The sequence below is a fragment of the Cucumis melo genome, chromosome 3 (genome assembly GCF_025177605.1).
Source record: "Cucumis melo cultivar AY chromosome 3, USDA_Cmelo_AY_1.0, whole genome shotgun sequence".
Taxonomy (NCBI): Eukaryota; Viridiplantae; Streptophyta; class Magnoliopsida; order Cucurbitales; family Cucurbitaceae; genus Cucumis; species Cucumis melo.
In genome coordinates, this window is record NC_066859.1 from 2,260,799 (window position 1) to 2,330,959 (window position 70,161).

General features: G+C 34.4%; 7 protein-coding genes, 1 long non-coding RNA gene and 1 pseudogene across 13 annotated transcripts in view; 3 read left to right on the plus strand and 6 right to left on the minus strand.

Moving 5' to 3' along the window:
- Positions 1–12,922: 12,922 nt before the first annotated feature.
- On the minus strand, positions 12,923–16,423 carry LOC103485514 (E3 ubiquitin protein ligase DRIP2-like). Of its 3 annotated transcripts, XR_536865.3 has the most exons (6): positions 16,083–16,423; positions 14,941–14,991; positions 14,016–14,066; positions 13,415–13,487; positions 13,179–13,299; positions 12,923–13,078 (listed from the first exon to the last, which is right to left on the minus strand). XR_536865.3 is itself a non-coding variant. In XM_051081938.1 (3 exons), exons 1-3 carry the CDS (start codon positions 14,096–14,098, stop codon positions 13,225–13,227), a joined length of 231 nt encoding a protein of 76 aa, XP_050937895.1. In that variant the 5' UTR covers positions 14,099–14,934; the 3' UTR covers positions 12,923–13,224. The 3 variants fall into 3 exon arrangements, 1 of the variants encoding a protein (XP_050937895.1); XR_007819357.1 differs by lacking the exons at positions 14,941–14,991; positions 16,083–16,423 and adding an exon at positions 14,343–14,934; XM_051081938.1 differs by lacking the exons at positions 14,941–14,991; positions 16,083–16,423 and having other exon boundaries at positions 12,923–13,299; positions 14,016–14,934.
- Positions 16,424–19,112: 2,689 nt separating this feature from the next.
- On the minus strand, positions 19,113–20,130 carry LOC103485516 (thaumatin-like protein; annotated as a pseudogene).
- A 1,483-nt stretch (positions 20,131–21,613) lies between these two features.
- On the plus strand, positions 21,614–25,206 carry LOC103485517 (uncharacterized). 3 transcript variants are annotated; one of them, XM_008443163.3, is made up of 5 exons: positions 21,614–21,767; positions 21,989–23,808; positions 24,241–24,445; positions 24,537–24,733; positions 24,814–25,206. In XM_008443163.3, the coding sequence occupies exons 2-5, from the start codon at positions 22,014–22,016 to the stop codon at positions 24,873–24,875; spliced, it is 2,259 nt and encodes a 752-aa protein (XP_008441385.1). In that variant the 5' UTR covers positions 21,614–21,767; positions 21,989–22,013; the 3' UTR covers positions 24,876–25,206. The 3 variants fall into 3 exon arrangements, with proteins under 3 accessions (XP_008441385.1, XP_008441386.1, XP_016899434.1); XM_008443164.3 differs by having other exon boundaries at positions 21,665–21,767; positions 21,898–23,808; XM_017043945.2 differs by having other exon boundaries at positions 21,721–23,808.
- Positions 25,207–25,795: 589 nt separating this feature from the next.
- On the minus strand, positions 25,796–28,188 carry LOC103485518 (ribulose bisphosphate carboxylase/oxygenase activase, chloroplastic). 2 transcript variants are annotated; one of them, XM_008443165.3, is made up of 7 exons: positions 28,008–28,188; positions 27,460–27,788; positions 27,242–27,347; positions 27,052–27,137; positions 26,500–26,972; positions 26,141–26,422; positions 25,796–26,049 (listed from the first exon to the last, which is right to left on the minus strand). In XM_008443165.3, exons 1-7 carry the CDS (start codon positions 28,038–28,040, stop codon positions 25,934–25,936), a joined length of 1,425 nt encoding a protein of 474 aa, XP_008441387.1. In that variant the 5' UTR covers positions 28,041–28,188; the 3' UTR covers positions 25,796–25,933. The 2 variants fall into 2 exon arrangements, with proteins under 2 accessions (XP_008441387.1, XP_050937896.1); XM_051081939.1 differs by having other exon boundaries at positions 27,460–27,803; positions 28,008–28,137.
- An 8,972-nt stretch (positions 28,189–37,160) lies between these two features.
- Positions 37,161–38,549, minus strand: LOC103485519 (AT-hook motif nuclear-localized protein 22). The gene has a single exon (XM_008443166.3). The coding sequence runs from the start codon at positions 37,932–37,934 to the stop codon at positions 37,203–37,205; it is 732 nt and encodes a 243-aa protein (XP_008441388.1). The 5' UTR covers positions 37,935–38,549; the 3' UTR covers positions 37,161–37,202.
- A 1,179-nt stretch (positions 38,550–39,728) lies between these two features.
- LOC103485520 (thylakoid lumenal 15 kDa protein 1, chloroplastic) lies at positions 39,729–42,010 on the plus strand. The gene is made up of 8 exons (XM_008443168.3): positions 39,729–39,921; positions 40,002–40,118; positions 40,197–40,292; positions 40,394–40,466; positions 40,564–40,625; positions 41,054–41,135; positions 41,690–41,750; positions 41,838–42,010. The coding sequence occupies exons 1-8, from the start codon at positions 39,814–39,816 to the stop codon at positions 41,887–41,889; spliced, it is 651 nt and encodes a 216-aa protein (XP_008441390.1). The 5' UTR covers positions 39,729–39,813; the 3' UTR covers positions 41,890–42,010.
- Positions 42,011–42,402: 392 nt separating this feature from the next.
- LOC103485521 (uncharacterized) lies at positions 42,403–45,171 on the minus strand. The gene is made up of 3 exons (XM_008443169.3): positions 44,125–45,171; positions 42,808–43,353; positions 42,403–42,721 (listed from the first exon to the last, which is right to left on the minus strand). Exons 1-3 carry the CDS (start codon positions 44,962–44,964, stop codon positions 42,617–42,619), a joined length of 1,491 nt encoding a protein of 496 aa, XP_008441391.1. The 5' UTR covers positions 44,965–45,171; the 3' UTR covers positions 42,403–42,616.
- A 13,763-nt stretch (positions 45,172–58,934) lies between these two features.
- LOC127148395 (uncharacterized) lies at positions 58,935–59,974 on the minus strand. The gene is made up of 3 exons (XR_007819358.1): positions 59,841–59,974; positions 59,669–59,745; positions 58,935–59,595 (listed from the first exon to the last, which is right to left on the minus strand). It is a non-coding gene; the product is annotated as an uncharacterized LOC127148395 (long non-coding RNA).
- A 9,227-nt stretch (positions 59,975–69,201) lies between these two features.
- Positions 69,202–70,161, plus strand: part of LOC103485522 (probable protein phosphatase 2C 24) — a 1,769-nt gene continuing 809 nt past the window's right edge. Inside the window, exons 1-2 of the mRNA XM_008443170.3 lie at positions 69,202–69,789; positions 69,898–70,161. The exon at positions 69,898–70,161 is cut by the window's right edge and continues 108 nt beyond it. Of these exons, the coding sequence (XP_008441392.2) occupies positions 69,433–69,789; positions 69,898–70,161 (621 nt within the window). The 5' untranslated portion in view covers positions 69,202–69,432. The remainder of the gene's footprint in view (positions 69,790–69,897) is intronic.

The window sequence follows — 70,161 nt, forward strand, 5'->3', positions numbered from 1 at the left end:
AAACATTCATATATATTCATGGTCATCAAGTTGTACCTTTTTTTTGTACAAAATGTCATGCACTACTTATGTTTGCCTAGTCCTTCTAATTCAATCCTTATGAAAGGAGAAATATCATTCAACTGCCTCATGTAATATTCATACTCAATAGTTGTGTAGGCCCTAGCACAACTATAGAATATTTCCTTCAATTGAAGCTGACTTGTAAGTTTTCTTAAGATTCTTAAACATATGAAAACAACACAACTCATGTTCAACTGAATTGTAGACAACACTTATAGCCTTTGGAATACTTCTATGGTCATCAGACACAATTACAAGATCATTATGCTCACCAAATGCAGCTTTTAAATTTTGGAAAAACCAACACCAGGAATCATCATTTTCATAATCAACTATACCAAATTCAAGGGAAACAACTTTTGAGTTAGCATCCAACGGGCACGCGGCTAGTATAGTACCACAAAATTTGTTCTTCAATGTTGCACCATCAACTGAAATGATCGGAAAACTATACTCGTATGCATGAATTGAAGCAACATGAGCCATAAAATAGTATTTGAATGTGCCATCATCATTTACATCATGGGCTGTATATGTACCTAAATAAAAAAGTAACAATACGTATATACATATGATGTAATGACACTGTAATTATAAGGTAAGGCATACCTGCATCAATAAACGTATGATAGACTTTTTTGAATATGATTTAGTGACACTGTAATTATAAAGTAAAGCTAATTACCTGGATTATTTTCAATTAACGTATTGGAGAATGCAGGCTAAAACGCATATGATGACTTTGGAGACACGCACTGAGTTTAATGCAAGCTCATGTGCTCTCCACGCTTTATCATAAGTGATCTCTTAACCCTGTGCTTTTTTTCCTAAAGCTTATTACCTCTGAGGGACGACATGGAGTCGTGAAATTCATATTAAATAATGTCTTCATACACTCAGATATTATCCATGAAGTTGTCTGTCTATCAGAATTCTTTACATCGTCAATAGCACATTTATGAACATTATAAAACTTTCGAACAATCCATAAAGAACTCTTCTTATAAATAGAAGATCTAAGAAACCATTGACAAGAAGTGTCTTTGTAAGAAAGTTCAAGAGAAGTTTGATTGGAGCGGACAGTCCTAAACTCAAAATTACGTTAAATAGCAAATAAATAAATAGCTTTCTTCAAGGCATCTTTACTGCTAAAAATTGAACCTTCTTTTATGTAGAGGTCTACAGCACACGAATCCAAATCTACTAAGTCAACGACATTAGATGGGAAATTGAAAGTTTTCGATAAGGAAACTGAAATAGGAAAATTTGATGAATATGTAGGGAATATCAAGAGAATTTGTAACAAGAATCAAAACAAGTTGTTTTTTATATGCAAATTTAATTCACATACAAAAATTAGAAATAAATGAAAGAAACTCTCCAACAAATTGAATATCCATTGACCTCTTACCTCTTTCGCGACACGAACTGATCAACATCATCGATTATTTAATCTTAATAAATAATAGATTCGGAGTCGCCACCAACCATATTAAGGTGTGATTGGTCACAAAAAAAAAACATTGGTCTACTTAAATTCAGATTTAAGGTTCAAATCAATTCAACCTTGATTGGGAAAAATCCAAGATTAAATCTAAAAAATTTAGCCAATTGAACCTTTAAAAAAACCCAAATTAGATCCAAAATTAAATTAATAAATTATTAATTTAATTACCTTAGTTTACTAAACTTGACTAAATAGAGGTTGAAAAATCATCTAAACCTTGCCAAAAGGACGAGTCATAACTAAAACTGGTGATACGGTGGCGACAGAAGGTTATGTTAGTGAAGAAGATGAAACCTTTTTCTTTTTCCTTTTCTTTTCAACTTAAGCATTCCAATGTTATTTATAAACCCAAATAATAACAATAATATTTTTTATTATTATTTTCTTTTCCTTTTAGGATATATATAAAATACCAAAATATACATATATCTTTATTCTCATTATCTTTCTTCAAAATGATTAATTATCTTCTATAATAATTAATTATTATTTATCTTTCTCCAAAATAACTAATTATCTTCCACAATAATTGATTATTATTTATCTTTCGTGAAAATAAATATCCTTTTATAGATAATTATCTTTTTTCAAAATATAATTATTTCCTTTTTTCTCCCTAAATAAATATCTTTTCTCTAAAATCAAATCATCTTTTTCTTAAATAATTATATTTCAACAAATATAATTATCTTTTCCTTTCCTATAATATATATATATATGTATATATATCCACGTATACATATAATTATCAAATCTCCAACAAAATTTTTACTCTACAATGTAATTAAATCACATTCATAATTATTTAATTTAATTCAATCTCAACAACACCACATGCCAAAACCTCTTAATTAATTAAATATTCATCCAACAAATATTTTAATTAATTTCAATTCCCACAAAATCAAATAATTCTTATTGAATGAATTCAAAATAACACCCAATAAATTAAATCTAATTAAACAAAACTAAGATAATTAACTCCAAAATTATCTTAATTTTAGGGGCGTTACAAGGTGTTACAACACCCATAAAAATGGTTACCAAAATTTATCTTTTAAACTAAATTAAGATTCACAAAACAAAGTTTTTTATTTGGTTTTTTTTTAAATGTCTCATGGTAATCAATTCACATATAAAAAAAAAAGCTAAACATGAAATGATAATTATAGGGGTGGCATGAGAGCCATTAGAAAAATAGAATTTATTCTTTTTGTTTCAAAAGATTTTTTTTATTCACCTCAAGAATACCAAAAGATCGAACTTTGATATTTTGATCTCCATAATAGGCGTTTAATGGAAAATTTCATATATCTAAAGAATTAATAAATTCCAAAGAAAATATTACTTAGTCCCATTTTAAAATATAAAATTGTTGATATACTTTGTTTATAAACAGTTTATGAATTAATTTTTCAAAATGAGAAATTTCATGTATTTATGAAATTTAAATCATAAATCCATAAATGAACATTACTTATTTCCACTCTCAAATTTTTATATACATATCGCAAAGAAAAATGAATTTTTCATACATTTTGCAATTATCGAAATTGAAAAATAAATAATAATAATAATAATATAATAATAATAGCAAAACATGTGAAATATGACAAATGCAGGTTGGTATATAAAACAGTTGACAAATGATTTGGCAAATAATACAACAAAATAATATACAAGTTGGAAAATAATATACAGATTGAGAATAAATATATTTTAAATAATATAAAATAATATATATGTTAAGAAATAATATAGGTTTGGAAAATAAATACAAAATGTAATATGCAGATTGCGAAATAAATATCAAATCTAATAAACTATTCTCTCTTCACAAGTCGAATCAATTAATTTCAAACATGCAACATATTTAATAAACAGTAAACAAAAAAATTAACAACAGCCAAATTAAAACCTAAATTTAACAAATTCAAATTAAACCTTAAATCTAACAAATATAAATTAAACCCTAAATCTAAAAAATTTAAATCAAATTTAAATCAATTAGTTTAAACCTAACAAATTTAAAGAGCAAAATAAATTCAAATGACCTAAATCTCCTAAATTTGAAATTGAATTCAATTGGCTTAAATCTAACAAAATAAAGAAGTAAAACAAAGGTAGTAAACTCAAATGAGCTAAATCTAACACATTCGAACACATTGAAATCAATTGGCCTGAATCTAAATTTGATGCAACAATAAATTCAATTGGCCTAAACCTAACAAAATTAAAGCAAAATAAACTCAAATGAGCTAAATGTAATCAATTTGAAGCACATTGAAATTAATTGGTGCTAAATTTGAAGCAATAATAAAAGCACAATAAGCCCAAGTGGCTTAACCCTAATCCATAACAAAATTAAAGTCACCATAAAATCAATTAATCAAATTCCAACAAAAACAAATTTGAAAAAAATACACTATTTACAGTCTTAAAAAGGAAGGGAAAGAGAGGAAATTAAAAAAAAAAAAATTACCTTTGAAGAGTAATTTGACATAATAGTTTCCTTAGCTTTTTTTCAACCTTTTCAATTGATCTCAATCTAACATATTCTCTAAATAAAATCTTTCTTTGTTTTTACAGGGCAATGAGGGTATGTTTTGAGAGTGGAGAAGTGGGAGAGTGACGGAGAGGAAAAAATCGTGGCAGAGAAAATTGGGTGAGTTGATAAAAAATAGGGAGAAGACTAATACTCTTTTTTTAAAAAAAAAATAAATTCAAATTCAAATCCAACTTTGAAAATAAAATAAAATAAAGTAACTAAATAAAATAAAAAAAGTAAATAAAAATAAAAAATAAAAATAAACAAAGGATAAAATGTTGTATTTATAACCTCTTCGAAGATACCTCCCCATTGGATCAAAAAAGATTGCTGTAGTTTTTGGGAGAAAAATGACAGGATTGAGGGAAGAGTTTTGCCAAAATGAAATTTAGAGAGAATTTTAGTAAAAACTGGAGTTGGATTGATTAATTTTGAAAAGGAAGTGGTTAGTAGAAAAAATAAAATATAAAAACCGTTTTGTTGTTTTGAAATAAAACAATTAACCATTAGTGTTATTTTGAAATATGAAAACCGTTTTGTATATTATTTGTTAGTCATTCGTTGGGATTTTCTAATTCAAAAAATAATAATTTGATTATTTTGAATTCAATTAAGGTTATTTTAAAATAAAATTTGGTTGAGATTCTTCTAAATTTAAAATAATAATTGTTTATTTTGAGATTCAACTAATTAATTGTTATTTTGGGATAACATAGCATTTTTAAATCTTGAAAAATAATAATTTTTTATTTTCAAATTCTATTAAGTTTATTTTTATATAAAATCTATGGTCGAGATTATCCAATTTTAAAAAATCTTTGAGATCCTTAAATTTTAAAAAATAATAATTTTTTTATTTTGAAATTTAATTAAGGTTATTTTTATATAAAATCTATTGTTAAAATTCTCCAATTTTGAAAAATTGTTGAGATTCTCACATTTTGAAAAATAACAATCTTTTTATTTTGAAATTTAATTAAGGTTATTTTGATATAAAATCTATCATTGAAATTTTCCAATTTTAAAAAATAATATTTTTTATTTATCGTTGAGATTGAAAAATAATAATTTTTTATTTTTTATCTATTGCTGACATGGTTAAATTTTGAATCTAAAAATAATAATTTTTTATTTTAAAATTTAATTAAGGTTATTTTGATTGAAAAATGTAGGGAAACTTACATATATTTAACAAAACACCAAACTATTTACGACCTGGGTAATAAGTCATAAAGTTAGTCATTTTTTAAACATTCCAGGTTTGCCATTCCATCTTTCTTCTCTTCCTTGCGATGAAAATTGTCTTATTCCTATTGCGATTTCTTTCATCGTCTTTCGTCTTTTCCTTTTTTTTTTTTTTGCAATTTCTTTGCACAACCTTTCTTATTTTTCAATTCTTTTTTTTAAATTGTTAAATCTTTCCATCGTCTTTCTTCTTTTCCTCTTTTTTTTCTTGCGATTTCTTTCCATCGTCTTTCTTCTTTTCCTCTTTTTTTCTTGCGATTTCTTTTCATCGTCTTTCTTCTTTTCTAATTTTTTGATTTCTTTCAATCGTTTTTTTATTCTTTTTTACGTCGTTTAATATTTTCATCGTCTTTCTTCTTTTCTGATTCTTTTTAACGTCGTTTAATCTTTCCATTATCTTTCTTCTTTTCTTTTTTTCTCTATGATTTCTTTCCATCGTCTTTCTTCTTTTTGTATGTCGTTTAAATTTGGATAACCAAATTTAAATGAACGTGAACAAAAAAATAGAAAAATCTGAAGCATATTGTGTTGCGACGTGATCGCAACGCGGAGCGGCCGACATCCCAATCATTTAATCTTTAATATTTAAAAGGTTTGGAGTCGCCACCAATCATATTAAGGTGTGATTGGTCACCACAGAAAAATTAGTCTACTTAAATTCAGATTTAAGGTTCGGGAGTCAGTTGTGTGTAGAGAAGATATTAGCACCCTACAACACCCATAAAAATGATTACCAAAATTTATCTTTTAAACTAAATTAATGAGGTTCACAAAACAAAGTTTTTTTGTTTGATATTTTTTAAATGTCTCATGGTTATCAATTCATAGCTAAAAAAACTAAGTCTGAATTGATGATTATATGGGTGGCATGAGAGCCATTAGAAAAATGGAATTTAATTTTTATTTAAAAAGATTTTTTTATTTACCTCAAGAATATTAAAATATCAAACTTTGATATTTTAATCTCCATCATGGAAAATTTCATGTATCTAAAGAATCAATGAATTCTAAAGAAAACACACTCAGTCACATTCTAAAATATAAAATTGTTAGATATACTTTGTTTAAAAAATAATTTATTAGCTTTTAAAAATTGAGAAATTTCATGTATTTATGGAATTTTAACAATAAAATCCATAAATGAACATTACTCTTTCCCATAAATAAAATATAAAATATAAAATAGTTGGCAAATATGACAAATAATACAACCAACAATATATGTTGCCAAATAAGTTGGAGATAATATCTACATATTCAAAAATAAAATATTGGAAATAATATAGTACATTAGAAATATATAATGTTTGAGAAATAATGTTTGGAAAGTAAATAATATACAGTGTCATTCAACCAATCTAATCAATCAATATCAAACATATTTAATGAACAGTAAAAACAACCAAATTAAACCCTACATTTAACAAATTTTAATCAAATGGCTTACTTTAAATCAAATTTAAAGCATAGGTAATTTGATGTAACAATTTACAAATGACCTAAACCTAACAAAATTAAAGCACGGAAGCAGATTTGATGTGATAGTATTCCTAATAAAATTAAACACAGTGACAAATTTAATGTAACACTATTCTATTGGTATTCAATTGGTTTAACTTAAAGAGCCATAATTGAGAGAAAAATAGATTCGATTGGTCTAAACTTAACAAAATTAAAACACCCTAAACCTAAAAAAAAAATTAAACACCAGCCAACAATATCCAATTGGTTTAACCCAACAAAATTAGAATACAAACTAATGAGAAATAGACTTAATTGGTCTAAACCTAACAAAATTAAAATACCCTAACCCTAAAAAAAATTAAACACAGTAAAATTTGAGGAAGGAATAAAATAAATTTAACGAATTTAAAACAAATTAAATTTGAAGAATAGAAGAACAATCTAAAAAAAACTTACCTTTGCTGAATAGTTTTTTTTTTTTTTTTTTTTTTTTTTTTTTTTTTTTTTTTTTTTGCTTTTCCGCTTTTAATTGATCTCTCCTTCTTCAAAAAAAAATCTCTCATTCTCTCTTTTTTTTCTATGTTTTTTATAGGGCCCTGAGATGGTAGCTTTTTTTTTAAGATTGCAAGATCATGAAGATTGTGTTTGTGATAGTGGGAAAGTGGAAAGAATCGTGAACAGGGAGAATCGTAGAGAGGGAGGATCGTGAAGAGAGAGAATCGTGGAGAGGGAGGGAGAAAATCGTAGGACCGGAAGTGGTTGAGAGAAAACAAAGAAAAGATATGAAATTTAATTACTGTTTTCTTTTTTTTATATAAATAAATTCAAATTCAAATCAACTTAATTTAATAAAAATAAATAAATAAAATAAAGTAATAAAGTAAAGTAAAGTAAATGTAAAAAATAAATGGCCAAAATATGGTATCTACATCGTGTATAAAAGTAAACGATCGTTAAAAAAAACCATCAGTAGACAAATCTAAACGATCGTATACCAAAATAATTAAAAAAATCGTTTAGCCAAATTTAAACGATCGTGTAGACAAATCTAAACGATCATATAAAAAAAAATAAACGATCGTGTAGCCAAAGAATTTTAAAAAATCATTTTAAAAAATCGTTTAGCCAAATCTAAACGGTCGTGTACCAAGTTTTGAAAAAAAATCGTTTAGATTTGGGCACCTAAATTTAAACGATCAGATCTAAATGATCGTGTAACCAAATTAAACGATCGTGTAACAAAATTAAACGATAGAATTGAAAAAATAAGGTTAGTTATATCTTAACAATCGTGTACCAAACAATAGTCAAATACAAATCTAAACGATCAAATCTAAATGATCGTGTAACCAAATTAAACAATCGTGTAACCAAATTAAACGATAAAATTGAAAAAAAAATTGTAGTCATATCTAAACGATCGCAAATATATTACGCGCACATTGTTGACAATGTAGTTGACAAAACATTTTTTGTATTTTACACGGTGGCCTCTGAGCTTTTTCCGTTTTCGAAATTGTTATATATAGTGTAAATACTTTGCCGTTTTTTTATATTTTTTAAAAGACTCGAAAAATGTATGGTTGAGATTCTCCAAAATGAAAACTATAATTTGATTATTTTGAAATTAATAAGATTGAATAAAGTTGTTAAAATGGTGAATCAATTAGTTGAGTCCCAAAAAATTAGGAAAGAAGTTATTATATGGATTGCTCTATCTCTGCCGCATCGAATATAATTAAAGGCTCCTAAATGTATAATACAAATTAATTACATAAATAATTACAGTCGAGGAATGGGGTATTTTGCTATTTTATAGAAAACCATACATGTGCAAAACCACAGTTTGCTAAAAATCCAAAGAAAAAGTAGTTTTGCCATTTTCCAAAATGACCCCTAAAAACGTTTCTATATCCCTTATTATTCTTTGAAAGAAAGGTTCATTGTGTAATATCCTATAACAATTTAGGCTATCATAGTTGAAAGCCCATTTTATTTTTGTGAGTGGTTTTGTTCGAGTGTAAATAGATTATCAATTTTTTCTATTTTTGAACAAATTCATTTTTTTAAAATAGACTAACCGTAATGGAAGATGGCTTCACAACATAGGATGGAAATTGGCTTACATCCGGAGCTTAGAACTGCTGGAGACGGTGAAGGAAAACCCTACTGTGAGCTCGAAATTGAAGATGGTTAACGACTGTGAGCGTTTTTGAAAAATTGTAGTAGTTTTCGCCGAATATATTGAAATTTCCATAAACGTGCAAATAATCCCCATTTTCACATGTTCAACATCTCCAATCCTTCATTTTTCAATTTTTTTTTCCGTTTACATTAATAAAATTTGGGTAATAAGATAAATTGGTCCATTCTTTTGTGAAAAATGTTAGCTCATTTAGGACTTTTACGAAATATATTAGAAAAAAAGGCCTATTGTGTAATTTCATATAGCAATTTAGGCTATTATACTTGAAAGCCCATTTTATTTTTGTGAGTAGTTTTGTTCAAGTGTAAATAGATTATCAATTTTTTCTATTTTTGAACAAATCCATTTTTTTTAATCTAATTATAATAGGTAGTAATTGTAGGGATAATAACTAACTGGATAGCAATTTTTTTTTTAATTGTAAATAGTTGCACTAGCCATAGATTTCTATGGTCAATGGATTCTTATTATCTATGATAGACTTTAACATATTTTTGCTATATTTGATTTTTTAAATGTTACTATATATAATTATTTTGAATTTAATTGTCATATTTATAATTATTTCTTTTAAGTACAAAATGAGAATTGAATGGTTCTCGAGTATAGGTGCCAATTGAGTAAACTCTGGATGTCTCTACCAAATTTCTCCCTTCACATTTTTTTCTCTTTGAAAATTTTCTTTTAACTCTTTATAGTTTATCTCTCGTACTTTTATATCAAATGTAATTCCTTTTAGTAATTTAATGACTCTAAACCTAAAACTACCTTAAAAAAAACATTGATTATTAAAAAAGAGAATTAAATTCAAATAATCTCTATCCGTACGAAACAAAAATTCATCACTTCTAAAAGTGTGGAATCAAACAATGAAATAATAACATAAAAATCTGTCCTTAATGAATCAATTTTTTCGAAATCACTATTGAAACTAATGCCCAATGGTTAATAACTAAAATGTATTCTCATTGATTAAATCTGATGGTAATCGAGAGTATTTATAATACTCTGTTATAGTACAATATCATCAAAACAGAATAACAGAAAATATGAAAAAATAATAACTAATTTTAAAACTGTAAACACATGATAATATCCTCCCTCAAACTGATGCACTTTAGGCTTAAGGCATAAGTTTGGATCGAAGAATGTGGAAGCAATCGGTAGTGAGAGGTTTTGTAAATATCAGCAAGCTGTTCTGTTGAGGGAATGTACAACAGTGTAATGTCATTTCGGACAACTTTTTCCCTTATAAAGTGAAAATCCACTTCTATGTGTTTGGTTCGACCATGGAAGACAAGGTTATGAGAAAGTTGGATGGCAGACTTGTTGTCACACCATAAATAAGGAGGTTCTCTTCCAAATATATGTAAGTCTCGAAGGAGTTGTCGAATCCAAAAAATTTCAGAAGCTGTTGTTGCAAGGGCTCTATATTCACCTTCTGTTGAGCTTCGAGATACAGTGGACTGCTTTTTGGTAGCCTATGATATGGGATTATCTCCTAGGTAAATGGTGAATCCTGTGGTCGATCTTCTATCAAGATTATTTCCTACCCAATCTGAATCTAAGAAAGCATTTACTCTGAATGGATTTTTGAATTATTTTTGAAGAGTATGCCTTTTGAAGAGGTTCCACTGATGTATCTTAGTATTCTTTTGGCTGCTGTGAGATGGTAAAGGCAGGTGAGTGCATGAACTGTGACAGTTTACTTACTGAGAAGACGATGTCTGGTCAAGTAAATGTGAGATATTTGAGGGCTCCAACAATAGTTCTGTAGGCTGTCGCATCTTCATTTGAACATGAATTATCTAGTTTGTTACTAAAGGAATGTATAGCAATTGGAGTATTACATGGTTTACATCCATTCATTCCAAACCTTTGTAGTACATCCTTAGCATTTTTTGTTTGTGTGACAAAGATACCGGATGAGTTCCTTAGGATTTCAAGCCCCAGAAAATATTTCAACATTCCCAAGTCAGTTATATCAAACTTCTGCTGCAGCTGACTTATTAGCACATCAATGTATGGTTGGTCATTGTTTGTTATTATGATGTCATCTACATAAAGTAGGAGATAAGTGGTAGATTTTCCAATTTTTCGAACAAACAATGAGCTATCGGCATTCGAAGCATTAAAGCGAAGTGTCAATAGGTGAATTGTAAAACATTCAAACCAAGCTTGAGGAGCTTGTTTGAGGCCATATAATGATTTTTTGAGTTTGCACACTAGGTTTGGTCTTGTTTTGTCAACAAAACCTTGTGGTTGTTGCATATAGACTTCTTCATAGAATTCACTATGTAAAAAGGCATTTTTAACATCAAATTGCCTTAGTTTCCATTCAAAATGTGAAGCTAAAGATAGAACTATCCGGACAGTAGGTTTCTTTACAATTGGGCTAAAGGTCTCTTCAAAGTCTATGCCTTCCTATTGATGGTATTCCTTGGCAACTAATTTTGCTTTGTGTCTAGCAATGGTTCCATCGGGATTTCTTTTTATTTTGTATACTCATTTGCAGCCAATGCATGGCTGTTTTGTTTGGTGGTAAATTGGTGAGTTTCCATGTTCCTTGTTTCAGTAGAGCATATATTCTTCTTTCATTGCATTTTGCACCTTTAGATGCTTAGGTGTAAGAGCTTGGTTCATTTTCATCAACAGAATTTTTGTGGAGATGTGTTGCAGCAACAAAAACTTTCTTCTTTGATATACCAGATTTGGTTCTGGTTTGCGTTGGATGGCCATTTATGATGGGTGCATTTGTGCGCATTTCAGTTTCAGCATTCGGTTCACTGTTTAGATAGGACTCATCTGTTTTTGAAGAACTGATTGTTGGCATAGCACTTTCATTACTCATACTAGGAATAGGTGAGGAGTCTTTTATGAATAGGGATAAAGGTATTTGATGGGGTTTTATAGATTTTGTATGGTTATCTTTTGTGGGGCTATTTTTGGGGTTATTGAGAAGGGAAAAACAGTCTCATCAAAGATAACGTGTCTAGATATGAAAATTTTTCCAATGCTCATATTGTAACACAGGTAACCTTTGTAGTCTAAGGGATAACCAAGGAAGATGCACTGAGAGGTTTTTGGTTGGAGTTTACGAGAATTGTATTGTTTTAGTAAAGGGTAACAGGCACAACCGAATATTTTTAGGTGTTTATAGTCAGGGGTTGATTGAGTAGACATTCAAAGGGTGCCTAATTTTGAAGGTTTTGAGAGGGGAGTCTGTTTATGAGGTATACGACCACTACTAAAAATTTGGGTTTTAACGACGCAAAATTTGAGTCATAAAGATATTCAAAGACACAATTTTCGCGTCATTGAAACCACTGTCAAGAAATGCTATTTAACGACACTTTGGAAAATGTGTCACTAAATATGCTTAGATGATACCAAATTGTCATTAATATGTTTACCTTGACGCAATATGTCACCATTTTCCATAACTCGACACTAGTATATTATCATCAATACCCTTACATTAACGCTTTAGATGTGTCACTATTATCTATACCTCGACAACATTAATATCTTTATATTGACGCTTTAAATGTCACCGTTATCTATAACTCGACACTAATATATTGTCATTAATACCGTTATATTGACGCTTTAAATGTGTCACATTTATTTATAACTCAACATAAATAAAATGTCATTTTTGGTTATTGACAACACTTACTTCGTGTCATGTTTAACTATCGTTCCATTACACATAATTCTTGTCAAGAAATGTGTTCTCACGGTTTCTCTTTAATAATGCTTATATGTCGACACTTGTTTAGTGTCGTTATTTTTCAATTCACAACACATTTTTCTGTCAGATATTTACTTATTTCAACATTTTACTGCGGTAAAAAAATGAAATCCATTATTCAACATTACGCATATATGCTTAAAAAGATCTTTATATTGATAATAGAAAATGTAACTTACATTAACAATAAAGGTTTTACAATAATTGAAAAGATAAATTAATTGTAATACATGTATGTGTGACTTATAAGTAGACTTGATCGATCTCACGGTCCAAAAATTCTTCAACTACCTGCAAATTTACCGAAAATGACCAATCATCCAAAGTGTGATAGCCTACAATGCACAAAAGAAAATTCACTTTAAAGTCAAATCATAGTGAAATCCTCTACTGATGAGTCGATCGATATCGGGATCTTTTCAGAGGTCGATGTTGTTTTATAGCCACAAATCAACTAAACTATGCAAATCTAGTGTGTGAACTACTGGATGTCCCATATGCTTGACTTCAACCTGCAAATATAAATCCACAAACATAAGACATAAAATGACAAGTCCAAGTATGAACAGGAAAGGCTCTTAGATTAGAGTTTCAATTAAACTAAAGAATATGAGATTTTGTTTTCACCTCCGATTCACTTGGGTGATCCAGCTTTCTCATAAGGTACTTCTGGACAAATGATATTGGCAAGTTTCTGCCCCTGTGAAAAAAACTAAAAATATAACAATATATACTTTGAATGAACTCCTAGTCAAGAATGGTATTTTTAAAAACCCAAACGTCCAGAGTAACAATCAAATAACTTAGTGCGGATTTAAGTCTTAACAATGGTGTTTTTACAAACCCAAACGCACAGAGCACCAAGCGAAGAAGTTAACATGGTCTAAGCATCAACAATGGTGGTTTTACAAATCCAAACATTCAGAGTGAGGAGCGAAGAAATTAGCAGGGTTTATTATCAACGATGGCACTTCTACAAACAGTTTAAGTATCAATTTTCTCACGTACACGATGTGTGCAAGCAAAGGTATAATTGAGACTTCTTGGTCTAAGATAAAAAATAATAACCATTTACAAAAGTCATGGAGAAACTTTTAGTTAGGCTGAAAGAAATAGACATGAAAGGTGCTTGTATACACCTTAGTAATATATGATAAAATTACTTGACATCTAAAATAAGAATAAGTAGGGGGTGTCTATATTGAACGAGTGTTAAAACTGAGTTTACTTTATTCTCAAATACTTAGCAGGAATTTGCGGCAACGATACATCTCCTTCCCTGGAACCAAAGATCAGTGTAAGTAGAGGCATGAGACTTGGTTAAAAAAAATTTCAACCACTAATACTACATAATCAGAAACATTGAACCCCTCCTTTTTCTAGATAATCTCCAACAAGAAAGAAGTCAAATCTCTTCAAATTCTCATTTTTTCTATTGTACGCCTAAAAGGCTAAAACAATACAGTGAAGTATAACTATATTTTTTCCCATCATTTCTCGTGGTCATGAAAAACTGGTAAGGCTGCATTAAACAGTAACGAACTCACTACAGTACCTGATGTTGCTAGTAAATCATAATAGGCACATGTCTCCAATCCCAGTTCCAATAACAACATAAGAAAAGGTGTTGCAGCAAGATGTACAGAAACATGAAGAAGCCTAATTATTACCCTTTTCCTTCTTGGATGTTCCTAGGAATAAATGTTACTACTACAATCAGTAATACAATAACACCAACTAAAGATACATATGACTCTCCCAGCATTTACAAAAAAGCATTCCACACGGTGCCAAAGAAACTCTTCAAGTGACCCAAAAATGAATCTTCTTGCAAGATGTGATCGAGCTTACACTAGAAGAAAGTTACGAAACTGGTCATCCACACAATTATGTACTGTCTTACTTTACTGAAAAGCCAAGTGTATTATACACTCCATTGAGTCTAAGAGGAAGTGAAGAATAAACAGTTCACCATGAATCAAACTAGATTAGTATGTGCTACAAATGGAACTCCACAATAGAAAAGGCTGGTTAAGTTACACAATATCCAGAACTAAAAACCTATCCCCTATTCAGGAAAACTCAAAAAACTCAATAAAATAAGAAATCAAATCAACAGATTATTGTATTATGAAAGAGGGAGAACGACATACCAGATACATAGCCTTTGGTTGTGCCCTCACAGAGCAGGTTTTTCCATCAAACTGTAAAATGTTATTAGGCAGTAAATTCCAATGTTATTAGGCAGTGAATTTCAATAATTTACAGCCCATCACAGAAAGATTTTGTTGAGTGTACATAAGCTAAACTGTAAAATGGGTGAGATAATTAATTATATCTTGAATGTATATAAGCTAAATAGTGGTCATGGATTTTGGTAGGAAATGCTAGACTGGAGGTTTTTGAAACTTCCCTTTAACATTTATCCATAGACCCTACTCATTGAGGATGTGATGATAAATAATTTAGAGGTTAACCACTCCTTTTTACAAAAAATGAAAAAAATAGTCGTAACTTTTTCTGATTCTAAAAAGAAGTCAGTTTGAGCCAATGGGTTGTAGAAACAAATCCAAACAAGGATTATATATATATAGATGGGAAAATTTGGGTTTTGTTTGGAAGGTGATCGAAGAAATAAAGTAAAGGTATTTCAACAAACAGTTTAAATTCAATCTCATATCTTTTATCTCTGTATTAGAACTACAATTAAAAAAAAAAAACAATAGACACACACCCTACAAGTCATACTCGTCATATTGAATTCTTTCTATGGCTAAACAAAAATACCCTAAACAAAACAAAAACACATACATACATATATAATGCAAAACAAATATAAGGCAAAACAAAAAGGCTTTTAACTCTTGAGACATATCATCAAACACCTTATAAGCATAAATCATTTGATTCACCAATACAAATATATTTCTCAATCTCCTCACACAAACGAACCACATACCTACCAAGTAGTACCTCAAACTCCAAACCCCAAAAAAAAGAAGCATCTAAAATAAAAATAAAAAAAAGATGAGATGTCTGTCAGGCCGCTTTGCAACTATTTTGAAGGAACAAGTAAGATTTGATGTTAATATTTAATCTCTCAACCATTAAACAAAAAGAAAAAACTTAACAAAATTTAACATCCCTTATTTCATTCCACTTTTTTCCACTTAAAACCTTTATTATTTTAAAAGACACTGCACTATATATTCAAGAGGATTCAAAATAGCAATCAAAGAACTCAAGCAAAAAAAATGTAAATGGGAGAAAAGAGAGTGAAGGGAACGAATCGTACGGAGGAGGGAGCGAGTAGAAGCAATACACAGCGCAGCTTCACGAAGGTAACCAGAAATTGATTTCGACAGCATTGCAAATGTGCAACGTTTCGACGACGGTTTCTAAAACACAAATCGATGGGGAATGGCATTTCGACGGGGAATCGTGACGACGATGCTATCAAGTTTCGACGACGAAGATTGGAGGACTGGGTTCAACGGCGACGACTGGAGAACTGTTTTGACAGCAAGGATTTCTTTTCAACTCGTCTGTTTTGCGATGCAAATGGAACGGTTTAGTGGAGATATATTGTTAGCGTCAATATAGTGGAGAGAGGGAAAACGTATTTATTTTTAAGAGAGGAATTCAACAATTTTTATACAGGTGGTTTTTATTTGAAAAAGTTTTTCATGACACAAAAATTTTGTTGACGTGAAAACTGTGTCAAGAAAACTTAAATTATGTTGAGAATTTTGTGTTAAGAAAAATTCATTATGTTTATTTTTAACGACACCTCATCCCACCCCATTCTCTTATTGTCTATCGTTAAAACCCATTTTTCTAATGGTGGGCTGTGGCAAAGGCAAAAGACCAGAATTTGGTTGGGATGGAGGCACGGGTCATTAGGGAGATGGCTACTTCTATGATATGGCGATGTTTTCTTTCGGCTACACCGTTTTGTTGATGAGTGTAGGGATATGACTTTTGGTGGGATTTTCCATTTGCGGTGAGGAAGGATAATAGGTCTTGGTTGATGAATTCACCTCCTCCATCAGATCTAAGAGTTTTGATGCGAGAGGAGAATTGATTTTCTACTAGTGGTTTGAAGTGTTTGAAGACATTTGTTACATCGGATTTTCTTTCTATGGGAAAAATCCAGGTATACTTGGTGAGGTCATCAACAAAGAAGACATAGTATTTGAAACCATTTATTGATATTTCAGAGGCAGGGCCCCATACATAAGTGTGAATGATTTGTAAGGAAAGCATGGTAGTAGAATATGAGTGGGAAAAAGGGAGTTTATGCATCTTCCCATATAAGCAATATTCACATATGCAGGTTTTTGTACAGGAGGGAAGGTTTAAGGAATGTAGAACTGTGTTTAATACTTGTGTGTAAGGATGGCCAAGTCGGTTGTGCCATAGGGTGGAGGAGATCTTGGAGGATGACTGGATTGCAGTATGAACAGTTGGAGAATTTTTTTTTATCTGAGACATATGAAGTGATTGGATAAAGTTCATTCACACTAGGGCCTTGGAATAAAAGGTTGCCAATAGTTTTGTCGTGAATGGTAAATTTGTTAGTATCAAAGGTGATTAAGCAATTGTTATCTTTGCATAGTTGATGAAGAGATAGTAAGTTTGTGGAGATGGTTGCGACATACATGAGATTTCGTAGTGAGAAGGAGGAGTTTAGGGTGTAAGGGAGCTATCTTCACCATTGTATTCATTTGCTATGGAGAGGTTTCCAAAATCTACAATAACGTGAGCATTGCATCCTGAATCTGCAAGCCAAGTATTTGAAGGATAGTTCTGAGTGTTAAGGTACTGTGAGTTTTGTTGGCAACCATGAGGGGGTGCTCTCCTTGATTGTTGTAGTTCATTTTGTTGTAGCAATCAAGTGTAGAATGACTAGGAGTTTTGTTGGGCAACCATGAGGGGGGTGCTCTCCTTGATAGTTGTAGTTCATTCTGTTGTAGCAATCAAGTGCAGAATGACTAGGTCGATTACATACTTGGCATTGAATGAACGGACGATTTCCAAAATCAGATTGTGCACGACCTCTCCCTTGGTTGAAGTTTGATCAACCTCTTCCTCTTCCTCTGTAGTTATTCTGTTGATGATTTAGTTGGGGTGCATTTCCAGGTGTTCGTGAGTTGGTGTTTTGATTTGCAAACATTGTTATTGGTTGAATTGAGATGTTTTCACGTTTGGTTTGTTTTTCTATTGCAGATTCTTCAGACTTTAGGAGGATGTGGAGTTCAGAGAAACTTACTGGTTGAGATCTTGTTCGCATTGAGGTGCGAAAGGCATTGTATTCTCTTGGAAGGCCATTTAGGGCATAGATTACGAGATCTTCATCTTCAACAATAGTTGCTACATTTGCTAACTTGTCTTCCAGCTCTTTGATTTTTTTGATATATAGATCCATCAGTTCATCTGGTTTCTTTAAGATTTTGTTGTAAATCTGATTTTAGATTGACAATATTTATCTTGGTATTTGAAGAGTAGTGCCTTTCAAGTGTTTTTCATACTTGACTTGAAGATTTGCATCCAACTTCATATGTCAGTGCTTCAACAGATAAGGTAAGGGTTGATGAAAGACATTAACGCTTGGTCTTTTGCTTGCCAATCTTTGTACAGAGGGTTACTGATTTTGGTTGTTGAAGATGAAGTGGTCTGATTTCAGTTGTTGAAGACGAAGCGGTCTGATTTCGGTTGTTGAAGACGAAGCGGTCTGATTTCGGTTGTTGAAGACGAAGTGGTCTGAGTTCGGTTGTTGAAGACGAAGTGGTCTGAGTTCGGTTGTTGAGGACGAAGTGGTCTGAGTAGTTGTTGAGGAACTCACAGTTGTGGAGTTTGAAATCGTCTTCGGAGGTGTGGGAAAGGATTCGTCAATAAAGCCGTACAACGCTTTCAGCATAGGTTCAAATTGGAACTTCCAGAGGGTGTAGTTGGTTGAATCAAGCCGAATGGATATTAGGTTACATATATTTGTTAGAAGGAAGAGGGGTGATGATAGTTCTTTGGAGGTTGAAGAAGAAAAACTTGCTTCGGTTCCCATGGTGGAAGAAAGAAGAAAGGATCGAAGGAGAAGAAGACACAAGTCAAGAATACTCTGATACCATGAAAACTAATGTCCAATGATTAATAACTGAAGTGTATTCTCATTGATTAAATCTGATGGTAATTGAGAGTATTTATAATACTTTGTTATAGTACAGTATTATCAAAACAGAATAACATCAAATATAACAAAATATTTTAAAACGTTAAATACATGATAATAACTATTTGATTTATAAGCTAAGCATTTCAATTACACGTCTTCTAAATAACTACATTAAAATCAAATACTAATATAAATTTGTTTTCAAATAGAAGTAGGAGGACAAAATGTAATAACATATGTAGGTGCCCTACACACTTTAAGCCCCGTAATTTCATCATACGCATAACTATATGCCATAGGACATATTGCCTTAAATAAATGCCCAAATATGGACGACTTACATTTTTTCGCCTCTACATATTCCCCTCTACAGCAATACTTAGCCGATTTCGCCGCCAAACAACCGCTTTTGCAACCTACGATTTTCCCCTCTCTCTTCACCTCCAACACCGACGGGTAACACCGGTTCAGATCCGCCGCACAAGCCGCCACCCCACACCCGACCCCCCGCCTATCGGAGCCATCTCCACCGAGACATTGAATCCGTCCACCAGACTCACGTCGTAGTAATGCATTGACGATTTTGAGGTCCCTAGTGTCATTTCCACCACCGCCGGTGGGACCCCACCCGTTCCTCTGCATTGGAGGAGACCGGCGCAGTCCCCCGTCTGACAGTAGCCGAACCCGGTTTTTAGGTCGAAATGACAGCCCTGTCTTGGCCAGACTCTGCCAGACCATCTTTTCGGCATTTCAATTACTGTCTGTTCTCCTGTGCAGAGATAGAATCCGCCGTCTCTGGGAGTTGGGTGGCCGGCGTTTCCTAAAATTCCGGGCCAGATGCTCTGTTTGCAGTTGTTGACGATGATCAATTGAACCCCATCTGGAAATCAAAACAATAGAATGTATAAATCATAAGGAAGTGTAGAAACATAATTCCCCTGTTAATAGAATGAAATGAAATGAAGAACACAAACCTGCAAAAGGAAACAAAAACAAAGTGAAGAAGAAGAAGAAGAATGAGTAATTCAACATTTTGTTTTTGCGAAGGAAAGTGGGAAGTGGGGAGTGTGAAAGAAGAATATGATGAAGAAAGTTGAAAGTGGGTTCCTGATTTAAAGGCGTCATGATTTTTTGTTTGTGGAACTGTAATTCTTGAAACGGTTTATGAACGAAGAAGGAGAAATGATTTCATTTCAAAGTAAAACTAATCATTTATTTTGAATATTATGTTTATGATAGAATAATCTGTAAAGTTAATGTTATTCTTATTTGTGTGTAATGACAGCTACATCGAACGCTATAGTCAATGGATTTTCATTGATGTATAAATTTTAATAGACCTCAATTGTAAAAGTAATTTGATTGATAAATTTGTCATTTGATAAACTTTATACAATTTATTACTATATTAGAGAAAAACTTGATAATGATGCACTTATCTAAGTTTATATATTGTACAACGATACACTTAGATTAAAAAAAACTTGAGCTATTCTTCTTTGCACCCCATACACACATCTCTTTTACCAACCAACACTCATCCACACCGTTTGTCATCATCTACTATTCCATCTCTTCGTCGCTTACCTCTCTCACCTGTTACACATACAGTCGTTAGTTATCGATCAACTGCTCTCTCTCTCTCTTTCTTTCCACCAACATCTCTTTTTCACCAACTAGTATTGTCCAGCACCATTTTCACCACCACCTATTGCTCCACTTTCTCTCCGTGTTATCTTTCTCTATCAATTGATTGTTTAGACAAATATGGAATAAAAAAAGAAATTAAAAATCCAAATTTGAAGTATATTTGCAAAATATTAAACATGGATGACACACCTATGAAGTAGCATATTCAAAAACCAAATTATTACCCATTCATAAATTTTATGTAAAGAAATACAATATGTTAATATGTTTTCAAAAGTTTTTTTTTTTTAAAAAAAATAAAAACAAACAGAATAAACAAAAACTAAATTTAAGATTTATTGAAAGTCAAGTATAAAGTCTAAAATTGAACCATTGAAATAAAATGAGTAAAATTAAACAAAGATAGTTATAAACCTAAATTAAACCTTTTAAATTTTGTACATTACAAGAGAGAGTGTGCTTAACTGCCTATAAGATATTTTTTCCCATTATTTAATTAGTTAGTATGATTTCAAACACCAATTACTCATTTAGTTTTCTTTGCAAATTTGTACTAAGAAACACTTTGATTAGATATGTATTATCATTAATTTTGAGTGTAGAATTATGTTGAATTTAAACAAAATATCAATTCAACGACCCAATTGATAGACAGCCAAAAACATTTTAAACCTTTTTATTTATAAAAAAAAAATAATAATAAAGAGAGTAACTTTAACAGAAAATAAAGGGAATATTTCATAGTTCATTGTCAAAAGAAAAAAAAGGAATTATTATTTTTGAAACGTGTCAAAATATAATTGGGGGAGGAAGAAAGGGGTGCAGCATCCAATTAAATCACTCTCACCAGTTATCGGTCATCAGTGGTTGGGCGTCCGGTCTAGCGGCTTCCGGTTGCGTTTACAACAAATCCGGTTCGGAAAAAGAGATGCCACCTAATAACCGGATCATCCGGTGGGCCAACGCTAAATCAAGTAAACATAACCGGATGTTATTGCCCTAACCGGCCCATCCGGTTGCGATAAGAAAACCACCATTTCCCTTCCCATCAAATCTAACAACTCATAACTTCATAACTCAAACCCTAAAACCCAACTCGGTTTCTTTTCTTTTCCCCCAAACCCGAACCCGCCTTCCTTCTACAAACTTTTCAACTTTCCAGTAAGCTTCTATCAATCAATCTCTTTGCTCTCATACTGTTAAATTCCATAGATTTATCAGCTTTCGATTTATAACATTCATGCTTTCTAATTTTTTATTTTTATTTTTTATTTTTATGAACAACCTCGAGATTGAACGTCTTCGTTTGAAAAAATTGCGGTTTCGTTTTTTGATTTTCTTGCAACGGAAATTTATTCAACCCGTGTTTTAAATTTTGGAAGGTGTCTGTCTGTTGAAATTGCGAAAATGAGTTCTGGGTTGCAACCAGTTCCTATAACGCCCCAAAAACATGACCCTGCGTGGAAGCACTGTCAGATGTTTAAAAATGGGGATAGAGTACAGCTTAAATGTCTATACTGCCACAAACTTTTTAAGGGTGGTGGGATTCATAGAATAAAAGAACATCTTGCTGGTCAAAAGGGTAATGCTTCTACTTGTCATAGTGTTCCTCCTGAGGTTCAGAATATAATGCAAGAGAGTTTAGATGGGGTAATGATGAAGAAGAGGAAAAGACAGAAGCTTGATGAAGAGATGACTAATGTGAATGCTATGACTGCTGAGGTAGATGCAATTTCTAATCATATGGATATGGATTCTAGTATTCATTTGATTGAAGTTGCTGAGCCCCTTGACACCAATTCAGCTTTGTTACTAACTCATGAGGAAGGAACAAGTAATAAAGTGGGAAGAAAAAAGGGTAGTAAAGGTAAGAGTTCTTCTTGCCTGGATAGAGAGATGATTGTTATTCCAAATGGTGGTGGTATATTAGATTCTAATAGGGATCGTAACCAAGTCCATATGGCAATTGGGCGATTTTTGTATGACATTGGAGCATCTCTAGAAGCAGTAAACTCAGCCTATTTCCAGCCTATGATAGAATCAATTGCTTTAGCAGGCACTGGGATTATACCACCTTCATACCATGATATTCGGGGTTGGATATTGAAGAACTCAGTGGAAGAAGTGAGGGGTGATTTTGACAGATGCAAAGCCACATGGGGAATGACTGGTTGTTCTGTCATGGTTGATCAGTGGTGTACTGAAGCAGGTCGGACCATGCTCAACTTTTTGGTGTATTGCCCTAAGGGAACGGTGTTTTTGGAATCTGTGGATGCATCTGGGATTATGGATTCCCCAGATTTGCTTTACGAATTACTCAAAAAGGTGGTTGAACAAGTAGGGGTGAAACATGTTGTGCAGGTGATTACTAGGTTTGAAGAAAATTTTGCTATTGCTGGTAGAAAACTTTCGGATACATATCCAACCCTCTATTGGACCCCATGTGCTGCTAGTTGTGTGGATTTGATTCTTGCGGATATTGGAAACATAGAGGATGTAAATACTGTGATTGAGCAGGCTCGATCAATTACAAGATTTGTCTATAACAATAGTATGGTTTTAAACATGGTCAGGAAGTGTACCTTTGGAAACGATATTGTAGAACCTTGTCTCACAAGATCTGCCACAAACTTCGCCACATTGAATCGGATGGTTGATCTGAAACGATGTCTGCAGAACATGGTTACTTCTCAAGAATGGATGGACAGCCCATATTCGAAGAGGCCAGGGGGACTTGAAATGTTGGATTTAATCAGCAGTGAATCATTTTGGTCCTCATGCAATTCAATTATTCGTTTGACAAACCCTCTCTTGAGAGTTTTAAGGATAGTGGGTAGTGGGAAGAGACCTGCAATGGGATACGTTTATGCAGCAATGTATAATGCTAAACTAGCAATTAAGACAGAACTTATTAACAGAGATCGATACATGGTGTACTGGAACATCATAGATCAGAGATGGGAACACCATTGGCGTCATCCTCTTTGTGCTGCTGGATTCTACCTGAACCCCAAGTACTTTTATAGCATTGAAGGAGATATGCATGGTGAAATCCTATCAGGGATGTTTGATTGCATTGAAAGACTGGTTTCTGATACAAATGTTCAAGATAAAATAATTAAAGAAATAACCTCGTACAAGAATGCTAGTGGAGATTTTGCAAGAAAGACGGCTATTAGAGCAAGAGGGACACTGCTTCCAGGTGAGGGTCTAATCTACTGCTGATTTTTAGCTTCCATTATGCACCATTGCACTTCACCAACTTGTTTATATGGACTGACTTGCGTTTCTGAAAAGTGCTTCGAACCTAGAACAAGGCAATGGCAGATATTGGCCCATTACACATTCTAAGATTGTTTATATAACTTGCATGCTAGGGACTTGTGAAGCATCTATGTTTAGATAATGTGTGTGTGTGTATGTGTGTGTTTTAAATTATACTGACCATTAAATTTCATTCTGCATGACTCTCATGTCCCACTCAAATAAACTTTTAATCTGGAGCATATCTGTTTCTTAGCTATCTTCGACACATGTCTAGAGCGAGACTTTATCTTCATGAATATATTCTTTTTGGTTTCTTAGTTGAGTGATCTTTTTGTTGAATCCTTACCTTTGTTTATGTTTCTTGTAGCTGAGTGGTGGTCAACATGTGGAGAAGGAGGCTGCCCAAATTTAACTCGCTTGGCCACTCGAATTCTGAGTCAGACCTGCTCCTCAGTGGGGTTCAAGCAAAATCAAGTCTTTTTTGATAAGTTACATGACACTAGGAATCACATTGAACATCAACGTCTTAGTGACCTTGTATTTGTGCGCTCCAACTTGCAACTTAAACAAATGTAAGTCAAACAAAAAGGTCATTACACCATGAGTCTCTTGTTTGAAAGGTTGGGACATTCCTGAAGGTTTTTCCAATTAATTTATTGGCAGGGCCACTAACGTCAACGAACATTATCCAACTGACCCCCTTTCCTTTGATGGCCTCGGCATTGTTGACGACTGGGTTTGGAAAAAGGATTTAAGTGCAGAGGATTGTGGGAATCTAGAATGGACAGTACTTGAGAATCCTCCCTTCAGCCCCCCTATGCGTTTACCTCAGAATGATGGTTATGATGACTTGGTTGCAGGTGATTACTCTATTATAGCTTTATTGATTATCTGACCCTGATACCACAATCCCTGCTAAAGTTGTCTCTCAAATGTGCAGGGTTTGATGATTTGGAGGTTTTTAAAAGGCAACGGGAGAGTGAAGATGACAATATTTCATAACACGAAGCTAGCAATGCCTGCAAGCAAGTCACACAATTTCTATTGGTCGGTGGTCTTACTTGTGTCGATTTACCTTGTAGATGGTATGATTTTTTCTAGCTCTTCAAGAGCAGATTGAGTGTTGTATGCCTCTGTAGTAGAATAGGTCACCAGGTCAGTGTATCTTATAGGTAAGCAAATTAGTTTTGTAGATTACAAGGCTTTTAGGTCACTTGCGCTTTAGATTATTCAAATTAAAGCTGTATATGCTAACGATGGAGGGAGACACCCCTCAATTAACTTTTAACGATATCTTAGTTGAGCTTTTTATGCTGAAAAATTCTTTGCATCCCTTCGAGATTGCCATCACATGAACTCTGACTGAAACTATTAAATCAACCACTTATTTTGAAACTTTTTTCCCATTTCTTTTAATTGCAAGTTCAACGGTAATATTGCCGTTTGTTCTTGCCTTCGGTCATATCCCAGGTCTATACTACAGGTAAAATGAATACCAGATGCATTGCTTTGCTTTTGTTCTAATGGAACAGTTTCATCATCTCTATTGTGATGTGGTTCTTGGAATCCTTTTGTCTTTTAATGAGGTGTTTAAGGCAAGACGTAAAGTTATGAAGTCTAAAAAGTTGTGAACTCTTAGGATTCACATTTTTAGAATTTAATAAGGTTTAAAATTGATTTTTTTTTCTTTTTTTTGTAGCGAGGGGTTCATAACTCTTCCCAACTCTGCACCTTCCAACTTCTTGACACCCCTGAGGTTTTCGACCCTCAATGATTTTGCATTCATTCTCTGGATGAATGGTATAACCAACAAGTCTGAGAAAGGATCTGAATATCACAAAAACTTTTGAGACACTAGTCTGTTATCTACCAACACAAACGAAATATCTCAATATTGTGGCAACAGGTAAAAAACAAAGAAATAAGAACTGAAACCCCACACCAACTTTAAAGCATAGAGTAAAGCTAACCGGTGGATATTTTCATACAAACAGGAGACAGTATTTTCCTAATTAAGCATGAGTGGAAAATGACCTTCCACTTCACAACTAAAAAGGAACCTAAAATACATAATTGCAGCTTCCATCATCACTCCTGGCTGTTGGGTCGAAGTTATCTGCATTTGGGTCTGTACATCCTTCAGGAATAGGCAAACTCACCTGCTGCGCGGCTTTGCCTGCAAACAAAAACACCAGCTTAGAAGAAGCTGTTTTTGTTTTTTCATACTTATTAATTAAACACCTATAAAAGATCAAAAGGGAGCTAACCATAGAATGTGCCCCTTTTTATGGCGTCTTCATTGGCATCTCCAAGAGCGGCCTCGCTCAAGTACTTGTCAGCCAATTGGACTCTCTTCACATTCTCTTGTTCCTGAACAAGCATGTTTCCATACTCGAGGAGCTTCTCTAGGGTCATCTTTGGCTGCTCTAATGTTGGTGGTCCTTCCTTTGAGTTGACAAGTTTCTTAGCGATATTCTCTACTCCGACTGAACTAGCCCACTTCCTCACTTCATCGTCGTATACTCTTGCCCTTAGGGCACCAAAGAAATCTGTATGATCATGGTTTAGTTTACAAGGAGGGAAATGAATTCAAAATATTGACTCATAGTTTACACTTGAAGCTTACCAATGGATTGGCCAGGGAAGGTATCAACAAGCTTGATGATGTCTTCTTTGGGAATGTTGTCGCTCCTAAAGATTCCTGAACACACACCAATTCGATCTTCCCGAGTAGGTGCCCAATAGAATTTTTCCATACGACCATCACGGATGAGAGGAGCATACAACGTCGAGAAGTCGTTACCCGTCACAATGATGGGAACACGAGGGTTCTCCTCTTTGTTGTACATTCCAGGTAGCTGGACATTGGTTGGGTTGTCAGCTATGTTCATGAGGGTAGCATTGACCATCTGGTTGTTCACAGTGTATTGGGTAGTGCCACCGAGACGACCAGCTCCTGCATCGAGATCATTGATGAAGAGGGCACACATTTTCCCCTTCTTGATTATGTCTGCTGCTTCACGGTACCTCTGTCGAATCAATTTTGCCGGTTCTCCTGCATTACCACTCTCCAATTCTCCTGCACTCATCATAATGGGGCTGAAATAATGAAACAAAATGTTAGCATAGAACAGTTGAAATGGCTAAAACAAAAAGGATGGGGAAGGATGAAACGAACTTGATTCCCATCTTGGCAAAGACAAGCTCACATTGGAAGGACTTTCCTTGACCTTTGCCTCCCCAGATACCCAAAATCAGAGGAACCTAAGGCAGAATGATTAAATCAATCAACAAATAAAAGAAATAGCCAAACCCAGCAATGAAACCACCAAACACAAACAGTAAATCAGTTTTCTGTAGAATTGAACCTTGATGTTGGGAAGTTTCATGAAGTTCTTAGTGATATGAACCACTAGTTTGTCCATAAAAGCAGGAGCAATGTAAAAACCCTCCACATCGTTGTCTAAATTGTACCTATATCATCATCAAAATCAACACCACAAATATTCTAGATCGTCAGTTCCATTCATTACTAAACCATAGATAAACAAACATAAAAAAGATCTACCCTTTTTCGAACACTTACTGACGAAGTCCAGCACTTAAATATTCATAAGAACTAAGAACAGGATCATGAGTTCCTGCTCCAGTAGGAGCTTGAAAGAGTGAGTCAACCATTCCTTTTCCTCTGGTAATGTCTTGTTGATCATCAGATATATCAAAAGCAAGCCCCTTCCATTTATCCTTGTTAGTTTGTTTCTTTTCATCAATCTCCTCTGCAACAGCAACTACCTTGAAGCTACTTCCTGAGGAGACCTTTGAATTGGGAAATCTGAAGTTGGCTTTCTTCAAGTTGCTGCCTAAGAAAGTAGAGCTTTGAACTGAAGGCCCAGCAATGGCACCATTTAAACTCAGCTGAAATATACCGAACTAAACATAATTACACATCTAGAAAAGGGGAAGGCTTTAAGATCTCAAATTCTCAACATAACTTAACAAGGGAAGTAAAAAAGTTGAAATCTTTCCGATGATCTAATCCATAAAACTCAAGAATTCTAATTAGAAAAAACAGAGAAGATTAGAGTGACTTGGGTTGTTGTAAAGTAATGTGATGGTGGGAAAGATTTGGATTACCGGAATTCTGTTGACGGCTCCGGCGGTGGCCATGGGTTTAGAGAGGAATTTGGAGTGTGTTTCACTAACTGTTTGATAGAAGAAGTTGAAGGAAATGAAAGGGGGAAGAGGATATTTTTGTAGTAAGAAGAATGAAGTTTCGAGAGTTCAAAGTTCGATGTAGGCAGTGGATAGGCTTTCAAATTGTTAACGACCACACAATTTAGTTTGTTGGGGATGATACGTGGCATCTTGAAACTGTGTCGTTTGATGTTTTTGTTTTTGTGGTTTTTGCTTATTCACTGAAATTATTGTTACCATATTCACCACAAAATTAATAATAATATTGGGGAAACAAATTTTAAAAAACTGACACTTTTTTAAAAACAAGAATTTGACATTACATAATTGGAAATATAAAGATTAAAATGACATTTTAAATTAAAGCGAAGGACGGGGGAGGATTGATGGGATTATATTATTTGTATTTAATTGCGTTTGAAATACCATTTAGTGAATGTCTAAAATATTTTATTGCTTTTTGAATATGGTTAAAGACTTATCGGGAAATATAATGGCGTGACTACGTTAGTACGCAATGTTTAGTGTGGCTAAGCACTTTAAGATTGCATGACTTGTGTGGGGGTATGGGCATACTACTTGTAAGGTTTATTTTTGGACACATGCATGGGGTGCATACTGCATACAATGTCGGCAAAGTAGAGATATCGAAATTGCAAAGTTTGGGGTCAGTTAACTCATCAACTCACCCCTTTCCTCTTTCTTGAAATATTAATGAGCTCACCTCATCAATCCACCAATCAAGATATTATCTCCCTACGTATAAATCCTAAGGTTTCTACATTTTAGATTAATCAATAATAAACTTGAGGCCTAAAATACATCGGAGGTTTATTAAAAGTACCAAAAAAAGAAAAAAAAAGAGTATCAATGATATTTTTAAACAAAAAATAATAGAAATATAGCACGTGGATAACATAATTGTAAATATAGTACAAAAATTAATAAAAGACTTAAAAATCACATATGTAGTCACTATTTTGGATAGGAAACCAGAGTTTAGTCAATCATCATAGATGAAAAAGTTAGCAAGCAAAAAAAAAAAAAAAAGAACAACTAGTAAAATTACAATCTTCTTCAATTAACCATTTTCCAAGATCAATTACTACTTATAGAAATAGAAAGTATAAAAAATAAGGTAAATTAAGTTAGGACATAGATTGTTTCAACTTAAGAATCAAAATTTTTCAAATTAAAAGTTATCATGGATAGCGACTAATTGATAGTTTATTTTCTAAATGATTTAATTTAAAATAAAAAAGAAAAAAAAAAGGAAAAAGTAAAACTAAAACTTGGTAGAGATTTAAAAGAAAGTGCAATAATTGAGGAAGTCCAAGAAAGTGGGATTTGAAATAAGAAAGATATGGTATGGCATTCTTCTCCAAACGGTTTTGTCAAATATATTCACATACTATTTTTGTTTGTATTATAAGAATAAATGTATATATGTTTTTGTTATTTTGGATTTGGGAGCTTCCAGATTTATTACTATTTTTTATAATTTAATAATTTAATTTAGTGTAGAAGTAGAAGAGGTTGGAGATTTGATTAGTGTGTGTTTGGGTTGGACCCATTAACTTTTTAGATTATTCTACTTTTCCTTAGAACTCTCTTCAATATTCCTATTTTCACATATTTATAAATTCCACATCCACATAATACATGAATATTCAATCATTTCTAATGCCCTAAAAACATGTTTCCAAATATGAGAATTAAGGAGAGCAACACCACATCATTAAGTCTAAATATATAATGCTTCTAATGCCTAAATCACAAACTCCATTTTGGTTTTAATAAGAGTTCTTGGAAACATGATAAATTTACTTCTTAATTAATTATGAAGTTGTAATAATGTATTTGTCAAAACGAAGAGAGGTTGAGGTGAAGGAGGTCAATTTGGGTTTTTGACCCAAAATCTCTTTTTTTTTTTTTTTAGATTAAGGGTTCGGTCTTAAAAAAACATGTTTTTTCAATAAACTCATTTTTGTTTAAAATATTTTTCCTAAAAATGATTTAAAATACACTTAAAGATTTATTTTGGATGGCTTTCAAACACTTTTATTTAAAAAAAAAAAAAAACTTGTTTTTAAATTAGACACTTGAAAAATGTAATCCCAACATACCATAAAATAGTTTAGAGCATGCCTTATTCATCAAATGAGAAAGATTGGTATGTGCTTAGTAGGTCAACTGCTTTTTTTTCATCTTTAATTGGGTCCAAGGTGTGATTTTTCTCATTTGAATTTTGTTATTTTCTTGATTGGATAGTTTGGGAACTTGTGTAAAGTCGACAGTTGATATTATTTATATAATTAGGAGTAATTTAAGGTTAACTTTATTGGAATAAATTATTATTATTTATATTTTTTAATGAATGAATACGTCATGATGGGATACTTTGTGAAAATTAATAACTATTTGTGTTTCTACGTGAATGGATACATCACTTTATGAAAAGTATTATAGAAAAAAGACATGACTTTTCGAATGGTCATGAATAAGTCTATAAATACGACCCTTTTCTATTTGGTTGAAGAAGAGATCAATTTCCATAATCCTTTGTTTTCTTCTAAAAGATTTTATCTCTATTATCCACAATCTTGATTTTCGATAGATCTACAAAGTTTAGTTCGTTGATCTTCTAGACGGGGTGCTACCCATAAAAAAAAGTGACTTGTTCTATCTTGGAAGACAATTACTTTCAAAATTCAAATACTAGGGTGATTAAATTTGTCTAAGGAGACAACGTGAATTCGTTTGGCCAAAATCTATAATATCTATATGTTTTTCCTGTTTTGTTGTGTTGATAATTTTCATAACAATCTTAGGATCTTTAATTTCGATCTCAAACAAAATAGAATGATTTCTAATACCCAAAAATTTAGATATAATTTTTTTCTTCAGGTTTTATACAGACCCTTTTTAAAAGGAAAAAAAAACTGAATAATTTTATTTTTTTGACGTTGGGTTCTCTATGAAATATTTTCTTTTGTATGCAGTGAGAAAAATAATTGTATTAATTTACGATTTTCCTTTGAATGCCGATAACAACCATATTGACTTGGTTGCTATTTATTATTATTATTATTATTTTGGCATTCATTCAGTAGCATATTCATTTGTTTCGATCCATTCCAATTTTTTTTTTAAAATTATATGTTTGATTTATCTTGTTTCGAAGATATAACCTCAACAAACTTTAATATAGTTCCTATAATTGGTATTGTCCATGGAAAGAAACCTGAAAATCTTGATGGTGTCGATTTCAAGCGTTGGCAACAAAAGATGTTGTTGTACCTCACCACTTTAAATTTGGTAAAGCTTCTCATGGAGGATGCTCCCATTTTACCTACAAGAGAAACTGACAAAGAAAAGCAACTTGCAGTTAATGCATGGAAATATGTAGAATAGTTTTGCAAGAATTACATTTTGAATGGTTTAACAACATACTGTACAATGTGTATAGTAGTGTTGATTCAACAAAAAATCTCTGGAATTCATTAGAGAATAAGTACAAAACTGAAGTTGCTGGTGCAAAGAAATTTGTTGTTGGAAAATTTTTGGATTACAAAATGGTGGACTCCAAAACTATAATCATTCAGGTTTAAGAAATCCAGGTAATTTTACATGATATACATGCTGAGAATATGACTTTGAGTGAGTCTTTTCAGGTAGCATCAATAATTGAAAATTTGTCATCCTCATGGAAGGACTTCAAAAATTATCTCAAGCATAAACGTAAAGAGATAAAACTTGAGAAACTTGTGGTCTGACTTGGGATTGAAGAGAATAATAGAAAAAGCGGAAAAATGTATTATGGATAGTAACATTAGATCCCAAGGCCAACATTGTGGAAAATAAACCACAAAATATCAAAAAAAGAAAGTTTTCTGGTGAAGGTTCAAATAAAAAAATTGTAATTCACAAAAAAGTTCAATGGGAAGTGCTTCAATTGCAACAATATGGGACATCAACCTAAGGATTGTCGTAAGCCAAAGAACTTTCAGAAAAAACATGCTCACGCTCATATCACAGAAGTTGATGAAGTATCAGATGATGTTGCAGATATTGACCTTTGTGCAATCATTTCAGAATGTAACATGGTGGGTAATTCCAAGGAATGGCGGGTAAACACTGGGGCTACTCGTCATATTTGTGCCAACAAGAATATGTTCACATCATATATGTCAGTCTCTAGTGGAAAACAATTATTTATGAGTAACTCCTCTACTTCAAAGGTTGAGGGACAAGGAAAAGTGATTCTTAAGATGACTTCTCGCAATGAACTTACCCTCGACAATGTGTTTCATGTTCCTGACATTCGCAAGAACTTAGTTTTTGTTTCATTGCTTAGTAAGAATGACTTTAAGTTGGTCTTTGCATCTGATAAATTTGTGCTTTCTAAGAATGAGATGTATATTGTAAAGGATTATTTAAGTGATGGTCTATTTAAATTAAGTGTAATCACATATGTACCTAAAAGTATTATTAATAATAAAGTATCTACTTTTCCTTATATTGTTGAGTCATTTGTTTGGCATGGCATACTTAAGAAATGTCAATTTTAATTCTTTGCGTAGGCTAATTAATATGAACTTGATTCCAAAATTCACTTTTGATACAAATTATAGATGTGAAGTGTGTGTGGAATAAAAAATGACCAAAACATCTTTTCATTCAACTGAGAGAATTACCAAACCTTTAGAGTTAATTCACAATAATATTTGTGACTTGAAATTTGTGCAAACTAGAAGTGGAAAAAGTATTTTATTACTTTTATAGATTATTGCACAAGATATCGTTAGGTTTATCTACTGAAAAGCAAAGATGATGCCATTGAAGTATTTAAGCTTTATAAAAAAAAGGTTGAAAATCAACTTAACACAAAAATTAAGGCAATAAGGAGTGATCGAGGTGATGAATACAATCCTCTTTTTGAACAATTTTTTCAGAACATGGTATTATTCACCAAACTACTGCTTCTTACTCACCTCAATCTAATGGAATTACTGAACGAAAAAAACGAACACTTAAAAAAATGATGAACACAATGCTTATAAGTTTAGCTTTACCCAAAAATTTGTGGGGAGAAGCTTTGTTGACAGCAAGTTACTTATTAAACAGGATACCTCATAAGAAGTCACAAAATATTCCTTATGAAAAATGGAAAGAAAGTAAACCTTCATACAAATTCTTAAAAGTGTGGGAGCGTCTAACAAACGTTACAGTTCCTAAACCTAAAATGGTTAAAAAAAGGACAAAAAAACTGTCGATTGCATAATCATTGGTTATGCTAGCAACAATTGTGCATATTGATTTCTAGTTCATAAATCAGATATCTTAGATATACATGTTAGTACGATCATGAAATCAAGGAATGCAACATTCTTTGAGAATGTTATTCCACACAAAATGTCTTGTGAAGCAAGATCACAAAAACGTTCTTTTGATACTATAACAAGTGAATCTCAAAATAGATCAAATGTTGAGTTAAACAAGAATGAGGAACTCAAACGAAGTAAAAGGATGAGGATCTCAAAATCATTTGGATCTGATTTTTTTAACATATTTGTTAGAAAACGAACCTCAAACATTTAAAGAGGTCATGTCTTCTCCAAAAGCTCCATATTGGGAAAGAGGCTGTGAATAGTGAAATTGAGTCCATTATGCATAACCATACTTGGAGCTAGTTGACCTTCCATTAGAAAGTAAACCACTTGGTTGCAAATGGATTTTCAAATGAGAAATGAAGATTGATGAGTCAATAGATAAATATAAGGCAAGACTTGTCGCCAAATGTTACAAGCAACAAGAAGGACTTGACTATTTTGATACATACTCACCAATTACTAGAATTACTTCCATTCGCATGCTCATAGCAATATCATCTTCGCATGGATTTGAGATACATCATATGAGTGTCAAAACGACATTTTTAAGTGGTGAGTTAGATGAAAATATCTACATGCAATAACCTGAAGGGTTTGTTTCCCCCAGTCAAGAAAAGTAAGTTTACAAATTAATTAGGTCTCTTCATGGACTAAAACAAGCACAAAAACAATGACTTGAAAATTTTGACAGTGTAATGATGGCCAATGATTTAAAATCAATGAATGTGAAAAATGTATATATGTCAAAAGCAACGAGAATGACCCTATATGTTGATATGCTAATTATAGGTAGCAATATCAATATTATTAAGACTACCAAACAAATGTTGGCCAACAAATTTAAGATGAAAGACGTGGGTGTCGCAGATGTTATTCTAGGTATTAAAATTTCTAGAACCCCACAAGGGTTAGTGCTGTCTTGATCACATTATGTTGATACAATGCTGAAGAAATATGAAAAAAAAAACATGACATTTTGATTGCAAAGACCCCAATTGAAGCTAATCTCCATTTAGGTAAAAGTAATGGAGATAGTATAGCATGATTAGAATACTCTCGCATCATTGGTAGTTTAATGTACATCATGAGTTGTACACGTCCTAATATAGCGCATGCTGTAAGCAAGTTAAATCGTTATACAAGTAATCCAGGTCAAGATCATCGAAAAGCTATCTTGAGAATTTTGGGATACTTAAAGATACTAAAAATTATGGATTATTACTCGCTATCCTGTACTTGAAGGTTATAGTGATGCCAATTGGATATCGAGCACTAAAGACTCTAAATCCACAAGTGGTTACATTTTTACCCTTGGAGGTGGGGCTGTATTTTGAAAATCTTCCAAATAAACATGTATAGCACGATCCATAATGAAATTTGAATTTATAGCTCTAAAAAAGTCTGGAGAAGAAGCAGAATGACTTTGAAATTTTTTGGAAGATATTCCCAATTGGTATAAACCGATGCCTACAATATGTATACATAGTGATAGCCAAACAACTATTGGAAGGGCACGAAATATTATGTAAAATGGTAAGTCTTGACATATATGACGGAGACATAATACAATCAACTCTCTAATGGAATTATCACAATTGACTTTGTGAGGTCAAAAGATAATATTGCGGATCCACTTACTAAATGCCTAACTAGGGAGTTGGTTGAAAGTTCATAAAAAAGAATGAGATTAAAGCATATAATATGAAATTACCCAGATAGAAAACCCAACCTAATTGACGGGAGATCCCAAGATCTAGATTCAATGGAAAAACCGATCTCTAGATAACATAATGAGCACTGCATTAAAATCTTTCACTCATTCTACAAATGATGAAGTAGTGCTAGTATGGTTTTAAGGTAAGCATCATGCTTTTAATGATTTCTGTAAGTGATAATTATTAATAAAAAAAAGAGTATATACGATGTTTTGTACAATAAAAAAAAGAGTATATACGATGTTTTGTACAAGAATCATCTACGTGAGTGTAAAGGGGCCACTTTTATGAGAATTTTAAGGCGAATTCTCTAAAACACTCATGAGACTAGGCAGTGTTCAAGGCCAAAACGAACACAATCATGAGAAGAAACTTTATTATAATGAGAAGCTGTGTGATATCTATTTGTTTTAGTTGTGATATCTATTGTTTTAGTTTACTCTAGAACGGTTGACAGTTTAAGGTATCATGTCCACTGATTAACCAAGTAAACTTGATTGATGTTCACTAGGGAAAGTTCAAAGTTCATATTATTTATCCTCATGCAGGTTCTCCATTGGTGAAATACTGAACGCTTATCTTCTTCCATTTGTCAATTTACCATTTACATGGGGATTGTTAGAATAAATGGTTATTATTTGTGTTTCTTCATAAAAAGTGATGCATCCACTCATGAAAACTAATAGCTAATTGTTTTTCTTCATGAATGGAAGCATCACTTCATGAAAAGTATTATAGGAAAAGGATACGACTTTTTGAATGACCACGAATAAGTTTATAAATACGATTTTTTCTATTTGGTTGAAGAAGATCAATTTCCATAATCCTTTGTCTTCTTTCAAAAGATTTTCTCTCGATTATCCACAACATTGACGTTCGGTAGATTCACAAAGTTCCTTTTGTTTATCTTCTAGACGCGGTGTTACTCTAAGAAGAAAGGTGATCGGTTCTATCCTAGGAGACAATTACTCTCAAAACTCAAGCATAGGGTGAGTAAATTTATCTTAAGGAGACAATGTGAATTCATTGGGCTCAGATCTATAATATCTATATGTTTTTCAATTTTGCTACAAAGTATTATGTACTACCTATTATATAAAATGTTTAAGTTTATCTAATGTATTTAATTCAATTAATTAATGGAGTGTATTTTGAACTTAATTTGCCATTTTTCATTGATTTAAATTCTTCTTCTTCTTCTTTTTTTAAACACAATTCATAAAATTTTATAGGTTTAAGAGAATCTTAACCTTCCAAATTTGGTTCATAAACATACTAAACAAGTTCTAACAACCAAGGAGACAATTTTAATTCTAACGTTATATTTGCAATTAAGCCTATACTATTAGCATATATAGCAATATTTGAAAAAAAATTACAAATGTAACAAAATCTATTAAAATATTAGTGATAAATCTATTAGTGGTGTAACATATTGTACATATTGGTCGTAACTATAGACCATAAGAGTATCAAAACGATAAAAAAACAATTACGTAAATTTTATTATATTTACGCTTTTTAAAATATGGTGCCTAGGAATGAAGAGCATCATCAATCTTATCATGCTTTGCTTTTAACTCTTTGTTGCACTCAAATACTAAAGAAAAAAAAGAAAAAAAAAGATTGTATATGACAACTTCTCGAATCTGTCCCCAAAACTATAGGCTCATGAATGTGAAAGGACATCAAAAAACAGTATGTCAAGAAATTAATGCACCGCCATATCCTTCCTCTTTCTTTCTTCCAATGCATCATCCACATTTTCACCTTCAAACCTCAAAACTATTATTACAGTAATAATATATTTTGATATACACAATATTATATTGTTCATTGTACACAAAATGATCCCATATATTATCAGACAAAACCCATACATTTCATTTCACAACACAAAAAAACATATTGTCTAACCATGATCGGCAAATAATGACAATTCAAAAACCAACAAAAGTGGTTGTTACTTAATTTAGTACCAAACAAATATGAAAGCCCAATATTTTATATAATATATACCATTTGATTTAATAAGATGGAGGAGGAGCCCAAAACATTTCTTGTGAAATTTGAGTATTAGGAGTCAAATTATGAACTCCCAAAGAACTTGCTGCTGCCAATGATGACGATTCTCCCATTGAATTGTTTCCGTTAATGTTTTCTTCCAATTGCTTATCCTTCTCTGTTTTCTCTTCATCTTCTTCCATCGGCAGTTTTTCATACATAGCATTGGTAAATGAAGCTGCAACTACTACGACGGGGGCGGCAGCTATTAGGGGGCCGGCGACGAGGCCTCCGACGACACGCCCTTGGCCGCCAGCGAGATAGACGGTCAATGCGGAAGTTCCGTGGGGGGAAGGCGTGGGAAGGAAAGCGCCAGAGAGAGACAAGATCTCGAAGCGTTGGTGGAGGGTGATGACGCCGGGGGGTTGACGGAGAGTGACGTCATCGACGAGGCCGGTGGCGCTGAGAATGGAAACCCCACGGCGGCGTCGGTGGGCAAAGGTGCAAATGGAGTGGGCAATGTCCGTGGCGGTGGCGATTTCGAAAACGTGGGTTTGAAGGGTGTTGGGAGTGTTTTTGGCGATGAGAATCGGTGGCTTCGGCTTGTTTTTGGAGCCTGGTGGCCGCCCTCGTGGCCGCCTCTTGGCTTTAACTCCATCCCCATCTTCATGATCCTTAGTAGTATGTTGTTGCTCTGTTTTTTGAAGATCAAGTGGTGTGATTGCAAGATTCCCAATTCCGCCCCAATTCGCCATATCCAGAGAAATGGAGAAGTGGGTTTGGGTTAAAATGGTTAAACTAGGAAGAAACTAGAGTAAAATGGGAGAAGGGAATTGAAGAAGATGAATGAAGAGCGTGACATGTTTAGCAGAGAAACATTAAAGAATTTGCAGAGATCTCCCACTCCAAAAAGCTCCTTTTCTTTATCTGTTTTCCTTTTTGTTGGAAGGGTAATTAATTGAGGGAATAAGCATGGATTTAGATATAAACAAAAGGGGGATATTGTTGCGTTGGGTTTAATGAAAATGAAAGTAATAAGATGGGAGAGAGGTGTAAATGCTATTGATGTCAGTGCAATGTATTGTAAGCTGTGAAGACGGAGATGGGGAGCCCTAGGGAAGAGGAGGCGGAAGTGAAGGAAGATGGCGGGTGTGTGTGTCTTCCACCGCTTTAGCACGGGAATCTACGCTACTCCACTTCCTTACTTCACATTATTGTTTCATTTGTACACTGCACAACCTTAAATTATTCTTTAATCTCTAAAATTTTGCACTTCTTTCTATTCTTCTAATATTTAAATTTGGTGCCTAGATGAATCTATTCGAGAAGATTTTGATTTTGATTTCGATTGTGTTTTTGAGGGTGGTGGTAATTTGATGAATCTGAAAATTTTATAACTTTGTTCCTCTTCTTTGACAGTTAGATCTCGTGTGCTTTGGATGACTATTCAGTTTTTATTTTTACTTTCCTTATTTTAAGTTTTTCTTTGACACAAGTATTGATTTTGGATTTGGACCAAAATAATATAATCCGCATTTTGAAATAATAAGTATGTGAACCAAAAGAGACAAATAAAATTGGAGTGGGCCTAGAAAAGGGGACTGATATGGTCCAAGCGCAAGTCAACCACAGAAGCCGACCCTTACCAAATAGCCAACCGAGCATATTTTACACATGTCCGGTCTAAAGTCACACTTGAAGTTCAATATATATATATAGCCGAAAGAAGACCCTTCGAGACTGACCTTCATTCAATAGGATTACAAAAACTCATATCAAATACATTTCATTGTGACTTTATATGAGGTAACTTAGATTTTCGACTTTTTCTATTTTATAATTCTCTTAGTGACTTAGGACTTAGGTACCGAGAGAATCTTTCTTTCTCAAATTACGTGATACCAACAATTAAACCCAACTACTGAGACGTGCACTTCTCTAGGTCTCTTCTCAGTACTTTATAGATTTAGGTTTACCTATGAACTTTGGGCGTTGCCTTGGACAACTCTCACTTCAATAAATCTTAAAAGTTTAATTTTGTCTAAAAAATCTATAAGTTTTAGAGAAATCGTTTATAAATAGTCAAAAATGAAGGGGAAAAAAAGCAGTTTGCTATACATATAAAAAGATATATATCACAATGTATTTTATGTGAGCATTCAATTAAAAATCGAGATGGAAAGAACAAAATGTAGAAGCGTCAAAGAGGTTAATGCAACTTTGTCGAGGAAAAAAAATTAAAACTTCTCGAATACGTAACTCAAAAAGAGATAAGCTCAGTTTTTTTTTTGGCTAGTCTATTCCATTCCATCGTCATATAGAGTTTTATCATTTTGTTATGAAGAATAAAATGAGGTACTAGTGTTTGTGTTAAGTAATGTTATTAGATTAGATTACACCTTCGTTTTTAAAAGACCATCACACTGACCCATCACAATTAGTGAAAATTATAGTTTTTGGGTAGTAGCACGTGGCAAAATCTACGTGGACAAAGGACCCGAAGTAAGATACGAACAGCTGCACACAAACAAAAACTCATAATCCATTTCCAGATTATCCAATGCGGTTGCGGTCGGAGGTGACATTATCCAATTCCTATTCGAAAACAAAATTTTGAATTTCGGCTTTCCGGAAATGGCTCTGCTCAACGCTTCATTATGTTGTTCCACTCCCAAAATCCATTCAAGATCTCACCTTCTTCTTCCTCCCTCCATTTCCCCCGGCCCCCATTCTACTTCTCAGGTAAACTCCGCCCCTCCATTTCCTCTCCCAATTTCCTCTCCTTTCTTTTCAAATGCTTTCATTTTACCCACGATGTGAAGGTATTCAACCAACAACTTGAAGCTACAAGGAATTTGGTTCTTTCCCTTGGACAACCCACTTTTCTCGTTTTCATTTCTGCCTCTTTGTTCCTCGCCGATCCTGCCCTAGCTTTTAAGGTTTATTTCCTCATTTTCATTATCATATCTCTATGTTTTGTGTTGTATTGTACTGTTTGATTTATTTTTGGTAATTAGGGCGGAGGTCCTTACGGAGCTGGGGTCACTAGAGGTCAGGATCTCTCTGGGAAAGATTTCAGTGGGAAGACCTTAATCAAGCAAGACTTCAAAACGGTTTCAACCCAAGTTTCATTATTTCTTTTGTTTGTACTTGTACTACAGTAATATGTGGTTGTGACATTGTTTTTTTTCTCTCTCTGTTTCTTTTGTATTAGTCTATTTTACGGCAAGCTAATTTTAAAGGTGCCAAGTTATTAGGTGCTAGCTTCTTTGATGCTGATTTAACAGGTTTAACTCATTTTAATCAACTGCATACTCTTATATTTAGGATTTTCTATCCAGTTAATGCTGACTTCAATTCTTTCTTCCATTGTCTAATTGTTAGGGGCGGATCTTTCAGATGCTGATCTCAGAGGTGCAGATTTTTCTCTTGCCAATGTTACCAAGGTGGTGATTGTTTGATATGTGTAGAATTAAATGCTTCTTTATTTAATCTCTAGTTTGCCCCTTTTCAGACTTTCAAATTTGAATGATTATATTTTATATATATATATATATATATATATATATATATATATATATATATATATATATATATATATATTATATATATATGCATAACTTGTTAGTTAGGACTGGGGGTCAAATTTTGCAATCTCAGTCTTGAATGTTAAAAAATTTGATCAAATACGATAGGAAACTACTTTGCAAAAAGTATTCGTGGGATACAATAACCATGAACTGTGTATGCAGTCTGAGATGCCGAGTAACCTACAGTTTTTATCTGAGATTTTACATTCAAGTGTCCATTGATGTTAGAATACAGTGAAGTTATAACTTTATACTGAATGGTTGGTTTTTTCTGCTTTGGGCAGGCAAATTTAACCAATGCCAACCTTGAAGGTGCACTGGCCACGGGAAATACCTCTTTCCGTGGTTCAACAATAAACGGAGCTGGTATGAAAACCCAACATCTATTTTGCCTTTAGTATCTCATCGGGGATCCTCTTCTTTTTTATTTGTTCATACTCTCTCTCCCCACGTTCAATTAATACTTTCTATATATTTTCCAAAGGTACTTTATACATACTTGAAAGGTTCTATTAGTTCCTTATAAGACCTAAAAGTCTAGTTTAGGAGATTTGAAAGGCGAGAATGACCAAGATTTACATTTGTTACACAAATAGAATCTGATTCTGTTTTTCTTAGTATGTTTCTTGTAAACCCAACATTTATGTTGCTTTTAGTATCTCATTGGGGATCCTCTCATCTCCATTATTATTTTAGATGCCATGATGCATTAACATAGGTTGTTATTCCAACCTCGCTGTGCTTCAAAAGAAATTTGACTTTTAGGCATTTAGCTGAAACTCATTTTTTTCAGCAATGTGCTTAGACGAAAGAGTAGTAGGAAAATGCAATTCAACTAACAATGGATATAATTTTCTGAAAACTAACAATGGAGTGGTTGTACGAAGAAATACTATGCATAATTTACCTCATAATGGCAGACTTCACTGACGTTCCATTGAGAGAGGATCAGCGGGAATACCTTTGCAAAGTTGCAGATGGGTAAAGACAAATTCTTGTGTTTCTTTGGTTTGACTATAAATGGTTCATGATAAATAGAACAGGAAACTTACTCATTTTTGTTTACAGGGTAAACCCAACTACTGGAAATGCAACTCGAGAGACCTTGCTCTGTGATTGACGCTCAAATTATATGGCAAGCTATTGAAGTACAAGAACCGTATAGATCAACTTTAAAATGTGTAAAGTTTTCAATAATCATATCAGTGTACCCAATCCAATGAGTTCAATTTTGTCATTCATTTGATCGTGTCTTATTATTTGGTTTGTCTTTGTCTATATCATAAAGCTTAACGTAAGTAACATGTTCAATAACACATTGGATTTCTTCGTTGTTGAATTCAACACCCAGATCTTTTACAAACAGAGCCCTGTTGAGAAAATTAAATTCAGATTCTACGAGGCATAGGATTTGATGTACAGAAACTAACTAGAAACCGCTAGAGTCCATAATTTGCCCAGTTGGTAACTTTTATTTCAACCCACTAATGATGGGAGAAAAAGTTGCAAAGCTCCATTACAAACTACAAAGTGCACTCATATTTAAAACGATTGGGTTTCTCCATCCAATTCTTTATTGTTTATTCCACTCCAGAAAAATTGTCGCCTTTACCAACTTTAATAATGCAGCCGATTTTGTCTTACACCACTAAGCGTATGTTCATTAGAATATGACTATACTATATCAATCCCTATTACAGTCTTACCAACCAGATTAACATTGTCCTCAAAAACTTCTGTTGAAAATGCTGATTTTTTTTTCTATATTTAGAACTGTGATATTTACAAGAGGGCAAATTAGCCATCATTATTCTAGGACCTAAAACAATTCTTCCAAAAATGAGAATCTATGTGGTTATTGTTTCACTCTTTCTGCATTTCCTAAGCCTAACCCAGATATGGTTATCGTCTCCCCACTTGTCCATAATCTCGCAACACTGTCTTTGTGGTGCCTGTACAATCAATTGAATCGAAAACGTCAATGACATGACAAACTGAGAATACTATAAATGACTGTGAAGAGGGAGAGATCAATAACCTTCATCCATAGTTGAGTGTCCATCTTCATTGAGGAAACAGTAACTTGTTTCACTGCCATGACCCGAGCGTAATCATTCCTCTCGCATACCTTCACGTCCTTCACCACAAACCTTTCGTAAGTGGTTTTGGTACCCCTTGTGTCCACCTCTTGAACTTGCTTCAAAAAATAAACAACCGGTTGCCAGCATGGGTCGGAACTCACAGGGCGTGTATTGAAATTGAATGGTCCATCGCTCGAGCTCCTCCATGTCTTGAACGTCTGAAATGGAATCTGCATATCTGTAGCTGTCACCATGAACGGATATATCTGAACAGCATAGCCCCATGCGATGGAGATGGACCATTCTTTCCTTCGATCATAGCAGACAGTTTGCTGAAGGATTCGGCTTGAGTCAACTCGATATGCTTGCATAAGTAAATCCAATGAATCAACCCTAGTTTGGTTTGGAAACAATGGCTCCACATGATCAAGGTGATGAAGTGATACAAGTGGTGCCAATGGATGCGCTGCCAATATCCCATATGGGTCACCTCGAATATCAAACTGCACAAATTTAACTTGAAATCAATCTTATTTAAAGATTTGAATCTCTACCTTCGGTAGTACATTTCAACCTCTACTTTCAAAAGAAAGTTACACAAACCAATTATCATGATGAAATTTAACGGCTACGCATACAACTTTACACTATGGTATATTTTGATTTTATTTAGTAACAAGATAGTCCAAAAAGGCTGAATGATATAAATTTGACATAGGAAGTTGGACAGTATAACAAAGTGAGGGGCCAGAAAATAGTACAACCCTTAAGCTTAGTAGCTTACACAAAATCATAAAGGATGAAGACCGACAAAGACAACTTTCAAGGTCCTTCAATCCCAACCCCTCCGGCGGATACAATTCCCAAAAAAAAACTTTAGATTATCTTTGTAATTATTTAAGTATTAGAATTAGCTTTTATTTATTAAGAAAAGTGCTGATATTTTCTTCTAATATAAATTAAAACTGTGTGGACTTGGTTTCGAATCCATGTCTCTTTCTAATACTATGATAATAAAAATTCAAACTTTCATTGAATCATATCATTTAATGAATGTAATAAGTCAATTATAATATTCATTATAACTTTGATGCAAGAATATGTATTCAAATTAGTACAGCGCCGAGCGACGGCGAGTTAACCAATCTAAGGTAGGCTCGTCCGCTACCTAACTATTCATCCATCATTACACGAGTCATTATTTACGTTCTTTGAACTACTCAAAATTGGACACGTGGATTATGAATTCAAAAGTTAAAAAAGAAAAAATTTACCTGATGAAAGCCACGTTCTGTTGTGAGTGGAACACCGAGCTCCGCAATACAAGCCCAGACCCTTTGATCAGAGCCGTAGAAAAAACTGTACCGATGAAGACAACCGTCCATTACTTTCACCAACTCGGCGGCCAGTGGGTAACTGATTGCAAACCCCCCGCCGCCAAACGCCATCCCGTAAGAATGCATCTGATCTTGCTCAACGCTCTCCGAGTTCCCACCAATGTAGTACATCTGGTTATGATCATATTTCGCTAAAACCGTAACTAAATTCTCCGTGAAAAACACTGTATCATCATCTCCCATCACAAACCACCGCACGTTTTCTAAACCCAATTTATAACTCTCCACAACAATCCTAGCAATTCGAACCGCCGACGACTTACACGAATAACCCGACCCAAAACACCAATCCGACACCTTGTACGGAACCGGGTTTCCGGTTTTCCCCGGTTTACCATCGAGCCAAGCGAACCCACGGTTCCGATTCCGGTTCCACCAAAGATGGGTGTAGAGAGTTCGGTCTTTCCATGTTTGAACTGAGGCGCCGATTCCGAATACGATGTGGGATATGTTGGTGGGGGAGGTGGAGTTTTTGACGGGGTCGTGGACGGCGGTTTGAGTGCGGGTTGGGAGTATGAACTGGTGGGATTGAGAAGTGAAAGATGAACGGAGGACGAGGGACATGGAGGCGACGAGACAGAGGAGGAGGCCGGCTCTGGCGAAAAGAAGCAAGAGATCGGAGAGTTTTTCTGGGAATGGAAGGGATTGTTTGAAAGAGTGAAAGAGAGATTGATTGGGTTTGGAACCGGTTCGAATCGGTGGATTGTGGGTTTGCATGGTGAAATGTGGAAGTGAAAGGGAAAAGGAGAAAAACAGGGGAAGAAAGAAGAAAGAAGAAAGAAGAAAGAAGAAAGAAGAAAGAAGAAAGAAGAAAGAAGAAAAGAAGCAAAGAGAGAGAAAGTTGGAATGAAGGAGAGAGAAGGGCAAAGTCGTTAGCTTTTTCGTAAGTTACTTTATGGGTTGAAATTTGTTTTGATAAGAAGAGAGAATCGAGAGTGATTTTTTTGGGCCGGAGATTCTTTAAACTGCCAACAGGGTTTTCCACTACAAAATCAAAACACTCTGTTTTCTTTCTTCTTTTTTTATGTTTTTTATTTGGGGTTTAAACGAAGTTGTTTTTAATTCTTTTGTTTCCAATTGGATTCTTTCATAAATTGGCTACTTTGTTTTTGGTAATCAAATTATTCCCATTTAAACAGTTTCCTATTCTTCCATCTGTTTGGCTTTTTCTTTAACACTTATCTTGTCTTTGGTCTCTAGAGATCAGTAGCATGTTATGGCAATTTACAATTTCTTTTCTTTCAGTAAAAATTTGAAATTTAATTGGTTCCTGCATGATTCAATACTCCATATTAGTTGGCCGTCAACCTAACAAAGTTTTAACAAGTTAATTGCTTTTTCCTGGTGGTTCTTACTAAAATTGGTTTTTATCGTAATCCCCAATTCTTTTATATTCAATTTCTATAGCAAAACTCATTTTGATTTTGTTTCGATGATTTTAAACTTATTCCTCTTTTAACTTTCTAACTTCTAGTAATTCTGATAAGGTTCCCATTCTTCAAACAACCTATAACTAAAGAACAAGAAACTTGCTTGAACATTTCTCCTAATTCCATAAGCATCACTACAAGTCTTTCATTATCTAAACCTAAACTAATTCCAATTTTTTCTTGTTTAAACTTAAATTAAACTAAAAACAATAAAAAAGCTAATTATGTAAACTTAAATTTAGAGGGAAAAGTGGAATTAGTTTCAGTTTTTAAGAACAAAGAAAAAAGTATTTTTAGTCGAAATCTTTCGGTAGTATTTTTCTTTCTGTTTTTACTTAAAATGGTTCAAAATTTTACCAATTTTTTAAACGTAAAGTTATATGTTTTTGTTATTTTCTTTTTATTACCATTCTTATTTTTTAGATCTTTGAAAAATAACCTTCAGAACTAACTCAAAACGTAGTTCCCAATATAAAGGAAAAATTGGTTTCCTGACTTATAAGGTTTTTTTTAACTAAAAAGGTTCTTTTTAAAAAAATTTAAAAAGAAAAACAAACTTATGGTAAAATATATCTTATGAATTTTGTTTCAAAATTAAAACTTAAAATTAGGATGAACAAAAAAGGGACGAAAGCTCACCTCTATTAATCTATTTGTCTCGTGACAAAATGATATTTCATAATGAAAAAAAAAAAAAAAAAGAAAAAAAAAGAAATAGAAAGATCATTCATACTTTTTATGAAAAGAAAAGAGGAAAGGAAACATCCTCTTGTGTAAGAAATATGGTTAAAGGAACTCAAAGTCAAATCTATGGAAATTTCTAATTGGGGAGAAACTCATTTCTTTTATGTTTAAAATTTGGATGAAAGGAAATTTCATTTCCTAAAAAATTAAAATTCTGACAAATATCGACAAGAACAAGAACAAAGAAGAATGTTGTTAATTGGGTGAAGGTTGACAAACAAAAAAGTAATGATAATAATAACAATAATAGCAAAGGAAAGGGACAAGAAGGAAATGCCAATTCATCAACCCTATTTAGAAACTAATTACCTCATCTCATCAATTTTACTTTCTTACTCAACTAACAATTAATTTTCTTTACTCTTATCAAAAATTCAAATACAAACACAAACTTTAACTTTTTTTTTTTCCCTAGGTTTTGTATTTTGTTCTATTCTGGTCTTTAAATTTTAAAAAACATCTATTTTAGTCCTTAAACTTTTAAAAAGAGTATATTCTAGTTCTTTATCATTAAAATTTCGTTAATTCTCTAATAAAATGATGAGGTAACTTCTATATTTGGTTAGATAGTAAATTGATATTTTATCAAGAATTCAAAAGGCCACTTTGTCTTTAAGATTTTGGTCATCATTGTCTTGGTGCATCGTTATTCTACTATAGTTTCTCAACTCACATGTTAGATGCAATTGACATGTTTTTTTTTCTCTCTCTCTTCCTTCCAATTCTTTTCACCTTTTTCTTTTTTTAGGGCAATGTGATTTATTGTGCTGTACTTATTTTATTTTTCTAGTTTATTTTACCTTATCATGAATGTTACACTGTCAATTATATTTTATTTTTTATTCTATTTAATGTTGTTCTCTTGATTTGTTTCAAAATTTCAATTTGAAGAAAAATGAATAAAGGGTGAGAAGTGAGGAGAGGGTGTGATAGATTCAAGTTGTAGAGAAAAAAAAATAGTTTTAAACTTGGAATTAAGTTTATTGATTATGTTTTTGTGTTACCATAAAAAATTTATATAATAAATTAGTAAGATTTCTTGATTATTTATATATTAATATGATAAAGTTAGAGTCGAATCATTTAAATATAGAAGTCACATAATAATCATTCCACTAAAGAGTTAACAAAACTCTAACAACATAGTCTAAAGAGAAAAACAAAATTTAAGGATAAGAATAGAATTTTAACATATTATTAACTATTATAAAGTTTTTATTAGCCATAAAAGAGCTTTAAAATGTATATGAAAGTGATATATACCAATATGTTTTCATCTTATTCTAATTTCTAAAGTTCAAATGAATGGGATAGTTGCAAATGTAGCAATTATATTCAAAATAATTAAGTATATAGCAACATTTTAAAAAAATTGCAAATATAGCAAAATCTGTCAAAATCTATCAATGATAGAAGTCTATCACCGATAGACCATGTAGCAAATATTGGTCTATCACTGATAAACCATAAGAATCTATCAACGATAGAAGTATATCACTGATAGACTTTGCTATATTTGCAATTTTTTTAAAATATTGCTACATACTTAATAATTATTCTAAAAATTGCTACCTATTATAATTACCCATTGAATAATTCCGAAAATGAAAAAAACCCAGAGGTTCAACTTGTAAAATACTAAAAATGCCTCGTTAACAATACACGAAATATATTTAGTAACGCAATTTGGTACACGATCGTTTAGATTTGACTATTGTTTATTACACGATTGTTTAAATTTGACTATTATTTGGTACACGATCGTTTAGATTTGTTTTTCAATTATATTGGTACACGATCGTTTAGATTTGTTTTTCAATTATATTGTTTAATTTGTTACTCGTTTAATTAACTGAGTTACACGATTGTTTAATTAATTGGGTTACACGATCGGGTTCCAAATCTAAACAATTTTTTTCTTCAAAATTTGTTATACAAATCTAAACGATTTTTTTTTTTCAAAATTTGGTATCAACAATTTTTTTTCAATTTTCTTTATACACTCCTTTAGTTTTGGTTATCTTAATTTAAATGTCTAACCAATTTTTTCAAGATTCTTATTGACTGTCAGATTTGGTTACATAATCTAAACGTAAAAAAGAAAAGTAGAAAGACGATACGATGCACAAAGAGAAAAAAACAAGAAAATCTATAGAAAAAAATAGATTTGGTTATCCAAATTAAAAAATTAAAAAAAAAATGGAAAAAATGACCGCTAAAAAAAGAAGACTACAAAGAAAGATGATAAAAAAAATAGAAAAAGATAGAAGGACAAACTATAATATTTAAAAACAAAGATTTTGTTATATTTAGGATAGTTTCCTTTTTTTTTTTTATTTAACAGAAATCGTCAAAAATAAAAAGAAAAAGATATGTTTTTAGTTATTGCCATCACTATATAAACATTAATCACTAATTGTAAAAAAACTTATTTTTTGTTTTACAAAAGGAAATCTTAATGCAAACACTTTAACTAAATAATTTCTTTTAGAAAAAAATTAGTTCCATCCTTAATTATAAACCGAAGACAAATAATAAATTTTATATATATATATATATTATATTTTTTAGTTAACTTTTTAAAGCTAAAAAAGCAATTAAATTAGGGTGGCAGTTTTTTCTAATAATTACAAGTACATATTAAATACTTAAATTGACCATATTGATTGTCATTGTTGTGTTAGGCAATGCTGTTCGAGGGAAAGGACACTTTAGATAGGTTGTAGGGAAAAAAAAAGGGTAAGCACATATCATCCATAAAAACATTATCTTAAAAAGAAAAAATCTACTCAACCGTTGTCCCGACCTTTTTACATCTTCTACATATTTTTGTTGATATTACATCTTTTCATAGAAAAATCAAAGTGCTACTAATATAAATATAACATACATAATAAAAATGTTTGTTTATTTGAAAATAACTTAATATTTATTATTTTAAACTTATTTTTTGTTTCTAATAATTTTTTTCATAAATATCCTATTGATATTTTTACCCATATCTTTGTTAACATCTATATTTTAGATTTTGATTATAGTTTTTTATTTAATCTCTTTTTTATATATTTTTTGAAATAAAAGTTATATGGTAATCTTTTTTCTTTAAACGAATTAAAGTTATTTTCTTTTTGGAAAATTTTTACTTTAATCTTGGATATTAATTGAATCAATATTAAATTTAAGTCTATAGATTTTTTTTTAATCAAGAAATACATATAAGGTGTGTTTGGAATGGTTTTTGAAGTGTTTAATTTTTAAAATAATTCATTTTAAGATAAATTGAGGTGTTTGACATTTATTTGAAATAATTTTTGGAAAAATGAGATTATGAAATATATCATTATAGAGAAAACACATCCAACCAAATTTTAGAACAAATTTTTATTTTATGTTTAATGAAAAATCTCTTCCAAATATCTAGTTTTCTTCCTTTATTTTTCTATTCCTTTTTACTATCTATTTTTTACTCCGTCTTTTTGTTATTTTTTTTGTTTTCTATTTTTAAACACTTTGAATATTTTTTTTTCAATGTATATGAACACACATTTAAATAGAGAGATTAGCAAATGTTTCTCTCTCAGTCAAATTTATTTCGACTTAACATCTGTGAAAAAACCATGAGGACGTTAATGAAAAACATGATCGTTCGGTTCGTGAAATAAAGATGAACGAAGAACGTGATCGAATTGCACATCTTTTTGTCTAATTGATATTATATTGTCTCGAAAAAAAATTATTTATCTTATTATATTTTGTTGATGGAAATCAAACTTTTTTTTATGATTATATATTTACATTTCAAGATATTTGTGCTTTTAAAATTGAATTTTTCAAAAAAAAAAATTAATACAAAAAATTAAATTAATATTTAGTTTCAAGTAACTAAAAATTTAATAATTTCAAGATAACATACAATTAATTTTGAAATATATCTATGAAAAAAAATTCAAAATGTGCGTATTTTTTTATGAAATTTGTTTATAAATATGAACTAAAGCAAACACAATTTTTTATATAAACATTTATAAAGAGGTCAAACAAAACAAGTGAGTATTTAAACTTTAAACTCATTTTACAAAAAATATTTTTTTTATAGACAATCCAAACGGACCCATAGACATCTAAGAACATTAATTAAAGGGTCTTAATGTCATTTCATATAGATAGAGTTTAGGATTCATAGTCTAAAAAAGAACAAGGAGATGAAATTAGGTTTAAGAAAAAGAAAGAAGTAAGGCCTCTAAGTCTATGGACATTAATTTTAGGAGACTTTTCTTTGTTTCATTGTCAAAATACGACTGAGGAGAAAGACAAACTTATGACAATGATATTGTTAAACACAACTTTTATACCTATTAAATTATCATTATGTTGATCATTTTAAAAGTTTACTTTCATTTCCTTTTCATAGAGTTTGTGTCATGTTTACTCTACTAACAACCTAATATCTAAAATAATGAGTCGCATTTGATTGCGTTTGATGTTGTTTACTGATGTTCTACATCATTGTAATGAGATATGAGTTGCATTTCTAAATTTGTAACAAAGCCTAATTATTTGAGTAAATAGTGAAGATTTCTCAATTAGATTATAGTTGAAAATTGCTTAGGAATATCGTCAGTATTATCTTATGGATATTGTTACAATCGTAGAATTATGAAAATGTCACATTTATACTATTATTATTATCAGTATACGCTAAATGGTAGCAACGGAGGTAAGAAGATAAATTACTCTTGTAATATATTTGAATAAACGTAATAAAAACAATTCAATTACATTTGTGATTGAAGTTTATTTCGATCGACGATTACACAAATTTTTATTAAGAATGGATAAAAGTGGCATTATGTTAATTAATTTTTATTTTTTTTCTAAAAAAAGATAATTTTCATGTATGTAACAAAACACAAAAAATATTTACGGTCTGTGTAACAAAAAAAATCCATGAAGTCAGTACAATGTTTTCATAAATTTCAAATTTGCTCTTGAATATTGGGGACGATTCGTCATTTCTTTTCATTCTTCCTCTTTGTGGTTTATTCATTCTCTCTTTTAGATTTCTTCATCTCCTCTTCCATATTTTATTTCTTCTATATTTAAACGATTCATTCTTCTGTTTAAATCTCATATTTCATTTTCACCGTTTTCGGCAAGATTATTTGATACTATTTTATCTTTTCCTCATACTCAAGAATATCAAGATTTTATAAATATCATTTTGACAAAATCTAAATGATCGTTTACCATCGTCAACACGATCGTTTACTATAGTTAACATGATTGTTTAAATTTGAAACATTTTTCCATCGTTTAAAATGATCTAAATGATTGTTTACCAAATTTAACACGATCGTTTAGCATGGTCAACATGATCATTAGATTTGCAGTTTTTAACGATCATTTACATTAGACTACACGATTGCTTACCATAATCGACACAATCGTTTTTCATGATCAACACGATCGTAGTCATGATCAATATGATCGTATGTCATCGTCAACACAATCATTTAGCATGGTCAATACGATCGTTTGAATTTGAAGCATTTTTTTCATCGATAAAAAAAAAAAACTACACGATCGTGTATCATGACCTAAACGATAGTAGATTATTCGTTTAAAAGACGATCACTTGTGTGCGCGTGTGATCGACTAATCGCGTGTTGACGAGACATTTTTGGTATTTTTTATTGTGAGTTTGTTTTTAAATTGTTTTGTAGAATGTAATTATTTTATAGATTTGTTAGGTTTTTAAAAAACATTAAAAAAGAAAAAAAAGAACATGAAAGGAGGGGTAAAAGGAAAAGGAGAAAATAAAAGGTAGAAAAAAAACAACATTAATTGGGGGGGGGGGGGGCCCTTATTGTCATTTCATAAGTAAAAGTAGGGCCTACTTTGTGTCAGAGCCTTTATGGTTCTTTCTTCTATACTTACGACCTTTACTTCTTTCCACAATTACATTCCCAAAACTATCCCTCTCAGCCACATGGGTCTTTTCGTAATTTGGTTTCTTTCTTCACCATTCTTTTCTTTGTTTTGTATTTACTATTTAGATTCAAGTCAACTAATAAATTAGAATTACCAACATTCAAATTAAACACTACAATTTGTGTACAAAATCTACAATTGATGAATCTCGTGAAATATTGTTAAAAAGAAAAAAGAAAAAAGAAAAAAATCAAATCACCGCAATTTGACTGATATTTACATACACTAACTTGTTTTTGAAATGGAAAGGTTAGGTTAGGATTTATCCCTTTGTACCCATACTAAAAGGAAGAGATGTGCAGATATATATGGTTATGGTACAAAAAGAGTTTAGTAGTAGGATAATCACATCATATTTCTTAATTTGTGGACATGATGGCTTGGGCTTTAGGTACCATATACCAATGCCATGCCATCATATGAGGCCCAACCAATCATTTAAATTTAGTCCATTGCCAAGTATACATTGAGAGGGCCTTTTCTATTTAGTAAAATGGAAATAATTTGAATCATACGCATCTTAAACTCCATAACTACAAGTTCCTGTTTGTTTTGTACACATCCTAAGTTCTCATCGAATAAGTATCTAAATTATTGTTGTGATTTTGTTAGAAATGACTTGTGAGCTTTGGCCGAAATAGCAAAATTAAGTTATTTGTCCCACATTGCTAATTTTTGAAGTGGAAAATGGACATATATACTTAAACCTTCAAAGGAGATTTTAAGCTGGTGGTGATAGTCTTACCTTGTCACCTCACATGTGCCCCCTTTGTTGTTTGTCTAGTTGGATGGGTAGGATTGAGCTTGGGTAATTGTACTTAGATGAAAAATGATGTAACTTTTTATTACCTATACTTTTGGTAATTTACCTTTTTATCCCTTACACTTTCGATGCCAAGCACCTGGACATGTGTAAATCTTTTACACTAATTGCTCTTTCGTTCAACGTGCACTCGTCGTCCTATTCCAACGTTCGCTCCCTGCCATGACGTTCCGGTGATCACTCTCCTCCTTACTTTTCTGACGATCACTCTCGTCCACTTCTTGCCACCTTTAGCTCTCTATAAATTGGACATAATTCATTTGGTTTCAACACACCAAAAAAAACATTCTTCCAATTCTCTCTTCTCCTATTCGCCTTCTCTCGAAGTTCTGAGCATTCCACACGATTTTGTTTCTATTCCCTGTTCAGACGAGTGCACGTCTGTACTGGAAAGTTGTATTAACCTTGGGAAGCAACCGACACCATGATTAGCACTACGGTCAGTCGAAATTGCTTTCAGGGCAGTGATTCGTCATGACGTAGCAATTACCTATTGATCGATATTCTCAAAATTTTCCAATAGATTTATCCAATGACAAAACTTTAGTAAAATAAAATAAAATTGTTAAAATATATAATTAAAATAACAAAATAAAGCTATATAAAAATCATACAATGATATATTTTTTGTTTGAATTTTTAAAGAAAATATATATTGCGATGGAAATGATAACAATAGATCTCTTTGAAATGATAAGAATAGATCTTCTTAAAAATCTAAGATATTATATTCATACAGAAAACATTAGAGTATTATTATTAATACCGCAAGATAGAAAAGAAACAAATCTATCTCTCCTCAATTTTCTCTTTTATTTTCAAAATAATTAATATAAATGTATCTCTTACGATAAATATGTTCATATATTTGACTCTCTTTTAAGATTATGTTTTTGCTCGACTTTCTCAATGTTTTCTCCTCAAACTTCCATCCTTTAGAATTAAACCGTTAACCACATAATATAACATATATAGCAAAGTGTTAGCGAGGAAGAATAGATAATATAGGTTTAGAGTGAAAGAGTTAATGAGTAAATGGTTATGAATACTTTATTATGTTTTTTTATGGTTGAATTTATTCTTATTTGAAACCACTTTCTCCACCTAACCATAAATTATAAAATCTTTCACATAATTATCTAACGTAAATTAATTTCAAATAATCAAATATTATAATGAAAATTGTGACTAATAATTTACAACCTTTCCAATATTAGAAATACAAAATAGACATTTAAAATAACCTAAAACATAGTTATAGACAATAAGAGAGAAGAAATTTGTATTTTGAATAAAGAAATGAAGAAAAAACATTACATTAAAGATATTTATGAGATGTTTTTTAGTTGGGTTTAATATTTAGAAGTTGTGGTTTTTAATATGACTTTTTGAATTGAATTAATTTGAAGTGAATGAGTAAAATTGGACAAATGACTAAATTGTTTATTAAAGTAATAGTGAAAAAACCTTATAACAAAAATGCATAAATGGAAACAAAAGTTTCTCATCATCCATATTTTTATACATACTACATATTTAATATCAACGTGTGTTGCACATGTAAAGAGTATATCGTTGAGTTTTTATATTTTAAAAATTACTGAACAAAATAATATGTAACTAAGAGTAACTGTTTTTTAGTATAATTGAACAAGGAGATTCGAACTATAAACTTCATGGGTACTAATACATTTTAATGATAAATGAATTAAGTTCTTTTTAACCACTAAGAGTAATTTAAAATGAGATTAAACAAAGTACTGTAATTTTAATCTACAAGTGAACATTAATATATAGAGAAAGATAATTGTCTCAAAACATCTACTTATTCTTCGTTCTCGATACATTGTAACAATTTTCTATGAATGTCGTCTTAAGGTAAAATGTAAGAAAAAGAAAAAAAGAAATAAGAAAATCTACCTTGAACTTGAACCACCCAAAAAATGAAGAAGATGAAAGAAATAAAAACCATTAATTTCTTTCCAACTGCACGTAGAAATATTTATTAGACAGGTAGAACTAAATTATAATAAATCATTTAAAAAGATCTCTTTTTACTTTCAAATATAAGATATATCTACCCACAAACACATCTATATAGAATTTTCTCATTATTAACGAAATAAATAATAAGTTTTTCTCACACATTTTTTTTAAAAAAAAGATAATAATATAAAAATTACAAATAACATTGTATCATTTTTACGATAATACACAAAATATATTGCAACACAAAAGTAAAGCGAAAGATGAATGACGAAGGTTGGATCTATCGATATTATGAAAAAGAAATGATTATAAGATAGGGTTGTGATGTGATGAGTAAGGAGTAAAAAACAGAAAAAGAAAATAAAGGTAAATAAAAAAAATACGGGAGCAATCTTATTTTGCATCAACCTCTATCTTCATATCTTAGTCCAACTTGACAACAGAGGTGGATGTGATGATAATGGATTTAGGTATTAATATTATGGGAATGAACATGTTTGTATACATAGAATGGAATATACTAACAAACTAACACTTAAAAACAAAATGTATGTTATGTAGGCATGTCTGGTTCCAAAAACAAGAAGCGGTTATAGAGTGGTAATGCCACGTGTTACATTGTTATATAAAAGATTTAAGATAAGAGGCGGTGGGGGTTACGGGGACAGGCACGTCAGCATTGAAATCTCTCACTCTGCCACCTTGCCTTTCTCTTCAAGAAATTTCTATGCTCTACTAATCAATTTAAACTTTGCTTATTCTAATTTCTATTTTTCTATTCTGTATTCATCCATTCCTCTCTACTTTTTTTTATTTATTACCTCTCCATTTGTTTTTAATTATTTTTTTAAAATCACAATTATCTAATTTCATCATTCTCCTACTTTCAATTTCATATAATTACTCATATTTAAGATTTAATTTTAATAAGAATATCTTTACTTACCATTACAAATGATTTGATAAATACATATTAATATGTTCTTAGTTAAAAATCACATTTCATACCTCTACTTTTATTAAACTAACAACTTTCATCTCTTTTAGAAGTAGTAATCTAGGTTATGTACTTTAAAATGGGTCATAATTTAGTCCCTATTGTTAGGTTGTTGTTAAATTTAACAAGCATTTGAAATTAATGGTGTAAATGGGTTGGGTTGGGGGACATTTTCAACCTAAGTAATGCAAATAGTATTCCCAAACCAACTCTAAAAATACGGATTGGGTTGGATTGTCGGGTTATGAAAAAAGAGAAGAAAAAAAATATATAATAGAACATTAGGGCATTTGCAAAAATAGCAAAAAACAATTATGATAATAGAGCCCATATCAATACATTTTTTAAATTGCAAAAGTACCAAATTTAAAAGCGAACAATTCGCAAGCGTCTAATATCATTAATTGCTCGTCATATTTATCATATTCACAATATACAAAAAAGAGGTGTTATGAGCTATTTTTTACTAAATCTTTTTGTTATCTGACGTAATTTTCCTATAACATTTGACCTAACTTTACCTTTACTAAATTAATAATAATAATAATAATAATAATAATAATATTATTATTATTATTATTATTATATATATATATATACACATATATAGATGTGTATACACACACATATCATTAATTCAGGTTGGGTTGGGTTGAATTGAAATTTTCAACCCCGAGATCTAACTAACTCGAAAAAAAACCAAAATTTTGAACCCAACCCAACCTAAATTTTAAACTAACTCAACCCAAACCCTTGTAATATGTGTTGGATAGTCATAATTGTCAGATTATTTGAGTTATTTTTACACCCCTATTTGAAAGAGTTGTCATATAGGATTCACGAGTACAAATTAGTAAGCAATTTCTCCATGCGGGAGGGTACAGACAAAAAGACATTAAAGGTCCTATTTGCTATGGTTTTTAATTTATTTCTCTCATTGTCTTTCTTGTAATTTAATATTTTATAAAGTAGATTTATCTCCGATGGACAACGTCAAAAGGTTGGAGGAGGTTTAACTTGGTTTCTAACTAAAAAACATTTTCACTAGATTTTTACACTCATATTTATATTTTTATATTCATATATCTTTCCAACACTGATGCTAATTTTTACAAACATTCTTTTGATTCATTCCAATCCTAACCTAACCTTTTAGCTTCGTTGAGATTAGCATGCGTGAAATTAGAAGAAACCTATTGTGATTAAAGAAAGGCATTGGTAACATAAAATAACTTTGGCTTCTCACTCCAAACTTAGATTAACGAGTTTAGCTATTCTAGTTCACGACAAGCCATAAGAATACTATCAAGGCTAATTGTATATTAAACAAAACCACATACAATATTTATGGATCCTCTTCTTTTATCGGATGAAATCGATTTTATTAATTAAAAACAAAAAAATTAAGACATTAATTAATATAGACTTTACATTCATCTATTTGCAAGTGTTAATTTTTGTACATTAATTTTTTAAAACAATTAGAACAAAGCTCAAAACTTTGATACTTATTTCTTCCAATCCCTTGTTCAAATTCATTTTTTTCAAAATTCAAGGGTGCAAGAAAACTTAATCCTATCTTGCCAAAATATCTTAAAGCCATCCCACTAAAAATCATCTTTGCATTCACACTCTAAAACTTATCTCCTAATTCATTCTAATTTGTTGTTTTGTTTTCTTGATATGAATGGCTCAATTTTGAACCAACAAACGCTAAAAGTTGTACACGTGGATTCAAATGACAAACACCTCAAATTTCGATTAAGTAACGATATAGGAACTAAGTCATAATTAACCAATTTAAAGATATAAGGACCAAGTTGTCATTATTAAAAGTAAGAGAACCAAATCGAAACTTTAATAAAAGTACCGAAAACAAATGTGGTCTTTAAACTAAATTCTTTTAATTAAGAAATCCAAAGTTTAAAAATAAAATATAAATATTGAGTTGCTACATAATCAAAGTCGACTTTTGATGATACAAATTATTAAAACTAATCAATAAGTTTATGGCTAACAATAAGAAACAAAGTTAGAGTAGATTATTTTTCATATTACTGTACTATTTATTTATTGTTTAAGAGAATCCTCCACATTTTTATTTGACATTTAAAAACAGTATGATGTCCATAAAATACAATAAGGATAATGCAATGTGTAGTATTCTTAAGACTAATAATTAAAAGGTTGTTTGTTTTATGGGAATGTATTTAATTAGATGTTTAACATATTAACATAATTATATTTATTTTTTGTATGAACATTTTTTATTTTATGTTCTATAAACGAGGGAGTTAATTTACGGTTTTAATTAGATAAAAAATTCAACTCTTATTAAACTTGATATATAATTTTATATCTAATAAATTTACTAAATATAATTGTAACGACCCAACTCCTTATGCTGAATCGAAGTCATCACTAAGTATAGAACAAGTGGTTTAAGTCTAAAAATTTATTAAAAAGCATATGGTTCAAGAAATTCATTTATAAGAACATAAATAAGGTAGTCATGCAAAAATGTAAAAACGTTCTGAAATCCTACTCGGGCCCTATCTACATAAAAGATAGTGGAAAATAAAAGTACTCAAACTCAAATGCTAAAATCTGAAATAAGAAATAAGCGGAAGCGGTAGTCCCTATGGCCCTCCTCGGTCTCACTTCGGGTCGCTCGCCAGCTTGCCCTTGCCCTTGCCTCGTCCTCTACCTGAAAACATAAAGTGGAGAGAATGAGTATAAAAATACTCAGTAAGGGACCCACTACTAGTCCCACTAGGTGCCTGTTAACTTCCTGTTAGAGTCCTGATAACTGGTACCCAATCTCTGGCACGTTCCCGAACACGTGCAATCATGCGCTCCCGTAGGAACGTAGCTCTGGTCTTCGGTGCCCGGGGACACCTAGGACAATCGGGATGCGAGGACCCCGTCGAGTCACTCGAGTCATGTCTATATCATGCTAGACTGGCGTCCCGTCGGACCACACAGTCCTCAGAAGGTGGTGATCCCGAAGGACACCCATGCAGGTACGACTCTAACAGAATCGAGCTAACAGGTACTCTAATTGCAGTATACATACACATGGCATCAGCATATAACATGTCACATAAATCATTTCTACACTCTCCGTCCCGACATTCGTCGTAACCAAAAATAGATCTTGCCACACATAACAGGCTATAGCACAACTATATCGTCATTTGCATCATACTAACATTTATTTCAGGCATCATACTGTCAATTTCTCAATATGCAACATAGGGCATACACAGTCTCATACTTCAAACATGAAACTAGTAGTAGAATCTCTTACCTGGAGATCTACTTGTCGAGTCCTAACCGCGAGGCAGTACGCTTTCCAAGCGACGAAGTCCTAGCTGTTTAATAAGTCAAAATTCGTAAATAGGTCGCCAACGACCAACGGTTCAAGACTCAATTGAACTAACTTACCCTAGAAGGAGGTTGCAGTGCTCGAGCCCCTACTGAAGAAATCCCGCGCTGCAGTAAATTCTTGGTCCAAGACGTCCCTTGAGGAAAATAATTTAATTTAGATCCGAATTAATTTAACTAACGTCCGAGCATGGAGTCTTACCGGAAAAACCACAATAATTAATTAGCTTACCAAAATATAGGTGGATGGAGCCAATTTAGTCCTGGCGGCTCGGCTGGAAGAAGACAGGACCGGCTCGGCTTGGGCAGACGCGGCTCGGCTCGGTACAGGAAGCTACGCGGGCGGCTCGGCTTGCATCAGGGAGGAGACGCGGCTCGGCTCGCGTCAGCAAGGAGGCGCGGCTCGGCTTGCAGTGCAGGCGGCGCGGCGCGGCTTGCACGCGGGGAGAGCTAGGCACGTGTGGGCACGGGCGCGGGTTCGGTTTCAGGTTCAGGCGAGCGGGCGCGGGGCGGTTCCGGGTTCGGGTTCGGCGGCTGGAGGCGCGCGAGGCTTAGCTGCTGGATTTCAGTCGGCGCGGCGGCTGGCTGGCGAACGTTCCGGCTGCGCTGCGTCGGATCTAAGCGGCGCGGCGTGGCGGGCGAACGTTCCGGCTGCGCTGCGTCGGATCTAAGCGGCGCGGCGTGGCTGGGCGTGTGAACGACGGCGTTGCGGACACGGCTTGGCTGAGGAATCGGCTGCGGCTCCTCAGCGTTGGATCGGGGCGTCGCGACGCGGCTGACTGCCCTTCCTCGGATCGACGCGGCGCGGCTGGTTCCGGCTGCAAACACGACTGGCGTGCGTAGCTGATCCTCGGCGTGCGGTGGCTTGACTTGGTTTGATGTCTCCGGCGCGGCTGGGCGTGTGGCGTGGGTAGGCGGCTAGGGTTTCGGCGGCGGCGGCGGCTTAAAAGCTTTCTTTCTTCTTTTCTTTTTTTTTTTTTTTGATTTTCTTGTGCGCGTCCCGAGGCTGCTTTAAAGAGAGAATTTATTATTTTTTTTTTCTTTTTCCAATTCCTTTAATTAATTAGAAATAACCACCTACTATATCTCCAATCTTTTGGAATTTACCAATTAAGCCCCAACTGGTCCCCACATTTCTCCCTTAACCAACCAACCTTAGTTTTATAAAACTTCCCCAATTATTTCCAAAAATACTTATTATCATAAACCAAATAAAGATTTTCAACCTTAATTACTCGAGAATTAAAAGACAAGGTTCTTCCAAGAAGTTTAAAATTCCCATAACCACACTTAATATTAATATTATTAGTGGTCCAAAATAATAAAGGAAACCGAAAAATGTTGGGCGTTACAATCTTCCCTCCTAAAAAAACTTTCGTCCTCGAAAGTTCTAATCCTCGAACAGCTCGGGGTGCTGGGCTCTCATGTCCTCTTCTTTCTCCCACGTTGCCTCTTCCACTCCATGGTTTTGCCAAAGGATTTTGACCAGTGGAATTTCTCGACTGCGAAGCTTCTTGACCTCCCTTGCCAGGACCTCGACAGGCTGCTCCTCGTAGCTCAGATTCTCGCTAATCTGCAGTGGCTCGAAGTCCACCACGTGTGTTGGGTCTGCAACATATTTCCTCAACATGGAGATATGGAATACGTCGTGCACTGCAGCAAAAGATGGGGGTAGCGCCAAGCGGTAAGCCACGGGGCCAATTCGCCCCAATATCTCGAACGGCCCTACGAAGCGTGGACTCAGCTTCCCCTTCTTCGCGAACCTCAGAACACCCTTCATAGGCGCTACCTTCAGAAAGACCATATCTCCCACTTCAAACTCGAGGTCCTTACGTCGTACATCAGCGTAACTCTTCTGTCTGCTCTGGGCTGTCAGCATACGAGCTCGGATCTTCTGTATGGCTGCGTTGGTCGTCTGCACTAACTCGGGGCCTAGCATCCTCTGCTCTCCAACTTCGCCCCAGCAGACAGGGGATCTACAGCACTTGCCATACAGAGCCTCGAACGGTGCCATACCGATAGTAGCCTGGTAGCTATTGTTATAGGCAAACTCCATCAGATGCAGATGAGAGTCCCAACTTCCTGAAAACTCTAGTACGCAGGCTCGCAGCATGTCTTCCAAAATCTGGTTCAATCTCTCTGTCTGACCATCAGTCTGAGGGTGGAATGCCGTGCTGAAGTCCAACCTTGTACCTAATGCAATTTGAAGTCCTTTCCAGAACTTCGATGTGAAACGGGCGTCTCTGTCTGAAACGATGGATACGGGTACTCCATGTAGTCTCACAATCTCTGTCATATATAGCTGCCCCCACTTACTGGCAGTGTAAGTGGATTTCCCTGGCACGAAATGGGCCGACTTCGTGAGTCTGTCGACCACAACCCAGATCACCGTGTAGCCCTTTAGGGTCTTGGGCAGTCCCGTAATAAAGTCCATCGACACACTCTCCCACTTCCACCCTGGCACACTCAAGGGTTGCAACAACCCTGCTGGATGCTGCCTAGGTGCCTTCACCTGCTGGCACACCAAGCATCTACTGACAAAGTCTGCCACATCCCTCTTCATGCCCCTCCACCAGTAGACACTCCTTAAGTCCTGGTACATCTTCGTACTCCCAGGGTGCATGGTGAACGGGGAACTGTGGGCCTCAGTCAAAAGCTCCGTCTTAACTGCGCTGTCTTCCGGCACACACAGGCGTCCCTCAAACATAAGGCCATCGTCAGAGGATATGGAGAAGCCTTCACCTTGCTCTGTCTCTACCACGCGACGCTTCTCTGCCAAGTAAGGGTCATCCAGCTGAGCAGCAATGATCTTTTGCCTCAAGGTTGGCTGAACTGTCAACTGAGCCAACTGTGCGGTAACCTCACCTACTGAGACTGCAATCTCTGCCCTCTCAAAGTCCCTGAGTAAGGGGGTCTGCTTGGTGATTAGCGCTGCTGAATGTGCAACTTTCCTACTCAGCGCATCAGCCACTACATTTGCTTTACCTGGGTGGTATAGGATCTCGCAGTCGTAGTCTTTCACCAACTCAAGCCACCTCCTCTGCCTCATGTTCAACTCCTTCTGGGTGAAGAAGTACTTCAGGCTCTTATGGTCGGTGTAAATCTGAATCTTCTCACCGTACAGATAGTGCCTCCATATCTTCAATGCAAAGACTACAGCTGCCAACTCCAAGTCATGGGTAGGGTAGTTCTGCTCATGGATCTTCAACTGGCGGGAGGCATAAGCAACTACCTTACCCTGCTGCATCAGAACACAGCCCAGTCCCTTCTTGGAGGCGTCACTATAGATTACAAAGTTTCCCGAACCATCGGGCACTGTCAGGACCGGTGCAGTCACTAGCTTCTGTTTGAGCTCCTGAAAGCTCCTCTCGCAAGCTGGGCTCCAGACAAAAGGGGTTCCCTTCCTGGTCAACTGGGTCAACGGGCTGGCTATACGTGAGAAGTCTTCCACGAACCTCCTGTAGTAACCTGCCAAGCCCAGAAAACTTCGAATTTCACTAACTGTGGACGGTCGGGTCCAGTTGGTCACTGCTTCAATCTTTGCGGGATCTACTGAAACTCCCTCACTGGAAACCACGTGGCCAAGAAACGTCACCTTCCTTAACCAGAATTCACACTTGGAGAACTTGGCATACAACTTGTTGGCTCGAAGGGTCTCCAAAACTTGGTGTAAGTGCTCCTCGTGCTCAGCCTCAGTTTTTGAGTAAATGAGGATGTCGTCAATGAAGACTATGACGAACGAGTCTAGAAAGTCCTTAAACACCCTGTTCATCAAATCCATGAATACTGCAGGAGCGTTAGTCAAGCCGAAAGACATCACAACGAATTCGTAATGTCCGTACCTCGATCGAAAGGCCGTCTTGGGGATGTCACCGTCCCTAATCCTCAACTGGTGATAGCCTGATCGCAGGTCGATCTTGGAGAAGACGGTGGCTCCCTGCAACTGATCGAACAGGTCATCAATCCTGGGCAAGGGGTAGCGGTTTTTGACTGTCACCTTGTTCAGCTCTCGGTAGTCAATACAAAGGCGCATTGACCCATCCTTCTTCTTCACGAACAATACTGGGGCTCCCCAAGGCGACACACTGGGCCGGATGAAGCCTTTGTCCAGCAACTCCTGTAACTGGACCTTCAACTCCTTTAGCTCGGCTGGAGCCATTCTGTAAGGGGCCCTCGAGATAGGAGCAGTGCCCGGCTCTAACTCGATGGCGAAGTCTACCTCTCTGGGAGGCGGAAGTCCTGGGAGTTCGTCTGGGAAAACGTCGGGGTACTCTCTTACCACTGGTTCGGAAGATAGGGAAACTTCTGGCTCTCTCACATCCACTACGCTTGCCAAAATACCCCAAGTACCCTGGCTGAGTAGTTTACTAGCCTTCATGGCTGAGATGACCTTGGGTATACATACCATGCCTGCCCCCCTGAATTTGAAACTAGCCTCGGAGGGAGGGTTGAAGACAACTTCCTTGCCATAACAGTCTATATTTGCATGGTTGGCTGACAGCCAATCCATGCCTAGTATCACATCAAAATCCTGCATGTCTAACACTAGCAAGGTCACGTCTAACATACGATTCGCTATCTCTACCCGACATGCCTTTATTTGTTCTTTGGACAACAGGACCTCCCCAGATGGAGTAGAAACCGACAAAACACTACCCAAAGGCTCTACCTCTAAACCCACATGCTGAACGAAAACGGAGGATATAAACGAGTGGGATGACCCAGAGTCAAATAGCACAAAAGCATAGTGCCCCAAAATTGGGAGCGTACCTGTCACCACAGTGCCAGCTCGCTCGGCCTCCTGCCGGGTAGTGGCGAAAACTCTCCCCTGCTGGGCCGCAGAAGGCTGGGGCGGTGTCGTCTCGAAGGGTTTCCGAGGACACATATCAGCAGTGTGCCCCGGCTGTCTGCACCTGAAGCAGACTCCACTCCCAGCCAAGCAACGACCTCCGTGGACTCTCCCGCAGGTAGTACAAGCGGGTAGCTCTCTCAGAGTCCTCCCGGCTGCTGCAAGCTCCCGTCGGTGCCTCTGGAAGACACCTCCTGACCTCAGTGTCCGCTGCGGTGCTACGTCAGGCTGCGTCTCAACCTTCCTCTTCTGCCCCAAGGCTGACCCTCTGCCGGCAGCCTTAGACGCCTCGGCTCTCTCAGGCAGGCTCAAATCCAGTGCTATACGTAGTGCATCAGCATGCGTGGCTGGGCGGAGGGCTCTGACAATGCCCTGAAGGTCTAGCCTGAGTCCTCTAACGAATTTCTCCGTCCTGGCAGCCTCATCTCTTACCATATCGGGAGCAAAGCGGGACAGCATATCAAACTCGGCGTCGTACTGCTCCACCGTCATGTCGCCTTGCTCCAAATTTAGGAACTCTTGCAGCTTGGCGTGCTTCACATTGGCGGAGAAAAACTTAGCATAGAAGTTCTCCTTGAACTGCTCCCATGTTATTTTGCTTACATCGCCCCCTAGCATTCTCTCCGCGGTCTCCCACCAGGCGGTGCCCCTGTCCTCCAAGAAGAAGACGGCACACTGCACCTTCTGGTCTTCTGGGCACTTCATGTACCGGAAAATAGTCTCTATGGACGTCAACCACATTTGGGCCTTTGTGGGGTTGTCCATGGATCCGTCAAAGGTCTTGGGATTATACTTCCTGAAATCCCGTAAGTGTTTCGCCTCGGCCGACAGTTGAACTGGTACTGGTTGAGCTTCCTCAGGGGCTGGAGGAGCGACGGCCTGAGCCTGAACAGGGGCGGCCTGGGCCTGAGCAGGGGCGGCCTCGGCCTGAACAGGGGCGGCCTGGTTCTGCTGGGCGGCAAGGAAAGGCGCCAAAGCAGCTTGCAGCATGTCCTGATAACGCTGCTCCATTGCGGCGAGGTCCGCCTGGGTGACCGGTGCGTTTGGGTCGACTGCCGGTGCAACAGGTGGCGCCTCCGGCTGGCCACGACCGGCTCCTCTGCCTCCCCTACCACCTCCTCGGCGTGTACCTCTACGTGGCGGCATTCTCCCTAAAATTCACCAACAAACTTTTCACCACAAGAACTTAACACCCTATATCTAGGTCTTAGACTATTCAGGCAAAATTGTAATCTTAACATTAGCAAGGCTTTAGACATACCTGGCGAGTGCCGAAGGACCGTATAGCCATAGGGTGAAGTAAAAACCAAAAACAAAAGTGACTTACATCGTAGGTCAGTCTACAGAACCTAAAACACTGTGCTCTGATACCAACTGTAACGACCCAACTCCTTATGCTGAATCGAAGTCATCACTAAGTATAGAACAAGTGGTTTAAGTCTAAAAATTTATTAAAAAGCATATGGTTCAAGAAATTCATTTATAAGAACATAAATAAGGTAGTCATGCAAAAATGTAAAAACGTTCTGAAATCCTACTCGGGCCCTATCTACATAAAAGATAGTGGAAAATAAAAGTACTCAAACTCAAATGCTAAAATCTGAAATAAGAAATAAGCGGAAGCGGTAGTCCCTATGGCCCTCCTCGGTCTCACTTCGGGTCGCTCGCCAGCTTGCCCTTGCCCTTGCCTCGTCCTCTACCTGAAAACATAAAGTGGAGAGAATGAGTATAAAAATACTCAGTAAGGGACCCACTACTAGTCCCACTAGGTGCCTGTTAACTTCCTGTTAGAGTCCTGATAACTGGTACCCAATCTCTGGCACGTTCCCGAACACGTGCAATCATGCGCTCCCGTAGGAACGTAGCTCTGGTCTTCGGTGCCCGGGGACACCTAGGACAATCGGGATGCGAGGACCCCGTCGAGTCACTCGAGTCATGTCTATATCATGCTAGACTGGCGTCCCGTCGGACCACACAGTCCTCAGAAGGTGGTGATCCCGAAGGACACCCATGCAGGTACGACTCTAACAGAATCGAGCTAACAGGTACTCTAATTGCAGTATACATACACATGGCATCAGCATATAACATGTCACATAAATCATTTCTACACTCTCCGTCCCGACATTCGTCGTAACCAAAAATAGATCTTGCCACACATAACAGGCTATAGCACAACTATATCGTCATTTGCATCATACTAACATTTATTTCAGGCATCATACTGTCAATTTCTCAATATGCAACATAGGGCATACACAGTCTCATACTTCAAACATGAAACTAGTAGTAGAATCTCTTACCTGGAGATCTACTTGTCGAGTCCTAACCGCGAGGCAGTACGCTTTCCAAGCGACGAAGTCCTAGCTGTTTAATAAGTCAAAATTCGTAAATAGGTCGCCAACGACCAACGGTTCAAGACTCAATTGAACTAACTTACCCTAGAAGGAGGTTGCAGTGCTCGAGCCCCTACTGAAGAAATCCCGCGCTGCAGTAAATTCTTGGTCCAAGACGTCCCTTGAGGAAAATAATTTAATTTAGATCCGAATTAATTTAACTAACGTCCGAGCATGGAGTCTTACCGGAAAAACCACAATAATTAATTAGCTTACCAAAATATAGGTGGATGGAGCCAATTTAGTCCTGGCGGCTCGGCTGGAAGAAGACAGGACCGGCTCGGCTTGGGCAGACGCGGCTCGGCTCGGTACAGGAAGCTACGCGGGCGGCTCGGCTTGCATCAGGGAGGAGACGCGGCTCGGCTCGCGTCAGCAAGGAGGCGCGGCTCGGCTTGCAGTGCAGGCGGCGCGGCGCGGCTTGCACGCGGGGAGAGCTAGGCACGTGTGGGCACGGGCGCGGGTTCGGTTTCAGGTTCAGGCGAGCGGGCGCGGGGCGGTTCCGGGTTCGGGTTCGGCGGCTGGAGGCGCGCGAGGCTTAGCTGCTGGATTTCAGTCGGCGCGGCGGCTGGCTGGCGAACGTTCCGGCTGCGCTGCGTCGGATCTAAGCGGCGCGGCGTGGCGGGCGAACGTTCCGGCTGCGCTGCGTCGGATCTAAGCGGCGCGGCGTGGCTGGGCGTGTGAACGACGGCGTTGCGGACACGGCTTGGCTGAGGAATCGGCTGCGGCTCCTCAGCGTTGGATCGGGGCGTCGCGACGCGGCTGACTGCCCTTCCTCGGATCGACGCGGCGCGGCTGGTTCCGGCTGCAAACACGACTGGCGTGCGTAGCTGATCCTCGGCGTGCGGTGGCTTGACTTGGTTTGATGTCTCCGGCGCGGCTGGGCGTGTGGCGTGGGTAGGCGGCTAGGGTTTCGGCGGCGGCGGCGGCTTAAAAGCTTTCTTTCTTCTTTTCTTTTTTTTTTTTTTTGATTTTCTTGTGCGCGTCCCGAGGCTGCTTTAAAGAGAGAATTTATTATTTTTTTTTTCTTTTTCCAATTCCTTTAATTAATTAGAAATAACCACCTACTATATCTCCAATCTTTTGGAATTTACCAATTAAGCCCCAACTGGTCCCCACATTTCTCCCTTAACCAACCAACCTTAGTTTTATAAAACTTCCCCAATTATTTCCAAAAATACTTATTATCATAAACCAAATAAAGATTTTCAACCTTAATTACTCGAGAATTAAAAGACAAGGTTCTTCCAAGAAGTTTAAAATTCCCATAACCACACTTAATATTAATATTATTAGTGGTCCAAAATAATAAAGGAAACCGAAAAATGTTGGGCGTTACAATAATATTTATTTTACAAAATAAAATTAAATTTTTTAAAAAAATATTTAAAATATAATAAAATATCTTAATTTATCTACAATATATTACAATCGATATCTAAGTACAATGGAAGATTTATGAAACTATGGGTTTATTAAATAGAAGATGGATATATACTCTCTCAAATTTCAAAACCAATTCAAAGCAAGTATGAAAATTTAGAATTATTTTTTTAATTGAAGGATTTTTATTTAGTGCTAGCAAACAAAAATCCATTTTTAGTTACTATTGGTTTCTAAATAGTTATCTTCAATAATTCCATAGATCATTGTTTAAAGAAAAGTATACACTGTGCCGTTGGAAGTTTTGAAAGGTAGGATTTATGGTTTACTTTTAAATCATGAATTTCAATTTTCTTTACCAATTTGTACCGCTGAGATTTCTATTTAGTGGAATGAATGAGTGTAATATGCACAAAAAAAGTAGGCTTTCCATAACATCTTACTTCTCATCTCACATGTTGGTGTTAGAAATACTATCAAAGCTCCACATTAGTTAAGTTAAGTGAAGAGATGATCATTAGTATATATATATATATCACAAATACTATATTTGACTGTTGTTGTTTAAGGTACTCAAAGGTGGTTGTTGTTGAAACATGTCACAAACACTAGTTGTTGAAGTTGGGTGTCGGAGGTGGTTGCTTTAGCATGTCAACCACGATAATTTTTGTTAGAACGTATAATGGCTAAGAGGTATAATCGTTTGAAACGTTAAAAGAAGGAAAAGATGAAATTTTTTGATTAATGTCCAAATACAATTGAGGTCAATGGAATTTAGTTATTCAACACTTAGTTTGTAGAGTTGGTGGACTAAAGATTGATTTGAGTTAAAAAAACTAAACTCAAACTTGTAACGTTGCTCCAACGAACCTCTTTCTCTAGTATGTTGTAATTGTTAAATAAATTAAATTATATGAGGATATATCTATTTACAATTTCAATATGTCCTCTCAAAAGAAGTGCCACTTCTAGATACATAATTATTGGGTCAAATTCTAATTTTTCTTTCAAACCCCAATATCATATGATATGAGCAGTTCTTCTATTTCAAAATGAATTGGTGTTTAACACAATGCATAGTTCAATAGATTACAAAAGAGATGTTTAACCCCAACTTCAAGTGGCTGATATTTGGTTTAATTCTCCGGGTGATTCCTAACTAACCCTCTCCTCCGCCACAATCTCGACCTTGCCGGAAAATGGACTTTCTTCACCTCAAAGACGCCTCCACCACTGCCGATGATTCTAACCGTTCTTCTTCGTCGTCGTCGTCATCCGGTGGACGGAAACGCTGCCGTATGCATTCGGTTTCACGGCGGTGTGAAAATGAAGATCATGAAAACAGGGGACAGAGGAATGATGATGATGATGATGATGATGATGAAGATAATGTTGTTGTTGATGATGATGTTAAATATGGAGTTACTTCTGTTTGTGGAAGAAGAAGAGAAATGGAGGATATGGTTTCTGTTCATCTTTACTTTACTAACCAAAAGAATCTACCCCAAATTCCCATTCACTTTTTTGGGGTCTTCGACGGCCATGGCTGCTCTCATGTAAACAGAGCATTAATTTTCCCGTTTTAATTTGTTGAAGTGGATGATGAAATTGATGATTTTGATTAATTGGGTCTTTGAATTTTATTTAATTGTATGTATTTGAAGGTCTCGATGAGCTGTATGAACCGAATGCATGAAATAGTTAAAGAAGAGATTGATGAAAAGGAATTGGGAGAAACAGAGGAATGGAAGAAAATAATGAGGAGAAGCTTTAGGCGTATGGATGAGGAAGTGATGGAGTACGCAAATAAAATTAAACAGAGAGATGCCGCCGTTGCCGGCTCCTCCTCCTCCTCCTCCCAAAATAATAGTTGCCGATGCGAACTCCAAACTCCTAGTCGATATGACACCGTCGGATCAACTGCTCTG

What these genes read in the sequence shown, in the direction of transcription:
- LOC103485519 (XM_008443166.3), bottom strand. Translation starts at nt 37,934, where the DNA reads ATGGCGAATTGGGGCGGAATTGGGAATCTTGCAATCACACCACTTGAT.
- LOC103485521 (XM_008443169.3), bottom strand. Translation starts at nt 44,964, where the DNA reads ATGCAAACCCACAATCCACCGATTCGAACCGGTTCCAAACCCAATCAA. An exon ending in CAGAACGTGGCTTTCATCAG is followed by an intron (nt 43,354 to 44,124) that starts GTAAATTTTTTC and finishes AAATTTGTGCAG; the next exon opens with TTTGATATTCGAGGTGACCC. An exon ending in ACACTCAACTATGGATGAAG is followed by an intron (nt 42,722 to 42,807) that starts GTTATTGATCTC and finishes TTGATTGTACAG; the next exon opens with GCACCACAAAGACAGTGTTG.
- LOC103485518 (XM_051081939.1), bottom strand. Translation starts at nt 28,040, where the DNA reads ATGGCCACCGCCGGAGCCGTCAACAGAATTCCG. An exon ending in TTAAGTGCTGGACTTCGTCA is followed by an intron (nt 27,348 to 27,459) that starts GTAAGTGTTCGA and finishes ATGATGATATAG; the next exon opens with GTACAATTTAGACAACGATG. An exon ending in CTTCCCTGGCCAATCCATTG is followed by an intron (nt 26,423 to 26,499) that starts GTAAGCTTCAAG and finishes ATGATCATACAG; the next exon opens with ATTTCTTTGGTGCCCTAAGG.
- LOC103485517 (XM_008443163.3), top strand. Translation starts at nt 22,014, where the DNA reads ATGAGTTCTGGGTTGCAACCAGTTCCTATAACGCCCCAAAAACATGAC. An exon ending in AAGAGGGACACTGCTTCCAG is followed by an intron (nt 23,809 to 24,240) that starts GTGAGGGTCTAA and finishes TGTTTCTTGTAG; the next exon opens with CTGAGTGGTGGTCAACATGT. An exon ending in AACTTGCAACTTAAACAAAT is followed by an intron (nt 24,446 to 24,536) that starts GTAAGTCAAACA and finishes ATTTATTGGCAG; the next exon opens with GGCCACTAACGTCAACGAAC.
- LOC103485514 (XM_051081938.1), bottom strand. Translation starts at nt 14,098, where the DNA reads ATGCCTCTACTTACACTGATCTTTGGTTCCAGGGAAGGAGATGTATCG. An exon ending in GCTAAGTATTTGAGAATAAA is followed by an intron (nt 13,488 to 14,015) that starts GTAAACTCAGTT and finishes TTTTTTTCACAG; the next exon opens with GGGCAGAAACTTGCCAATAT. An exon ending in ATCACCCAAGTGAATCGGAG is followed by an intron (nt 13,300 to 13,414) that starts GTGAAAACAAAA and finishes TTATATTTGCAG; the next exon opens with GTTGAAGTCAAGCATATGGG.
- LOC103485520 (XM_008443168.3), top strand. Translation starts at nt 39,814, where the DNA reads ATGGCTCTGCTCAACGCTTCATTATGTTGTTCCACTCCCAAAATCCAT. An exon ending in TCAAGCAAGACTTCAAAACG is followed by an intron (nt 40,293 to 40,393) that starts GTTTCAACCCAA and finishes CTTTTGTATTAG; the next exon opens with TCTATTTTACGGCAAGCTAA. An exon ending in CTTTGCAAAGTTGCAGATGG is followed by an intron (nt 41,751 to 41,837) that starts GTAAAGACAAAT and finishes TTTTGTTTACAG; the next exon opens with GGTAAACCCAACTACTGGAA.